Genomic DNA, 72,089 nt, shown 5'->3' on the forward strand with positions numbered 1-72,089 from the left:
AGCAGGCGTGGAGATCACTTCAGTCTGACGCAGATCACAGTGACTGAACAGGTGTGAACAGGTGTGTGTCTGTGACTGAGACTCAGCAGCAGGTTAGAACGAAGCAGAACAACATCAACACAGTGACACACACACACAGTCTGAGCTTCAGTCTGCATTTGAGTAACGAGCTGCTCATAGAAACGTGTTCCCAGCAGAGAGTCCCACTTTGCCTCTGTAGCAATTCATGCCACAGACCGCACTTATGTACTCGTCCCACTCTGCATTTTGATGTTTTTTTCTTTCTGAAACAAGTGGAGATCTTTATTTTATTCAAATACAGTTCTGCTCTAGTTAAACTACTGCCAACGTTCACATCTTGGACGGGAAGACGGATGGTTTGAAAGAGGAGTAAAAGAAGCATCTTTGTCCACTCTGAACAACCATCACTGAACATCACTAAGTTGCCCCTGCTTACAATGCTGAGCTCCCCTCCCAGGCGCCTCGACCACAGTCACACCTTTGTTCAGGTGACCTCAGTAGGATGGTGGTGCGGTGGTTAGCATAGTTACCTCACTGCTAGAAGGCCTGGGTTTGATTCCACCTCAGCCCGGGCCTCTCTGTGTGGAGTTTGCATGTTCTCCCACAGTCCAAAGACCTGCAGTTACTGGGGTTAGGTTAACTGGCCACTCTAAATTGCCTGTAGGTGTGAATGGTTGACTGACATTTGGATATCTACGGGTACAAATCCGATCTTTTTTTTAAAAACAATTGTTTTTAAAAAAGGTGCATTTTTACAGAAGTCAGCAGTCAAATAAAGATAAATTGCAAAGTTACTATATTATACTCATTTGCAAGAAATACATTGCACCGAAAACACAGTTAGGTTTGCCGATCCCGATTTTTTAAATTTAAACGTTATAACTTTTCACAGCGTTTAGCTGGTCAGCATGATCCACACATTCATCCTGAAACTGTAAAGCTTTAAATCGGAGGATCTAAAACAATCTTCAAAGTGCAACTTTATGTGAGATTTCAAAAGCTCTTTGGTTCTGAACACAAAGTGCAATTACAGCATAAAATACTGTTCATATTCAACAAATTCAAAAACTCAATTTGTAGGATGGACCCTTTTATACTTGAAGCTCAACACTGTAAAAACAATGTAGTAACCAAAGTAGTGCAAACATGGCTTCTCCTGCTGTCAGTGCGATCTGTTTCTATCACAACTCTGTGAGCTGTCCATACAAAACTTAACACTGATATAAAACCATTTCCAGTATTAAAAATAAACACACATTATGAACTAAAGTATTTGGATGTAGGTCTCCCAAATGATGAGACAGGGCAGTAGCTGCCCAACATTAAACAGTTTGTTCGCTTTAACATGTCAGCCTGCTTCTCCTTTCACCAGTAATGATGGAGGCTGTACTGAAGCGTCTCACTCTCATCACTTGCTGCAGAAATGTAGCTGCTGTAGAAACCAGAGTGGGTAATCCAGGTTGGCTGACTGTCCAGTATAGCAGTGGATTATCCGAGCGCTGAATAGTCGGCTCGTTGAGGTAGGTTTGCACTTCAGTGTGTACAGTTGTAGTGGCTAACTGAGGAATGGTGTTCTCCTTCAGGATTTCATCAAAAATGCTTTCAAGTCTGCTGGGTTCAGCAGAGTCCACCCACGGTGTCTTCTTTGCTGGTTCCAAGACTGCTGAACATGACGTTCCCTCTGCTGGCTCTGAGGGACCTGTTCTGGTTCTCCTCAGCACCTCCTCCATCTTCCTCACCTCTACCATCAGAGAAGCTTCAGCTTGTTTCGAGGTTTCTACACTTGAAGTATCTGAATTGATAAAACTATCCAAACTGTGATATTAAGTGATCAGTATCATCCTGTAGGATTACTAACCTGTGATCTAAACTAAAGTGTCCTCACATTTTCTCTCACACACACACACTTTGATCTGATAAAACAACATCAGTGAAGACTCGTGTATCTGTCTTCATATCTTGGATCCAGCAGTGCTGCAGCTGTGTATAGTGGCTCAGATCTGTAAACTGCCTCAAGAAGGGTGCTTCTCATCTTTATTCCTTCGTCGGCCTCGTTTTCTCCAGAGTGAACGTGCATGAGGATGCGGATTATCGGGATGACGTCAGATGCAGATGATTGTTACCTCCTCAAAGGGGGCGAGAGCTGCCATGACCTTTTCCAGTAAACCCCACTGCTGTGCACTGAGTGTGGCTGGCAGGTCATAATCTGCAGAATATGCACACAAGACTCGTTTCAGTTCAATAAGCATCTTGATCATATAATGTGTGCTATTCCATCTTGTTTGCACATCTTGTACCAGACGCCTGGGTGGCATATTCCTCTTCATGTGAACGACCTCCAAACGTGAATATGCCTGTGGTGAGTGCTTGAAGTGCCCCACTGTTTTTGTGCTGATTGCCACTGCATCACTCACACTACGTTGTGCTAGCAGTCCTTCATTCATCACAAGCCGCAAGGTGTGCGCGAAGCATCCCAAACTTGCAGGTCCGAGCTGGTCCATTGCCTTTGTTACACTGCTAGCACTGTCTCCTAAAATAATGGACTTTGTTCTTACATACATTCAACATTTCCTCCAAAGCTGTAGTGATGGACTCTCCCGAGTGTGAACCATGAAATTATTTATCCTGCAACACTGTTTTCTGTAAAATAAAACTCGAGTCTATCCACTGTGCTGTCAGACTTAGCAGTGACAGTAGACACTTTTTTTTTAAGAAAAAAGATTAAAATCAAAAACACACAAAAGCTTCAAGGGAGGATGGACACCCCCCCCCCCCCCCCCCCCCCCAAAAAAAGGAAGTGAATCAAAGAAACAAACAAAAACAAAACAAAGAAAACTAAAGCAAACAGAATCACCCAGACATATGACGACCACATCCTTGAGTGACTCAATCTCAGGAGACACCACCCCCCCAGTCCACCACCACAGCCACCACCACAGCCACCACCACAGCCCCCAGTAACTGAAATGAAATAAAAACAATCAGTGACCACAAACACTGCTCAGAAACAAGTAACCATGATGAGAAAATAAACAAAATACATAAACCAAAATAGGGGCCGTGACTGCCCAGAACACATTAATTAGACACTGAGCATGAACCCATATTAAACCAGCATCAGCAGAATGGCTGTGAGCTGCAGCACATGGAGCTGCTACACCTCCTGTCTGCCAGCGAACAACAACCAAGCAGCTGACACGTTACCCAGTCCATCCCAGTGTACATACACAGCATAATTTATATATATACATATATATATATATATATATATATATATATATATATATATATATATATATATATATATTATATATATATATATATATATATATATGTATATTTTTTATGTGTTTTCAGTTCTCCTTTGATTTTTTGGAGCAGTGCACAACAAGCCTCATTCACACACATTCATACAAACAGTTTTTTCTATTTAAGTGCTTTCTATCTATTCACACACATTCACAGTCCAATGACTGTATCAGAGAGCAACATGGCCTCACAATCTTACCCAAATATACCACAGCCACCCCCCCCCCCCCCCCCCCCCCCCCCCCCCCCAGCCTACATCATTGATTAAAAATAAAAAAGAACAAGAAAACTGACAGGATCTGTTATTTGTGCTGTCTGTTCAATGTTTCTGTATAAGACGTACCCCTGGCTCTGTTCTGTATTATCTTATCATCATTTATGGTAACCGCAAATAAGGAGAATTTAAAAAACAACCAGAAACCTGCTTGGTGCTGAGAAACGCTCCTTTTCAGAGTTTCCTGTCTTAGTTCAAGAAAGAGACTTCCTGTGGAATCGAAAGCAAAGTTTTTGTTTGCGTGTCAGCAGCTGCAGAGCAGCAGATCTTTGAGCGCTGTTAGTTCAGTGAGGCCCAGCTGTACGAGAGATGATGCTGATGATCCTGCTCCTCGTTCTTGGTAAGAAACACACTGATACTCTGCACACACACACACAGATGTCAGGATGTTAGCCCTGAATTAATAACAGAAACTGCAGTGACACGGTGAGTTTAAGTTGGAATGATCACAAAGTGATCACAGAGGCATTTGAAGACACGCTGAATTCCGGTCCGCGTGTGTGTGTTTTAAGTTACTTTTTTGACATTTTGGCTGCCCCTCCAATTAAGAGGCACTGCACGAAAAGAAGCATATTCGTCCCCGTATACTGACGCGGGCGCCGCTAGTAAACGGCAGCTTTCGTCAGCATACGGGGATGCGCATTTTCGTTCGCCTGAGACGGATATGGTCCTTTACGTACCACCAGAAGCAGCGGGGGGTAAAGGTACGGGGGCGGCCGGCAGGCGTTGACTACTTTACATATGAATAGCAGCGCTGCAAGCCGAAGCAGCGGTAACAGACCCACGTGGCTTCTCTGTCATTGGATGAAAAAAATGCCATCACAATTTAGCACTCACATGTGATTGGCTGTTAGATCTGTCCCTCATTGGTCTTTATAAAGACAGGCCTGGGTAAGCCCCTCCCTAATAAATAATAACCCAGTAATAAAAATTATTTTTAATTATTATTTCTGTGATATACCTTGTATGTTATGTTATATTCATGCCATTCTAATAACCTCAACTAAAAGGAATTCAATTAAGAGAAACAAATTGTGAGGCACAAGTTTGAATTTCTTTTTTCTTTTTTTATTTACAAAGCAATATGCACATACACACATCATATAATCCATATTATTTATTTATTTTTTTATATTATATATATATATATATATATAAATAAAAAGAAAAAAAGAAAACAAAAACATTAAGACATATAATGCTTTGCTACTTCTGGGCCATGTGGTGGTGGCTTTCTCTCAGAGCATGGTCCAGCATACAAACACTTATGGTGCATCGTTGTATTTAGGGTGAGCTTCTAGTCTGTCTTGCAGTTTGGCTCAGAGGTCACTGAGCTCCTGGCTGGGGATGTTGTCTGAATGTTCAATGCTAGCTTGAAGCCACTGCACAGAAGAGGATGATGGTGTGACAGACTTTTTGTTACAGTGAATTAGACTGAAAACTGAGTATGCTTTTCAATGAAAATAATGCTTGTGGTGTCACCAAAATCAAGTTATAGCCTTTGTTTATCTCCCTCAGTCCACTAAAGTTCAGGGTTCACAAAAAACTCCATGACAAAGGCTCACAGACAGAAGCTCACAGACAGAAGCTCACAGCCTTATTGGAAAAAGGGACAAAAGCTGAAAACGTCCAAAAGTATATTTCCAACTAGATAATACTAATTTATAAATTAGAATGACTTCTTCTGAGTTTAGTCTTGTTTGAATGTTTCGCTGTATAATTTATGTGTAGTCACACTGTAATGGAAAAGGCTTAAAAGATGATAATGTAAATTTGATTACATATATCTCAAAATAAAAATATGCTGCTTACAACTGTTGGGAGGGGTAGACCACTGGCGAGTACTGGTGACCACTGGTGAGTACTGGTGACCACTGGTGAGTACTGGTGAGTACTGGTGAGTTCTTGCTTTGCATTTGTATGACTCACAGAAACCTCCTTTACATATGAGAGCCTGTCCTAGACCTGAGGAGAGGGGGGAGCTGAGGGAGCACTGACACGGCAGTTTCCCTACAGTTTACTGTTCTGGCCAAAGCCTCCTGCTGAGAGCCCTAAAGCTCAAGGCTCGCAGCAATATTACATACAAGAAACTGTCGAAAACCCCACTTTTCATGCAGTGTAGGGTTAATCAGAATGTCAAAAAAGTAACTTAAAGGGCCAATTTGGATGTTATTTTTGACATCAATTCGCGGACCGGAAGTAGGGGGCGTGACCGGAAGCGGTCCGCGGGCTGGGAGTTTGACACCCCTGGAGTAGAGATTACTGGGTTTAGGAGGCACCCCTGAACACACCATGAATGCCCTCCTTGTATCTACTTATTGAAGCGTGCACAGCTGTGTGTACGTGCACGTCATTTCTCTCCGGAGTGCAGGTGGTGAGAATCAGGACGTCCTGAGCTCAGCTCTCTGATACAGTTACTCCACGTACTCGAGTACTGAGAGTATCAAACTCCCAGCATGCATCAGGGTGACAGAGATCAGAGCTTTTTAGTCACACAGAAACAGACTCTGATCCTCTTAGAGATTCAAAGAGCTTCTGAATAAAATGAGCAGATGTTCAAAGACTCCTCCCCCCTCCACCTTCCAGCTGTGGCCACGCCCCTTTATACCTACAGAGAAAAACACATCTGAGCATCCTCCATCACAGCTCCTCCTCAGCCTCTTCTCTCCTCTGTCCTCCTGATGCGTTTTAGGAGCGGAGACCTCCTTCAGCATGGGGTCTGACACTGCTTTCAGGTCACATGACAGAGGAGACGACACAGATCAGAGAAATGAGGCTGAAATCACAGCACTCACCTGTTTCATGATTCTCTCCTCAGTTTCCCAGCATGCCTCAGGAGTGGAGGTGGAGGTAAATGAGGGGGCGGAGTCTGTCCTGCTGCCCTGTCAGGTACCAGCTGATGTTTTCAGCAAATTCACAGCAGCAGTGTGGGACCGCAAGGAGCTCAAGATCCAAACAGTCCACGTGCGTCTGCAGAGCGGCGATGTTCCTGATCTCCAGAACGATCGTTACGCCAACCGAACATCAATGAGAGCCGACGCTCTGCAGACTGGAGACCTCAGCCTGACTCTGAGGAACCCTACAGGCTCTGACAGTGGAACCTACACCTGCACCACCCGCAGGTTTGGACGAGAGCTGAACCAGACTGAGGTACAACTGAAGGTCAAAGGTCAGTGCTCTGGATAGGGGTCAGAGTAGAGGTGAACTTTGATGTGAGTTCATACAAACATGTTGGATGATGTTCAGGCTCTTTGTGTTTGTGTTGTTACAGAAGATCCTTTTACTCTTCCAGTCTGGCAGATTTCCCTGGCTGCTCTGCTTCTCCTGGCTGCTGTCGTTGGTCTCTGTGTGTGTTTGGCACGTAAAAGGATGAAGATCATTAAACGTATGTGAGTGTGTGTCAGTGTGTTATGATGTGTGTGTGGTTTCTAAAGAGCTTCAGAAGCTGCTGAGAGCGACTCTCTGAGCTGATCTGAGCTCTGATGAAGCTCCTGTTTAGTTTATTATTATTGTCATGCACAGGTAACAACGGCACATCACTGTGAAATTCTTAGACCCATGTGCCACATCTATAATATTTCACATGTGCACACAAACACATGTTTGTGTAGCAGCTGCTGTTTCTGCAGCCACGGAGGAGCTGCAATTTACCTGCAAATACTTGCACGTATTAGAATAAGGGAGTAATAATTCAAGTTTTTATGGGAAAAAAATAATAATTATGCTGTAAGTAGATTTAAATTGTGTATTTTAGCAGAAAAACCATCAAATGTCTTCATCTTACACTGTAAATACACTCGGAGGCTGTATCATGTACTGGCTTATCTTTGCCTTTTTACATTTTTATTATTGATTATATTGGTCATTGATGTTTCCCAGTTCATCTGTCCTCTTATGTCGCATATAAAAATATAAAAATATGACACGGATGTTCTCCCTTTCCTCAAGAAAAATGAAACACAAGCAAACACAGCAGGGTGTAGGTGATGTGATCTTATAATGGAAATGATCACTGTTCAATCATCAACCAGCGACTGAACATGACTGTGAGACAGCTACCAAAACACAAAGTAACACTTTATGATAACTACACACTCTGATCCTTCAGTCAGATATTAGTTCATCTATAAAGCATCACTCCTCCTCAGTGTGTCATTTATAACTATGGATATACATGATTTATTCTTGATTAATACACTCATATCTATCATGTTTAATGACAGCACTGATAAACTTTATAAATGTTGAATTATTTCTAAATGCAGTGAAGCACAATGAAGCACAGAGCAGTTATTTAGCAGCTGTGTGAAACAGGCATGTTACTGCTTTAAACTCAATAAATATATAATATACAAAAGGAATTTCAAAACAAAACTCAGAATACTACTGTAAGGAAATAAAGGTTTTAATATATCTTTAAATCCTGAAGTGCGTAACAGCACATCATCGTACAGATGAGGGCAGAATTATTACCCCCGCTATGAAATTAAATGCTTTTTGTTAGCAGATCAAGGGACCAACATTTGTAAACATACTAGTTTTCTTTAGAAAGCACAAATTATTTCTGTTTGCACACAATAAAATAATTAAATCGGGGTGAGAGCTATTAGCACTGCTGTGCAATGATGAGCTCTAAAACCAAGCTACAGCTGAGGACCAGCTTCCAGCTTACATATAAAAACTGTACAAAGATTACAGCAAAGGTTAGAGCTTCACCTGAGAAAGCCAAAAACAATACAAATCAGTTTAGACTTGAGAAAAAGAATCATTGTCAAAAGAGTGAGAAGAATTATGAAGACAGTCAAAGAGAGCCACAGAACGAGCCTGGCAGAGGCCGGGACAGGAACAGATCAGAGACTGTTGAACAGCAGTGACAGATTGTAACCGACGGTGTAACCTGAAGGCCCCACTGTGGAAATGTACACACTGGGTCGATGCAGCCCACAGTGATTGTGATTATAGTGTAGATGTCACACAAAGAATCCTGCGCAGGGCTGCAGACACGGTGGACAGTAGTACTGAGTCCACTATCAGTCTACATCCTCGGCTAACAGGCTGAAGGTGGCGGATGGTCTTCCCAAACAGGACATGTTCCCAATACAGCTGAAAGCTTGCTGATATTTTTGAGTCCACATAGTTACAAAAATGTTGCCAAAATTCTTTAGAGTGCGGACACTTCCAGAACAAATGAGTGATAGACTCTGGGAAAAGGTCACAGAATGTACAGTTTACAATAATGTCAGAGTTGAATTTCTTTAGGTGCTCTCTACAGGGTAGATCCTGTGTAGGAGTTTAAAGGACACTTCTTTTACCTTGTTAGTGAGAAGAAAGTGATTTGGGAGCAGATTTCCAAGATATATTACCCTGAAAGCCATTCCACCTCCTTCTGAAACAGGGATCTAATTGCCCTGTTATTGTCATGAACAGGAGAATGTATGGGGGTAAGAGTCGGAGACTGGTGATAAGTTAGTCTTGTCCTTGTTTGAATAACATGCAAATCTTCGTTGAAATAGCACCAAAAACTTTTGCATATTCTCCGGAAGAGATGGGAATATTAAATTTAGAGAGAAATTCCTCATAACTTAGCAACGTGCCAACACTGTTGAACAGCTGATCTACCAGAATAATGCTGTGACTAAACCAGGTATCCAGGAATAAAGTGTTCTTCTTATATAAAATGTCCTTATTATTCCATATGAAATACCAGTGAGGAGAGAAGTCGTGCTTGTATATGAGTAACCATGATAAGAAGGTCTGACAGTGAAAATTAGAGTTTGTTTGGGAGTTTTTGTATATCAGAATTACAAACCAGAAAGAAATTGAAACCACCAAATTTAGAGAAAATATGGAAGGGTATGATGTTCCAAATAAAGGCTGGAGATTTAAAAATTGATGAATCCAGTTTATCTTAAAGGTGTTATTTAGAATAGAGAATGATAAGCAGTTAAGTCCTCCGTTTTCATATGAATTCATTAAAGTAACTGTTTTAATACGACCACGCAATGAAAGATCTCTTACTAACCACCCATTAAATCTTTTTCTAGCCTTTAGAAATAGAGGGTCAAAGTTTAGAGAGCTTCTTCTTTTCTGATCCTTTGTAATGGTTATGCCTAAATAGATGACCTCTTCTTTAACTGGTATGCCTTCAATTGAGGATTTGGAGCAGCCCTTAACAGCCATTATTTCACATTTTTTAAGGTTAAGATGAAGACCAGAGGCTTTAGAGAAAGTGCTAATTTCCTTGATGGCTAAGAGGATTTGGTTCTCGTCCTTTAAAAATAAGGTAGTATCATCTGCCAGTTGAGTTAATGTGACTGTCAGGTAAACAGGTTTTTTGTGAAGGAAGACACCTGAAACCCTTTAATTAAAAAAGTAAAACATTTATTGTATTAAAGGATCAGAAGAAGCACACATGCATGTGGGGACTCAGAAGAGACAGCCTGTGTGTGTGTGCTCTCTCTCTGAGCTCGTGTTCCTGTCTAACCAAAACATTTTTATACACGTTATCTAAGCATAAACAATCTCTGGGCGCGTTCTGGCTGGTTTTCCATGACTCAGATTCCTCTCAGTCATAGGCACATCTTCTTCCTGATGTTCTAATTTGATCAATACAGAGGAATCTTGTCCAGATTAATAACAGAACATGGTGACGTTGGTGATGTTCTAATTGTACGTTCTGTGTCCGGTCCTCGAGATAGATGCTCTGAAACAGAGAAGTTAGTAGTTTCTGATCTGTTGCCCTCTGTCTGTATTATTTAATCGTTTATTATTTGGTTGATCCACTGTTAATTATTTAATTTACTGAAGTTTACCTTTAAACATATGTCCTGTATTCATTGAGTAAAAAATAATCCCTAACGTGACCACTTTATCAGCAACAGAGAGCCCAGTTTTAATATAATCAGCCAGAAGCTGAGCTACTAAAAGGAACTCCTCAGCTCCTCAGCGGAGGTGGACGCACTTTTCTTCTCTCCCAGCCCTTCCTTTTTTATCCTGCTTTGCTGCTTTAGAGTCTCTCTTCACAAAGCTTCCGAACTAGAATTTATAATTATGGATCTGGTCAGCTGGTCTCTCAACGCCATTATTTTGATCAAATTTTCACCATGACGGGATTGAGGAAAAGAGAGCGCTATTCCCTCTTATCCAATTGACATTCCCGGCTGGCTACGTTATGAATTCCTGTGTGAGTGGAAGATGACATGTCTGGCTGAACTGTCAATGGAGGACATACACATTCAGCTTATTGACACTAGGATTTCTCCGAATTGGACCTGGAGACACCTGGCTTGTTGTTACAATTCAGGAAATCTGGGCAGCTGTTGGGCCTCGGTAAGGCTGCTTATGACGGGTTAAGCAGAAAGGTACAGACTCTTGGCAAACCCGCAGTACCTCCTCCATCACGTCCTCCTTCTCGTCCTCAGGGACTCCATGAAGTCTGAGGTCAGATTAGCAAGCATAGCAGTAGCATCATCGGGGTTTGAGTTGCCAGCTGTTTGGGAGCCATTTGGAAATGTTTCTTGGCATCAGGAGGCTTACTTGGTGTTACCAGGAGCGGCAGAAAATCCTCTTCATCGTCAGCCTCGGTTTGTAGGGCGCCAATAACTAAGCCGGTATAGTCGTGGTCCTTATCAGCAGTCACCGAAGTTTTATCCCACTTGCTGTGATCACTGGTTCTTTTTTGGGCTGATTTTGGCATCTTCCTGGGAGTAAGATAGTCTTACAAGATAAAGGAGTTCTTAACTATGCTCTTATGCAAGGCAGTGCAGAGGAAATTGCAAATTAGAGAACTGGTACTGAAAGCCTTATGCTGTCTTATGCTACCGCCATCTTGGATTTTATTTATTTATTTATTTTTTTCTCTTTTATGTGAACTATGATTTGGAACAGAACTTGGGCTGAGAGTGATGATGTTTCACAAGTTTGACCCATGAGGTCGATGCTTCTCGGTGCTTCATTTGCCCTGCTGCGCCATCAAGTGGACAGAAAATTTAAAACAGGCAGCGTGAGTGTAATCACACCAGGGCTTTGGTACATAAATCTTTGAACTGAATAAATGAATGAATGATGTTTGTGATGTCAATGCATAAATTATGAACTTATTAACATGGTGTCTGTCTTTATGATACAATGGTGGGGTCAAAAGGGAAAACAGAAACAAATTGTGATATGAATGTTATTATATTACATAACTGTGTCACTAGGGACATTTTATTTATTCATTTTTATTTAAAATAACAGCGTTTCCACAGCGCTGGGCTTCAGGCATTTTCTTTCTTTTTGTTAGATGATTTCATCTGCTTTAGAAAATAACTTTTCACATGGCACAGATGAAGCTGGGGTTCTGTGTGTGTCTGTGTGTGTGTGTCTGTGTGTGCCCTTCATATTCCTTTTTTTTTTTTTTTTTTGTCATGTCTGCCAGTTTTTGCAATCGGAATATGATCCGAATGCGCTGGTGTACCAAACATATTTGCTTTCCCAAGAATAGCTCTGTAAGTTTTACAATAGGCTACTCTTGTTAGTATGTATTTAGTTAGTTTGTATTTTAATTTAATTTTATTTATTTACACCAGGCTTGACAGGCAGAAAGGAAAGGGTAGGAAAAGGAGTGAGAAAGAGAAAAGAAAAAAAGAAAAGAGAAAAACAAACAAACAAACAAACAAACAAACAAAACAAAAACAAAACAAAGGTGAGAAAAGAATAATCAAAGAATGATATCCACACATATACATACACATATCTACACACAGACGCACGCACACACACACACACACACAATCCTGCTGTTGCTTGCAAATAATGTGTGTATGTGCCTCTGTCATGGAACGTACTCACCAATGGAGGCAAGAAACTGCAATCACGCCCCCCGTGATCCAGAGGCGAACGGGGAAGGACCCAGGGGACGCGGCCTATCCACAGCCCACTAGGACCTCAGAAGACGAGAGGCCACACATCCTGATGGCAAGTGCGCACACACCCCAGAGGAGGAAGGAGGGAGACCCCAGACGGACCCCCTCACGGCCAAACGGCAAGAGTCCAGAGAGGCAGAGGCAATGAGCAGCCAACCCCCGCCGCAGGCCGGCACCCCCCGCACGGGCCACGAATGCGGCCCCAAGGCCCCAGGTGCCCGAGAACTGGCCGACACCCAGCAGAGCCCCCCAACACCAAAGAGGCCCGAGCCACCCCCAGGCCACAACTGCCAAGGGAGCGGGTCAAGAGCCACGCCAAGACATCCGGCCATGAACCACCCTTTATATTTCAAATGGCATGCCAAACATACAAACTATTTCCTGAATCGGTCACATGGTACGGCTGGCTCTCGAGGCTTCAGCTGTCACTTCATACGTCATCAACGTTATTAGACCCCATTCCTACTAGACTGTTCAAGTAATTAATCAATCTTGAATATGACCAATCTTTCTTTATTGATTGGCTACATACTGCAAGCTTTTAGGGTTGTGGTAATTAAAAATTACTTAAAAAATGGTTAATTATGGAGTTCCACAGGGTTCTGTTGTCATGTACTGCTGTGGCAGGTAAGGAAGAGGACCCCAAGTGCAGGACTCAGGGGGCTGGAATAAACTTAAGCTTCAACTTTTATTGCTTGAAGAACACGTGTAACAGAGCTGGTCAGGTGCCAGCAGTGTCATAGCTCACAAAGCTTGACTTGACTAAACTGAACAACTTAGCTTGAAAATAAGCATGACTTGAGAATCCGCAGTAGGTGACAAAGATAACTGCAACAATGACCAGCAAGACAGACACAAGGAAGCACCAATAAGCAGGGGAAACTCAGGACTTAAATACACAAGAGGGCTGCTGAGGGAAGTGCACACAGCTGGGAACATGGGTGAACCAAATTACACTGACAAGACAAGGGGAAGCAAACTGAACACAACACACAGATACAAGAAAACTGTCAAAATAAAACAGAAAACAACTAGACGGCGACAGGAACGCAGACTAAGACTAAGACACAAGAACTTGACATGAGGACAGAGGGTAAGCGTAAAGTACAGGGACAAGACACAATAAAACAGGAACAATGGGAAGTAGTGAACGAGGCTAAACTCAAAACTAAAACTGAGAATCCAAATGATAAGAAGACTAATAAACATAATAAGAGAGATAAGGACACAAAACACTGGGCTAACAGCCCAGGATCATGACATCTGTGCTAGAACCAGTTTTATTTACACTACACATTATTCCTTTAGGCAGTATTATTAAAAAAGCATTAAATACATTTTCATTGCTATACTCCGCTTTATCTGTTCATGAAGCCAGATGACACACATCAATTAGTTAAACTGCAGGAATGCCTCAAAGACATAAATGTAAATGTTAGCTGCTCTCAATGAGGAATACACAACTTCACCGTCAGTCGACTGCTCTGTAACACACAGTTACAGTCAAAGCATTAGACTGTGTGTGTGTCTGTATGCAACAACACTGTTTTAGTCTTTGTGAGTTCAGTGATGTCTCTAGCTCCCCCTACAGGCTAGAAACATGGTGTCTAACCAGATACTTACTCTGGATGGCATTACTTTGGCCTCCAGTAACACTGTGAGAAATCTTGGAGTCATTTTTGACCAGGATATGTCCTTCAATGCACATATTAAACAAATATGTAGGACCGCTTTTTTGCATTTGCGCAATATTTCTAAAATTAGAAACATCCTTTCTCAGAGTGATGCTGAAAAGCTAATTCATGCATTTATTACTTCTAGGCTGGACTATTGTAATTCATTATTATCAGGCTGTCCTGAAAGCTCCCTGAAAAGCCTTCAGCTGATCCAAAATGCTGCAGCTAGAGTACTGACAGGGACTAGAAAGAGAGAGCAGATTTCTCCCATATTGGCTTCTCTTCATTGGCTCCCTGTTAAATCTAGAATAGAATTTAAAATCCTTCTCCTCACATACAAGGTCTTGAATAATCAAGCCCCATCTTATCTTAAAGACCTCATAGTACCATATCACCCCAACAGAGCACTTCACTCTCAGACTGCTGGCTCCCAGTCTGGATGGAGGAGACAGACACTCTCTCTATTTTTAAGATTAGGCTTAAAAGATTCAAGATTCAAAAAACTTTGTTGTCATTTTTCTCATGTAAACATGAGAGGAATGAAAATCAGATTCTGAGGCCCGTCCAGTTCAAGTTGAAGAAACTGTGTTCACTGTACATTTACAAATAAATAGAATAATTTAAGTAAATAGAATAAATAACCAGCTAAGAAAACATGGTAAGAAAGAAAGTGGTCTGGTGCCTGAGCAAAACTTTCCTTTATGATCAAGCTTATAGTTAGGACTGGATCAGGTGACCCTGAACCATCCCTTAGTTATGCTGCTATAGGCCTAGTCTGCTGGGGGGTTCACATAATGCACTAAAACAGGTCATCTAACAAAAAATATTTCTTTCCATTCACCTTATTTACTTTATTTATACAACACTCTGTATTTAATCATTAGTTATTATTATTCTCTCTCTCTCCCCCCTCAGCAGATGACTGCCCCTCCCTGAGCCTGGTTCTGCTGGAGGTTTCTTCCTGTTAAAGGGAGTTTTTACTTCCCACTGTCACCAAGTGCTGCTCATAGGGGGTCGTTTTGACTGTTGGGTTTTCTCTGTATTATTGTAGGGTCTTTACCCACAATACAAAGCGCCTTGAGGCGACTGTTTGCTGTGCTTTGGTGCTATATAAATAAAACTTAATTGAACTGAACTGAATGATGGGGAATCACACTCTGACATCTCTGCTCTTCATGCGTATGTTTCAGGTCTCCAGCCACAGATATTGGAGGTGATGCAGGGACAGAAATCTGTCCAGCTGCGATTTACAACCACAGCTAAGCTTCCTCAGGACGCCACAGTGAAGTGGAGACTCACTGAACACAAAGACATGATGGTCCATGTTTATGAGAGTGGAACCAATCAGCCAGACAAACAGGACAAGGTTTACAGAGGTCGCACAGAGATGGTTAAAGAGCCCCTGAGAACTGGAGACCTCAGTCTGACCCTGAAAGACCTCCACTTACAGACAGTGGAGTCTACACCTGCACCGTCTATGATGAGGATGGACTCATGTTGCTGAAGAAATCAGTTACACTCAGAGTCAGAGGTGAGTGTATCCAGCTGTTTGCAGCTGTGTGAGAATAAATGTGAGTCAGCAGAAAGCAAAGCAGCTGTTTGTGCAGCCTCACACATCAACACACAATCAGTTCAGCTCCAAGTCAGAGGAAACACTGAAACAGGAGTGAAGAGCTGCTGGTTCCACAGCAGAGGAGATGATGGAGGATCACACTCACTGACACCTGTCTGTCTGTTTGTCTGTCTGTTTGTCTGTCTGTCTACTATATGTTTTATTTGCAGATCCTGAGATGGAGGTGATGCGTGTGACACAGGAACGGGAGTCTGGTCTGCTGCCTTTCAACCCACTGTAGATCTTCCTCAGAAGTTCATGGTGGAGTGGAGACTCAAACAACTCAAATACATGATGGTCCATGTTCATGAGAGGGGAAAACATCAGCCAGACAAACAGGACAAGGATTACAGAGGTCGCACAGAAATGGATGAAGAGCCCCTGAGATCTAAAGACCTCAGTCTGAAACTGAAAGACCTCCAACTTACTGACAGTGGAGTCTACACCTGCACTGTCTATGATGAGGATGGAAGCATCAAGGAACAGAAATCAGTGACTCTAAGTGTCAGAGGTGAGTGTGAGAGGAGTTTGTCCTCAGTGTGAATCAGAGTGACATCAAAGAGCTGCTGATGAATCTGTGATAACCTGATATGACAAAAACAAACTCAAAGAAAGAAACATTTGAGAATCAAACTCTGCTCACGGTTCAATTTTCCATCCAATACAAACTGCTGGATCATGGCACACATGAACACACACATGAAGTGATGAGTGTGTAAATGTGTTTGTCACTGAGCTGCAGCTCCTCATTGCTGAAGCTCTTCATCATCTTCATCACTCTGACCTGCTGCTAGTAAGAAGCTGCTTCCATTCACTGACACTGATCACTGAGCTGATTGCACATGAAACCATTAAACACACACTGTCCACAACATCCTCTACACAAACATCACTGTGTGCAGGATTTCAGTCAGCTGTTTGCAGCTGTGTGAGAATAAATGTGAGTCAGCAGAAAGCAAAGCAGCTGTTTGTGCAGCCTCACACATCAACACACAATCAGTTCAGCTCCAAGTCAGAGGAAACACTGAAACAGGAGTGAAGAGCTGCTGGTTCCACAGCAGAGGAGATGATGGAGGATCACACTCACTGACACCTGTCTGTCTGTCTGTCTGTCTGTCTGTCTGTCTGTACTCCTCATGTACTTGTCTCAGGTCTCCAGCCAGAGATAATGAAGGTGACACAGGGGGAAAGGTTTGCTCTGCTGCCGATTAAAACCACACTTGAGCTTCCTGAGGACATCACAGTGGAGTGGAAACTCACTGAACCCAAAGACGTGATCATCCACGTGTATGAGAGAGGAACCAATCACACACACAAACAGGACCAGGATTATGAAGGTCGCACGGAGATGGATGAAGATCCATTGAGAACTGGATACTTCAGTCTGAAACTGAAAAAGCCTCGCCTCACTGACAGTGGAGTCTACACCTGCACCATATGCTACAATGGTGATTACATCCTGCTACAAAAATCAGTGATACTCCATGTTGAAGGTCAGCAAACAAATCACTATGTCAGCGTGAATGTTGAATAAACAGAGTAATCAAATGTTACGATAGTTCACAGTAACATAAAGATTTTAATCCACTAACAGCAGTTCCTCCATCTCTTGCTGCTTTAGTGGAGAAACTAAAAAAAAAAAAAAAATTCCCAGCTCGTCTTTCAGGTGGTCATTGTCCTTCAAGCTCCTACCTCCTGTGCAGTATCTTAGCTGTTCCCAGTTCTGTGCTCTTCTGGACAGAGGTTCTAGATGTTATTCCTGGAATCTGCTGGAGCCTCTCTCCTAGTTTGGGAGTCACTGCTCCAAGTGTTTCAATAACTGCTGGGACCACTGTTACCTTCACCTTCCACGTCCTTTCTAGCTCTTCTCTGAGCCCTTGGTACTCATTGAGCTTCTCGTGTTCTTTCTTCTTGATGTTGCTGTCACTTGGTATTGACCAGACCAGATTAACAAGGTCTGCGTCAGGTGTTGAGGAACCAGGGCATAGTGATGATAAGTTGGAGTATGAATGTGTGTGAATGGTGAATGGGGCATGTTGTATGAAGTAGAGTAGAAAACGACTACAGGTGCTGGTCATAAAATTAGAATATCATGAAAAAGTTGATTTATTTCAGTAATTCCATTCAAAAAGTGAAACTTGTATATTATATTCATTCATTACACACTGATATATTACAAATGTTTGTTTGTTTGTTTTAATTTTGATGATTGCAACTGACAACTAATGAAAACTCCAAATTCAGTATCTCAGAAAATTAGATTACTTCAGACCAATACAAAAAAAGGATTGGCCAATTGAAAAGTATGAACATGAAAAGTATGAGTATGTACTGCACTCAGTACTTAGTTTGGGCTCCTTTTGCCTGGATTACTGCAGCAATGCAGAGTGGCATGGAGTCGATCAGTCTGTGGCACTGCTCAGGTGTTATGAGAGCCCAGGTTGCTCTGATAGTGGCCTTCAGCTCTTCTGAATTGTTGGGTCTGGCGTATCACATCTTCCTCTTCACAATAGCCCATAGATTTTCTATGGGGTTAAGGTCAGGTGAGTTTGCTGGCCAATGAAGAACAGGGATACCATGGTCCTTAAAGCAGGTACTGGTAGCTTTGGCACTGTGTGCAGGTGCCAAGTCCTGTTGGAAAATGAAATCTGCATCTCCATAAAGTTGGTCAGCAGCAGGAAGCATTAAGTGCTCTAAAACTGAAACTTTACACTGGACCTCAGCCAGCGTGGATTCTGTGCCTCTCCTCTTCCTCCAGACTCTGGGACCTTGATTTCCAAAGGAAATGCAACATTGACTTTGATCAGAGAACATAACTTTGGAGCACTCAGCAGCAGTCCAGTCCTTTTTGTCTTTAGCCCAGACGAGACGCTTCTGACGCCGTCTCTGTTCAAGAGTGGCTCAACACGAGGACTGCGACAGCTGAAACCCATGTCTGCATACGTCTGTGTGTGGTGGTTCTTGAAGCACTGACTCCAGCTGCAGTCCACTCTTTGTGAATCTCCCCCACATTGTTCAATGGCTTTTGTTCCACAATCCTCTCCAGGGTGCAGTTATCCCTGTTGTTGGACACTTTTTTCTACCACATCTTTTCCTTCCCTTCGCCTCTCTATTAATGTGCTTGGACACAGAGCTCTGTGAACAGCCAGCCTCTTTAGCAATGACCTTTGTGTCTTGCCCTCCTTCTGCAAGATGTCAAAGGTCATCTTTTGGACAACTGTCAAGTCAGCAGTCTTCCCCATGATTGTGTAGCCTACAGAACTAGACTGAGAGACCATTTAAAGGCCTTTGCAGGTGTTTGGAGTTAATTAGCTGATTAGAGTGTGGCACCAGGTGTCTTCAATATTGAACCTTTTCACAATATTCTAATTTTCTGAGATACTGAATTTGGGGTTTTCATTAGTTGTCAGTTATAATCATCAAAATTAAAAGAAACAAACATTTGAAATATATCAGTCTGTGTATGAATGAATGAATAAATATAATATACAAGTTTCACTTTTTGAATGGAATTACTGAAATAAATCAACTTTTTCATGATATTCTAATTTTATGACCAGCACCTGTATATAAGAACAGAAAGCTGTCCATACCCGAGGCCTTTGAAACTGCCAAGCAAAGGATCACAGCCTTGGCTAATTGCTTGAAGTACACCAGAGAGTACACATACTAAAAAAACAACTTGATTTAAAGTCATCAAAAGCAATTTATAGCCCATCAAAACTGTTCGTATAAACAAAAGTAGTGTAAAAACATATAAAAATGGTATAGAAAAACATACAAAAATGAGTATAAAATGAGTATAAAACCATGAAAAAAAATCCCACATTAGATGCAGTACACATAGGTCCTGCAATGCCTAAAACTGTATAAGATCAAATGAAACCCTAAGAGGCTTCATCAGGAACTCAATGGGGATGTGGAGAACCTTCTGTGCATGGATGACATTAAGCTGTATGCCAGGAGTGAACAAATGGTAAATGTTCCACTAGAGTAGAAAAGCACTCATATAATGCTTTTCTACTCTAGTTGAGCACCCAAAGTGCTTTATACAATACATTTCCTTTTACCCATTGACACACATTTGTACAAGCACTATTTTTTTCTATATCAAAGCGCTATCTATCTAACACACATTCATACCCTGAAGGTTGCAGCAGAAAGCAACTTGGGGTTTGGTATCTTTCCCAAGGATACTTTTAGTGTGCAGACTGGAGCCAAGAATCGAACCACCAATCTTCCAATTAGGAGATGACCTGCTCTTCCTCCTTAGCCCTGGGTGGGTACCCAAGACATCGATTTACTGATCCACACCACTGGGACAGCAATAACACTGGAATGTCATTCGGACTGGAGAAGGGTAGTCAGATGATAACAAAAAGAGGAAAAGTAGTCAGAACTGAGGGAACTGCACTACCAGAAGGCAACATTGCAGACACTGAGGACAGCTACAAGTACCTTGGAATCCCACAGACAAATGGCAACCATGAAGAGGCCGCTAGGAAAGCTGCAACTGCCAAGTACCTGCAGAGGGTAAGACAAGTCCTGAGGAGTCAGCTGAATGGGAAGAACAATATCCGAGCAATCAACACCTACGCCCTGCCAGTTGTCAGATACCCTGCAGGGATAATAAGCTGGCCAAAGGAGGAGATAGAAGCCACTGATGTTAAGACAAGAAAGCTCCATACCATGCATGGAGGCTTTCACCCCAAATCCAGCACCCTGAGACTGTACGCTAAGTGAAAGGAAGGAGGCCGAGGACTAGGGAGTGTCAGAACCACTGTCCTAGATGAAACAACAAAGATCCATGAGTACATCAGGAAGATGGCCATAAATGATCATGAGCTTAGTGCCTCAGGAAGCAGAAATCAAAGAATGAAAAGGAACAAGAACAGGAACCATCATGGAAGGACAGGCCTCTGCACGGCATGTACCACCGGCAGATAGAAGAAGTGGCTGACATAGAGAAATCCTACCAATGGCTGAACAAAGCTGGACTGACAGACAGCACAGAGGCACTAATCATGGCAGCACAAGAGCAAGCGCTGAGTACAAGATCAATACAGGCTGGGGTGTACCACACCAGGCAATACCACAGGTGCAGGCTGTGCAGAGATGCCCCTGAGACAATACAGCACATAACAGCAGGGTGCAAGATGCTAGCAGGCAGGGCATACATGGAACACCATAACCAAGTGGCTGGCATCGTATACAGGAACATTTGTGCTGAGTATGACCTGGAAGTCCAGAGGTCAAAATGGAATACACCCCCAAGGGTGGTTGAGAACAACAGAGCTAAGATCCTGTGGGACTCCCATATACAGATGGACAAGCTAAGTTTGCAGATGACACAGTGGTGGCTGGTCTCATCAGCCACTGGGATCAGTCAGTGTACAGGTGGGAAGCAGAAGATCTGACATGCTGGTGCAAAGACAACACCCTCATTATCAATGTCAAGAAGACCAATGAGATGGTGGTGGATTTCTGTAGGACTGCTGCTGTGCCCCATCCATCAAGGGACAGTGATGGAAATGGTTCCTTTCATTAAATGCCTTGGTGTACCTCACCAGCACATTCACTGGTTGCACCACAGCTGTAAAGAAACCCCACCAATGCCTGTATTTCCTGAGGAATTTGAAGAGGGCAGACCTAAAGACACCTTCAGGTCCTTTTACAGCTGTGTGGTGGAAAGTGTCATGACTACCTGCCTCACTGTGTGGTACACTCAGTGCAGGGTGGCAGAGAAGGAGGTGCTAGAGAGAGTGGTTAATTCTGCACATAGAACCATTGGGTGCAGCTTGCCACTGATCAGAGACATCTACACCACCAGATGCAGGGAGAGAGCTACCTATATCTTCCGTGACCCCACCCATGCCATACACAGACTTTTTACTCCTCTCACATCTGGCAGGAGGCTGCACTGCTTCTGGGCAAAAACATCTGGACTGAAAAACAGATGCGTTCAGACTCCTGAACTGTTCCACCCCCATATACTGACTATTCAATTGAATTTAATTCAATTTTATTTATATAGTGCCAAATCACAACAAACAGTCGCCTCAAGGTGCTTTGTATTGTGGGTAAAGATCCTACAATAATACAGAGAAAACCCAACAGTCAAAACGACCCCCTATGAGCAGCACTTGGTGACAGTGGGAAGGAAAAACTCCCTTTAACAGGAAGAAACCTCCAGCAGAACCAGGCTCAGGGAGGGGCAGTCATCTGCTGAGAGGGGAGAGACAGAGATTAATAATAACTAATGATTAAATGCAGAGTGGGGTATAAACAGAGTAAAAAGAAGTTAATAAAAAGAAAAGTGCATCATGGGAACCCCCCAGCAGCCTAGGCCTATTGTAGCATAACTAAGGGAGGGTTCAGGGTCACCTGATCCAGCCCTGATCCAGATGGGGCCTGATTATTCAAGACCTTGTATGTGAGGAGAAGGATTTTCTGCTATTCTGTTATCACCACTGAACTTATTATTCTAATTCTATGTTTGACCTTCCACATACACTGAGACCTGAGAAACTATATTTCCTTCACATTATGTCTCATAGTTTGACAATAAAGCTGTGTCTGAGTCTGAAGAAGTAGAAACACGCAAAGCTCAATAAAAACCAAGGGCTGAGAGAAGAGCTAGAGAGGATGTGGAAGGTGAAGGTAACAGAGGTCCCTATGGTAACTGGAACACACACAATGTTTCATTGCAGTGAAATACACAAAAGATCCTGAGAATGTAGACATTCAAGGTGTAGGTGTTTAAGGATCTTGTTCCTGTGTTGGTTCTTTGCATGATGGAGGTTAAGCTGTGTGGATGCAGTGATGAGCTGTGCTCGCTGCTCATGGTGTTCAAGAGTGTTGCTGAGGCCCTGAAGCTCTGCAGCTGCTCCCTGTATGCTCTCATGTCTTTGAATCTTTGAACTTCAGATGATGGATTCACCATTTCTGACAGATGTTCTTCTTAAAATGTTGAACTGTTTGCCCACACAGTCTTTCACAGAGAGCTGAATCTCCACATCTTTGCTGCTGAGCCTCTCAGCCTCTCTGTCGGTCACAGCACTGAATGACCTCTTCAGCTGTCCCATGTTCCTTATAGATGTTTTTAAGAATGATGTGACTTTCACTTTCACTGATTAGATGTTCCAGTCCTGATTCTAATGTTTCCACTGTTCACAATAAACCACATCTGTGAGGAAAGACTTCCACAGTTACATGATCTTTTTGTCTAATGTAGAAATAAGTTTATGAGCACTGAGACTCACTTCTGTTTGTCATGTTCTAAAGCTCGCAGGTAGACAACGGCACCAAGCACAGAGGAAGTGAGGTGAGTCGGAGGCTTTACCTGCGTCTTTACCTCTTAGATCACTATGGTAACTGCTGCTGAATGTAGTGAGCAGCTCCCATGGATCCATGTGACTGTCTCTGTTTGTCTCTTCAGGAATGAGAACCACGAAGGTGCTCCTCTAACGTATATTTCATAATTCAAGCTTCATGGATCTGTTGGTCAAAGTAGAGGAGGAGGAGCTGACGATGAACAGGAGCCTCTGTCAGCTTGTTCTATTATATCCTGTATAAAGTGTTTGGTGTATTCAGCTTGTTGAAGCTCCTCAGTGAGGCTCTGCCATATTTACTCTGAACCCATGTCCTCACTGAGAAGCATGAAGATGCAGCTTTGCTTTGGCTTTCCTCTGCTCATGGCTAACAGCTAACTAACCTCAGCCAGATGTTCTCCAGCTGTTTTTCTCACATTAGAACCTCAGAACAATCAGAATATAGAGTGTGTTGCTCCTCACTGTCGCTGTGGTCTTTCCCGGTGTTCCTGATGGATCTCCATGGAGCATCTGGACTCTGTCACGTTAGTGTGGAGTCAGAGCTTCTGTGGATGAATGCTTCCATCAAACAGGAATATTCTGGAAGCTTCATGTGGGTCAAAGGTCAGAGCAGCAGGAAGATGAGAAGACTAAAGCTGCTGACTGTCAGGAACCATCAGAGCTTACAGCAAAGATGAGCTTCGCATTCATGAGCTGCTTTTTAATAAAGAGTTTGAATGAAAGTGGAGTCAGTTTGATTTCTGCACACAAACATCATTAATGAGCCTCGAGAAGCCTCAGAGCCTCCAATCAGAGCAGGAAGGAACCACCATTAACACTATTAAATTATAATTTAAAAAAATCTAATTTTGTCATTTGGTTTATTTTCATTAACTATAATAACCCTGCTCTGAACATCATTTCAGAATCTACAGATCCTGCCACCTTTGTTTTTTTCCTCCTAGTGAGCCAAATGCTCATCTTAGCCTGACATATGAGAACGTTAACCAGACAAACCTTTATACACTGCCTGACAGAGTACTTGGACCAAAATTCAAAAGAGTATCCCCTAAAAGAAATCCTAAACCAGCAACCTCTGATACAATAAAGAAAAAGGTTAGCCAGCCTGGGACAGTTAAGCCAAAGGTCCAGTGTTTCCTAAACCTGACAGAAAACACAGTGACTTCCTGCCCTTGGATCTATATCTGCCATGTCTGTTTGTAGCCCCTGTGCCATGTACCATTCTCCACTGGAGGTCAGCACTGTGCTTCTCTCTGGGAGGTTTGTACAAGGACCTCCAGCTGCCTCTAGGAGAACAACCTGCAGCAAAAAACACCAAAGCACCAAGTAATAAAGTTCTGTTGAGGACTCTCACACTCACAGCATACAAAGATTTCTTCGAGGCGTTAAGATGTTATCTCTGGTGTTCTAAAAGATAGACTGTCCTCCTTTTCTTCTTCTTCCTCTACTGCAGCATTGATGGACAATGGTGGAAAAGCAGTCCAAACCACTGGTCGAACCCACAGCTAGTGCTTGCTGAAAGAAACCAGGAAGGACATCCAACACTTCTTCCACCAGCTTTTGCAGGACACACAACGATCTGAAACCGGTTTCCTGCCTGACCATGGAAGTGGTCTCACAATCTGAACCCTGCCAGCATTGTCAGGCCAGCTGTTACTAGCGCTCTTTGTGTGCTAGCAGAACAAAGTAACTTTGACTGAATAAGCGGGTTGTAGAACAGGGGCTCTTCCCCACACTCACATGCAACATGGTGCTGTCTCTCTTAACACTTAAGACTTTGATGCCTTAAGAACAGACAAGTAGAGGGAGGAGGTCCCTGAAATATCCATGCCAGTCAGTTCGAAGGAAAACAGGTCAGTTTCATAGCCAAGATTCCTAACCATGCGTAGCAATACAGAGGCAGGATCAGACCACATCTGTGTGTGTTGCAACCAACACCCCCCCCCATAGGACAACTGTGGCTGGACACATGTACATCAAGACAATCAGGCACATTCTGCTGGGAATCATCACTGCCAAGAAAACCCCGAGGCATTTGATCCCTTCACTGCTCCACTGCAGCCCCGTAATGGCTGCTGTTTGCTTCTCCACTCTCCTAACCCTTGAGAATAACCCTTTACTCTTTGCCACTTAACTCTGGCAGAGGATGCATGCTCACAGAGTGATAGCTTTTCCTGTAATATTTGAGCATCACTGTGATCAGCAATAAATGCAGTTACATCATCAGCATTGGCAGACAAGCAAACTGAAATGAGCTCAGAGTAAAGTTAGAATCTGACTGTTTGTGTGACCCAAACTAAACTTTAAGAAATTTTTAGCAGTGTATACTTCAAACAGCTGCTCAGTCTATCAGGATATTGATTATTGATTTTCAGAGATGGCTGCACTCCTCTCCAGCTGAGCAGTCACTCAGTCCTCATGGTACCTGCTGAGAGTGCCCTGCTCCCGGCATGCTGTTTTCAAAGTCCCACTGAGCCGAGGCCATCAGTGGAAGATAAACACAGATCTGATCCTACAATGATTGCTTTCAATATTTTTGTGAGTCAAATCACTGCAACATCTGACCTGTGTGTCTGTGATACCACATGCTTTGTGTAAAACTTCTACAATACTTGGTGGCACATTACCTAAGCAGTTTCTGATGCCTGGTCCACAGCCGTGTGCTCTCAAGCAGCTCACCTTGTGAGCATTTGAATGAATGAACCCTTCCTGCAAAAATGTAGAAACTCAAGAGGTAACTGCCCCCTGGTGTTCAAATGCATAACAGTACCAACAGAAGCATAAAATGGATCTTAGAGTTTGTGCTTCAGTCATGCACTGACTGTTAGAAATAGAAATCTGTGCATAGTAGACTAAACTAATAAAGATCATGAATTAGACTAAAGGCAGCAGGGGCCCATCACACCTACCCATACAATCATAAAACAGTGACATGTTACATCCATCCATCCATCCATCCATCCATCCATCCATCCATCCATTTTCTTCTGCTTATCTGCTCTGGGGCCTCCTCCCAGTCAGATGCCTGAACCACCTCAACTGGCTTCTTTTGATGTGGAGGAGCAGCAGCTCTACTTTCAGCCCCTCCCAAATGCCCCTGGAGAGCATGAGCACCTACAGACCATTAATACAGTTAAAGCTGTATCTGAGTCTTTACTATGGGCCCAGAGACTGCTGCAATGCCTCCCAGAGGTTGGCAGGCTGTGATTGATGCTGTTGTGTCTGTTTTATGGACTGGAGCAAAGTACTGGGTCATAACAGGCCATCTGCAGGGCTTTCTGCTCTGCTGTCACTGCACTGAGCTGGTCCACATGTTCTTTGAACAGGAAGCTGCAGCAAGTGTACTTCCAGAAACCCATAATCAGTTTGTTGTTAGATTGTCTAATCATCTGATAATCCACAGCTTAATCCACCCTCATGTTCCAGTCTTCTCATCATCCTCAATCACTGTTTCCTGAAGCTGGGAGCTCTCAGTGTAAACAAAGGTGTTCTACATTTACCAGACTGACTGAAGGGAACTGCTGAATAAAGAACAATTTATCTGTGTGTGTGTGTGTGTGTGTGTGTGTGTGTGTGTGTGTGTGTGTGTGTTTTGATAAGATTTAATACAATCTAATCTTGAAACACTCCTTCATTTCACCTACTCTTTGCTGGTAGAAAGGGCTCCATGCAGAGTCACCTGCCCATACAAACAGCTGCGAGGAAGTTAAAATTGCTCATATCTGTACAAAAAGGTGAACTCAGTCAGTGATATTAATTTTTGAAGATGTCATTAAATGTTTTATTAAATGGTTCCAACTGTTCAATGCCTGCTGTAAATAATTTAAATTTATCCAACATGTAAACACATCTTTGCTAAATTCGGGAGTATTTTAGGATCACATGATTCAAACTGGTGTTTGAGTTATTATGTCCAAATTTCAAGTTATGTATCTCAAATTTTTGCATTAATAACTCAAAATTTCCACTTAGCGCTGCCAGTCAGGAAGCTCCGTGATCGGTACATCATTTCCTTGTTAACCGGAAGCAGGAAGCTGAAGGTATCAGCTGTCCAACAGATCATCATGAAAACATTGATTCCTTACCTTTTATGTCCTTTTATGATTTTTTGCTAGAAGACATTTTGACCGTTGATGGCTAAAAACATGCCGACAATTTGTTCATGTTGCTAGAAACTGCGAGCTCACTGATACTGTCGCTACCACATTTTAAGTACGCATGTGCTGGCGGCATCTGTTTCCAGGTAACAAGGAAATGACCTTTTTCTGGGAGCTTCCTGAGTGGCAAATTTTGAGTTATTAACATGAAAATTTGAGATATTTAACTTGAAATTTCAACTCAACTCAAAATTTTGGGTTACGGATGTCGATTTTATTTTTAGTGTTGGAAACAAGCTTCCATACAAGCATTCATTGGTTGGTCCTCTGTATTTTTCTTCACAGCGTACCAAATGTGTAACAGTGCCTAAAGCAGCTGGATGAACTCACCCTGCCCCTAACCACAAACAGGTGGTCAAACACCTGGTAGGCTGTAGCGTTGGTTAGATTGTGTGTCTTGTTTTTTGTCTTTTTGAACCATTTTGAACCTAACTGGCTACCTGCTAATCTGCTACCCCCACTGTGTCTTATTCTAATTCTCATGTAATACATGTTTACCTGTGTTATATAAGAATAATACAAGTCACAGGCACAGATGTTCAATTTTCTTCAAATAAAAAGTTTGAATTTGTTTCAGTAAATGTTTCATAATAAAAGCCTTGTAGAAAATGGGTTTGTTTACTGAAAAAAGTGAGCTTTTAATTTGAAAGAGATACAGGAAATGTGGAGTTTGTGTAAACAGTTTAATTCAGTGAGGTTAACTGGGGGAAGTTAAGACATGATCAGCTGTGCATAGAGTGCTCAGTCAGCTGATTCAGGTTAATGAAGGTGTCTCAGGTGCTGATGACTCAGAATTATAAACTTGTCAGCAGTTTATTTGATCTCAGTAATGATTTAAGTTTATTTTACTTCCATATCTTTCCAAAAGTTACCAAACTGTTCAGACTGAAAGATGACATCATGTTTCTGTTCCAATAACACTGACTAACAAATTTCCACTTTTGTCTCATCTTTGGGTTTAAACTGTTTTTTTTAGTTCTGCACATGTAAAAAAAAAACTAAAGAATATATATTATAACAGGGGCACAGAGGAAGGGGAGGAGCAGCAGCCTAAGCCTGATAACAGACAACATGAAGAAATATTTGTCTGTCTGTCTATTGTGATTTCTGCTGTGTCTGTGTGCTCGTGTTACCTGTAAAAGCTGCTACTGGAACGTTAATTCCCCTGATGGAATATTTCTAAAGGGATTAATAAAGTTTAATCTAATCTAATCTAACAGTGTTTTCAGTGTCATGCCATAACCTCCTGATATATTTTGGGATGTTAAACTCACAGCTGAACTCTGAACATCACACTGCTGGAAGAACATCTGATTCTGCATGAACAAATACTCTGAATCATTTTTTGAGCTATGATCTTGTACTTATGATCCTGTTTTTTTGGTCACTACCCAAAGCTCATGACCATAGGTGAGGGTAACCCTAACCCCAGCTTGCCGCATCTCACCGAGGGCAACTCCAGACTGGAACAGAGTCCAGCCCCTCTCCAGAAGACTGGTTCCAGAGCCCAGGCACCATAGGCTAATACCCGGCCACCAGATGCCATCCTTCGAGCTCCCTCCCCAGGGCAGGGTGGGGCTCCAGTAACCCATTCCCAAATAGGGTAAACACTTCCCTTGATATTTCTTCCATAGGGGTTGTTGGAATTGCTCTTGGTCTGGCATCTCACCCAGGACCAATTTGCCATGGGAGACCCTACCAGGGGGCAAAAGCTTGGACAGCATATCCACTGGGATCACTGGGACACACAAACCCCTCCATCCCATTAAGGTGGCATTTAGCCTAGCTCACAGTATAAAGCACCTTGAGGTGACTGTTGTAATTTGGTGCTATATAAATCAAATTGAATTGAAAGGAAATGTTGTGATTTCTCTATTGGTTAATGATGATGAGATACTGACATCAATGTAACTCCAAATGTAAGTGAGAAGACTGTAACGTATGTGCAATTAAGACATGTGACATGGTTCATCTACACATGAAAGGCACCTCAAACGCCTGACTGCATTTCTGTATCAACCTGGAACCCAAACTGGACCGGAGATCTCGACCTGTGACCGATACAGCTGCCCACTCCACACCCCGACTCTGAGTGAGATAAGTGGGAAATAAATGGATGAATTCAGAGACCCCAAACTTATTTTTGACAGTGGTGATGCTTTCATGAATAGATTCACAAAATAAAGGTAACATGAGGCATTAAAGCGACCCAGTCTGAGGTTTTAAATTGTGAGCTCCATAAATTATTCAGACCAAACTTGCCTTGTCCCTCATTAAAACCCCAGTTTGACAAAAATGAAAGAACCCACTGCTTAAGACAGCTGAGGTGGAAGTTGTGGGATTTTTTTTTTCTTGTCACATGGGAGACTTCCTGTTGGAATTGAAAGTAATCTTCACTGCATACTTTAAATTTAGAGAGATGTCTGAGTGTTTGTGAGCAGTGTCTTTGTTTGACCAGCTGCAGATTTAACAGGACTTTGTGCTTCTTTTACTTTTTTTACAGAAGGATGAAGATGTTCCTGCTGTTCCTGCTCCTCGTGAATGGTAATTAATGTATTTATTATACATTAATCTGCACTCACAACACAGTTTGACCACCATCACATGTTTACATGGTGATTATGAAATCCACTGATTTGAAATCCAGGAAAAGTCAGAATTAGAACTTTTTCCAAACTTAAAAATGTTTCATAAACATCACAAAAATCAGCCTCAGAGAAACCTCCATAAGACAGTTTGAATTTCCATTTTCCATCATTTCATTTTGGGGAGAATCATTGTCGTCTGTATGTCGTAACACTCGTGTGACTCACACTTTGAGGAAATGGAAATTCATGCAGTTACAGGAAAAGCAGTTTAATCATATGCAACTTTTTTTTGTACTAGTATGAGTTTTGGTTTGAGATAGACCAGGATGAAGGACTATTCTCTACTTTGCTTCTATATTTATTCTGTCTGTATATAGTCTTTTTATATATTTTACTTTATATTCTATTTATGTGTTGGTTCATATGCAAAGTTGCTTTTGGTCTTTATATGTGAAATAACAAGCGGTCTGGGCCTAAGAATTTCATTATATGCAGTGACCATTGTTACCTGGATAATCATCCATTCTGATCTGCTTACCCTGTTCAGGGTCACAGGAGCCTATCCCATTTATCATGGGGCAAGAGGCAGGGTACACCCTGTACAGGTCGCCAGCCTGTCGTAGGGCTAACACAGAGAGACAGACAACCATCCACACCTATGGGCAATTTAGAGTTTCCAATTAACCTAACCCCAGGAAGTGCATGTCTTTGTGCTGTGGAAGAAAACTGGAGTACCTGAAACCCACACAGACACAGGGAGAACATGCAACCTCCATAGAGAGAGGGAGGGAGGGAGGCCTGGGCCAAGGTGGAATCAAACCCAGACCTTCCAGATGTTATTCTAACTGTGTGGCAGCAGTGTTAGCCACCACACCACAGTGCTGCCCTCTGAAAGATCATGTTAGTCAAATGGCAACTGGACACTTAGTTTACAATCTGTTGCCAAGTGACTGATGATGACGTTGTTGGACGGTTGGTGAGGAGTTTTACACTTGGAGAAAATATGGGCGATCCATTTGAAAATTTCATAAAGTTAAACGTAACAGTGAAAATGAAGCCAGTCATGCACCACAACATTTTATTCAATGTTTTACACCTACTACATCACTGAAGTCAGTCGGTCTTGTAAAGTTTTTAGCAACCATGACTCAGTCCTGACTGTGGCAACCTTTAAAAGCCACACAGCAACTTACTCTATGAAATAAAATTGTTTCCAAACCCCCAAACTTAAAGCCTCTTAAATAAATAAAAATGAACCTCCCTATGAAAAGCTTTCTCTTAATCTAGAAAAATAAGTTCTACACCCAGCTCTTTAAATTTAATAATAAGACAATGATCTAGAGACAGAGAAGAGACCTGTTCCTGGTTAATGGAGTGTAAAATGAACATGCAGAGAAGTTAATCTGTGATGTGTGACCATGAGAGTAGATTCAGTGCAGTGTGAACACTACATTTCAGTACAGATCATCATGAAGTCATCAAGGAAGACTGTGCCACAGTAAAGTCTTCAGAGGGACAAGGAAATCTTTAAAGGCAGTACAAGACCAGGACGAGTTTTATTTTCCAACATTTACTGTAAAATAAAGGACCTACGGTTTATTGATGCTGGTTGATGAACACTGAATCATTTCACTCTCCAAACACCTAACACAGGCAGCATGGTGGCGTGGTGGTTCGCACTACTGCCTCCCAGATAGAATGGCATCTAGAAGGGCTGGGTTCAATTCCACTATGGCCTGGGTCTTTCTGTTTGGAGTTTGCATGTTCTCCCTGTGTGTGTGCTCTGGTGTCTTCCCAAAAACCTGCAGATTCAGGTGTTATGTTAATAGATGATTGTAAATTGTCCATAGGTTTCAATGGTTGTCTCTCTATGTGTGTTGGCCCTGTGGAGTTCAATTGAACTTTATTGAGTAGCATAAATCACAAAAAACAGTCACCTCTAGGTGCTTTATATTGTAGGTAAAGACCCTACAATAATACAGAGAAAACCCAACAGTCAAAACGACCCCCTATGAGCAGCACTTGGTGACAGTGGGAAGGAAAAACTCCCTTTAACAGGAAGAAACCTCCAGCAAAACCAGGCTCATGGAGGGGCAGTCATCTGCTGTGACTGGTTGTGGGTCTTTAAGACATGCTTCACTCAGTTTAAACTCCATCCATCCATCCATCCATTCTCTTCTGTTTATCCAGAGCCAGGTCGCGGGGGCAGGAGCCTAAGCAGAGAAGCCCAGGCTTCCCTCTCCCCAGCCACCTCCTCCAGCTCATCCGGAGGGACCCCAAGGCGTTCCCAGGCCAGCCGAGAGATATAATCTCCCCAGCGTGTCCTGGGTCTACCACGGGGCTTCCTCCCGGTGGGACATGCCTGGGACACCTCATCCAGGAGGCATCCTAATCAGATGCCTGAGCCACGTGAACTGGCTCTTTTCGATGTGGAGGAGCCAGCGGCTCTACCCAGAGCCCCTCCTGGATGTCTGCACCCCTCACCTTATCTCTAAAGCAGAGGCCAGCCACCCTTTGGAGGAAATTAATTTCTGCCGCTTGTATTCGCGATCTTATTCTTTCGATCACTACCCAAAGCTTGTGACCATAGGTGAGGGTAGGAACGAAGATCAGCCGGTAAATCGAGAGCTTTGCTTTTACACTCAGCTCCCTCTTCACCCCTGGTGCAGTGTCCGCATCACTGCAGAAGCAGCCCCGATCTGTTTGTCGATCTCCCGCTCCCTCCTCCCATCACTCGTGAACAAGACCCCGAATGATTGGAGAACATTTGGAGGCAAGTCCAGAAAAGTCACATGACGCTGTCTGCTTATTATTGGCTATGGAAAATCCATTTCATAACATGATTGGCCAAATGAGGTGTCAATCCAATTCTGAGGGTCTAGTCTGTCTTATAAAAGCATTGTGAGGGCAGACTGCAGCATTACTGTGATGCTATGAGGCTTCAAATTCGAAAAGCACTACAAACGGCTCTCGGGCCTCAGTGACCTCAACCCCAGTCATTGGCAATTCATCTCCCACGTCCCCAGACTCTGCTTCCACTACGGAAGGCGTGCCAGTGGGATTCAGGAGGTCTTCAAAGTATTCCTTCCACCGTCCGACTATAGCCTCAGTTGAAGTCAGCAGCACCCCACCTGCACTATAAACCGTGTGAGTGGAGCACTGCTTTCCCTTGCTGAGTCGCCTGACGGTTTGCCAGAATCGCTTTGATGCTGTCTGAGAGTCTTTTTCCATAGCCTCACCGAACTCCTCCCACACCTGAGTTTTTGCTTCGGCCACTGCCCGAGCTGCATTCCACTTGGCCAGCCGATACCTGTCAGCTGCCTTCAGAGTCCCACGGGCTAACCAAGCCCATTAAGACTCCTTCTTCAGCTCCCTTCACCTCCGGTGACCACCATCTGGTTCGAGGGTTACCACCACAAGAGGCACAACCACCTTGCAGCCACAGGTCTGAGCAGCAGCCTCAACAATGGAGGTGCAGAACACGGTCCTTTTGGACTCAATGTCCTCAGCCTCCCTTGGAATGCTGTCGAAGTCTTGCTGGAGGTGGGAGTTGAAGATCTCCCGGACTGGGGCTTCTGCCAGGCATTCCCAGCAAACCCTCACAATACCTTTAGGTCCGCCAGGTCTGTCCAGCATCTTCCCCCCCATCACCTGATCAAGCTCACCACCAGGTGGTGATCAGTTGACAGCTCAGCTCTTCTCTTCACCAAGTGTCCAGAACATATGGCTGCAGATCTGATGATGCTATTACATAATCGATCATTGACCTGTGACCTGGTGCCATGTGCATTTATGGACATCCTTCAGCCAAGAACAGTTTGTTCTGGGTATGTCTCTATCACTAACAGATTATTAATTACAGATGCCAGGACTCTGTCGGGTGGTGATGGTCAGCCTGACAGAGTCCAAACAAACAATAAAGAGAAACTCTGAGGTCATGTCAAGACTTTGTCTTGCACATTTCTTGTTTTGTATAATGATGTAACCAAGAATGATAAGCTGTGACTATATGAAACTGTAAGCTGAATTAGAATGTGCCAGCACTTCATGTCACACACATGGCATGCAGTCCTGGTCCAGATTAATCTGTAAACTGTTTGAAATGGCTTAATTAAATGTAATAATTGGACTCCTTATTGCGTTGTTTGGTGTCATTCCGGTTTCATAAACGAACACGCAGAAACCTAAAGGCTTAAGCAGCACACACTCATGTTATTTAAATTCCCTCATCAGAAACACTGAAGTCAAAGAAATATTTAGTCCTCCGTGAATCGCCATCTCATTGTGGTGGAGGGGTTTGTGTGTCCCAGTGATCCCAGGAGATATGTTGCCTGGGGGCTTGTCACCCTGGTAGGGTCTCCCATGGCAAACTGGTCTTGGGTGAGGGTCCAGACAAAGAGTGGTTCAGAAGACCCCTATTTCTGCAAAAACGAGGGAACAGTTTACCCTTCCCGGGACAGGATTACTGGGGCCCCACCCTGGAGCCAGGCCTGGGGAGGGAGCTCGAGGGAGAGCGTCTGATGGCCGGGCATTAGCCCCGTGGTGTTTGGGTGGGCACAGCCTGAAGAGGTTACATGGGCCCACCCTCCTTATGTACTTATGTATTTTAATCAGTTATGCTTTTTCCAGACAAATTTCTCAGTCAAGTAAATGTACGTAAGATACACATGTGGCATATACCATCATAATCCCTTCACTGATTAAATCTAGTTTGTATTTGAGTGACTGACTGTAAACCTGCTCTCTGCTCCCTGCAGATAAATGTGGACTCAAACCCACAGCATGCAGTTCATTTGTGTTTCTGTTTGTGTGTCCTCACAGTTTCCCAGCATGCCCTGGCTGTGCTGGTGGAGGTGAACGAGGGGGCGGTGTCTGTCCTGCTGCCCTGTCAGTACTCAGGTTTTATACCTGAGGACCCCACAGTGATGTGGACTCACAGTGATCTCAATCCCAAAACTGTCCATCTGCTCCGAGAAGGAGGAGATGATCTTAGAGGACAAAACCAGCGTTACAGCGGACGCACATCAGTGAGGTCTGATGCTCTGGACTCTGGAGACTTCAGCCTCACTCTGAGGAACCCACAGCTGACTGACAGCAGCAGCTACACCTGTTCCATCAGTGATGGAAGACAAGAACAGAGACTGAGAGACATCCAGCTGCAGGTCAAAGGTCAGCAACAAACCCCAACACCTGCTGTATTTACAGGTCAAAGTCAGTACTGTAGACAAAGGTCAGAGGTCAAACTGAAGGTAACATTTGCTGCAGAACTCAGCAGCAACATTTAGCACAGACTGAACCTCAGTGGAAAGAAGAAAGCAGCAGAAAATCAGATGTGACTGCTACAACTTGTGCAGTCTTTGCTCCATGTGGAGGATCAGAGTCCTGACATTTACAGACTGTATACAGAGTCAAACATGGAGCTCTGTGAGAAGAACTGCAGCTCAGAGACATCAGCAGCAGGAAGTGTTTGGATGTTCAGACTCGAGAAGCTGCTGTGAAGCTGATCTCTGTGAACAGAGACGCAGCTTTAACTTCTAGAAGCTGCAGCAGAGCTTCATCCAGGTGGTCCTGATGTGAAGGAGACTCTCAGGTTTGGTTGTGTCCATGTCAGGATTACTGTGGTGTGACATGTCATTTACATGATGTAAGGCTTGGATGCAGATGCTCAGCCATGGAAACCCATTGAAGCTCTCTATACACTGTTACTGAGCTAATCTGAAGGCCACATGAAGGTTGGAAGCCTGTAGTGACTGACTCTGCAGAAAGTTGGTCACCTGTACAGGTGGCATCCTACAGTATCACTGAACCAAACCGGCATTCATTGAGCTCCTGAGAGCGACCCATTCATTCACTGATGTTTGCTGAAGCAGTCTGCATGCTTCGGTGCTTGGCTTATACACCTGTAGCCATGGAAGTGACTGGAACACCTGAATTCATTGATTTGGATGGGTTAGTGAATATTTTTGGAAATATAGTGTATTTAAAGATGTTGGTTGACTCTTTATGTCGGCCAGATGTGACATGGTCAACTATCAAAATGGTTTTGTATGAGCGTGTCACAAACTGTGTCAGCAGAGATTTTAATGATCTGACTCCAAAAATATTCATTATGATCTCTTTGTAGTTTGTAACCATAGCAACAGTTCATTAGTTCCAGTTTAGTTCCCATCTGATTACTGGTTACAGGACAGGGTCAGAGGTCAGAGGTCAGGAGAGTAGATCCTCAGCTGGGCTCCAGTTACCTTCACTGTGACTGCTGCTGCTTCTACAGCTCATATTGTGGTTTATTGTCCTCTCAGACCAGCAGGTGGAGGTGAAGGTGGAGGAAGGCTCAGAGTCTGTCATCCTGCCCTGCAAAACAACACCTGACCTGCCCGAGGACACCAGGGTGGAGTGGACTCGCTCTGACCGAGGACTCATGGTGGTCCATGAGTATTCTAATGGAAGTGACCACCTTAACAAACAGGACGGTTTTTACAGAGAGCGAACGAAGATGAATGAAGACCTGCTGAGAACTGGAGACCTCAGTCTGACCCTGAAACAGCCCACACAGAGAGACACAGGAGGATACATCTGCACCATCTACAGGGACAAAGACATCCTGAGACACAAAGTAGTGCTGCAGGTCAAAGGTCAGATGTGGCTAAAGGACAGTGGTCAGTGCTGTAGATTTAGGTCAGAGTTCAAAGGTCATGTTGTTTCTTGTGCCCCTCCACAGAACCATTTCCATCCTGGGCCAAAGCTCTCCTGGTTCTCCTGGTTCTTCTTCTGGTTTCTGGAGGTCTTTTATTTTACTTTCGTCAGTACTTCATGTCAGGTGAGTCTCTCCTCCTACACTACCCATAATGCCGATGGTTAGCAGGTGTCCTCTGGGGTCTGTCTCTCACACAAACTTGTTCCAGAAGCTGAAAGAGTTCAGAGTTCAAACAGCTGATACAGAGAGCTGAAGAGAAACTTCCTCCTTCAGACTCAGTCACTGATCAGTGAAACAGCTCCACAACATGACTTTACTAAACAGTGTGTGTGCTTCACTGCGCTGATCTGACACACAGCTGTTCTTCTTCTGTGGTGGTAAACAGCAGGCTGCCATGGAAACATGTGCTGACAGGAAGTGTTGCAGCAGCTTCAGTAAATGTTCCTCCTTGAGTTGTGCTCAGTCATGTGGTGGAGAGTGCTGTGTCTTGGATGGTTGCATTCTTGGAGAAAAAAATCCTTGCTGACAAAGTCTTAATGCATATATACAAAGTTTATTGCAAAAACAGAGTGTCAAAAACAGGCGCTTTTTCCTTTTGCTGCCTGGGACAGGGTCTTGCCAATCACCCTAACTCCACTCAGCAAGGAGAGAACAAAGGTTATATAAAGTTGGTGAAACCCCCACATCCTAACTTTCCATACATGGCTATGAAAAAAACTTCAACCTACAACCTATAGCTGGACATATGGTCAGTTCCTTATATGGAAGCAAGAGAGCCTGCCAGGGGCCTTTCCTGCATTCCTTTTGAGCTGAGGCCAAACCTTTATGTTAAAGCTCAGGTTACTTCTTTTTGCCTGAAACCTTAAAGAAAAGACCATATATACATATATAGCATTTAACACAGCAGTATAGACACCACAAGAGCTTCAGATGTTCAGAGCAGACAAATGAGATCTTCATGGTTTCTATGCTGATGTGTGTGAGACGTGGCCGACTGTGGAGGCTCAGTGTGTGTGTTCTTCTGCTCTTCATCCAACATGTCTGCAGCTCTTTACAGGACGCTGTGACTAGTTACCAAAGAACGAGTCAGGAACACATCAGGAACAAACTGACACACAATCTGACTGAGACTAGGAGGAGGGGACAGGGAGGTCATGTGACCATCAGACCTACTGCTGATGATGTCATCATATTGCACTTTTTTGTCTTCTCAGTTTACAAGGTGGAGGTGGACTCATGGGTGGAGTCTGTCCAGCTGCCCTGCAAAACTGCAGTTTGGCAGCTCAAAGACGCTAAAGTGGAGTGGACGGACAGAAAGAACAGGAAGGTCCACGTGTATCAGAGCGGCTCTGACCAGCCTGGAGAACAGGACAAGGTTTACAGAGGCCGAACCAAGATGAAGAGAAGCCTGCTGAAAACTGGAGACCTCAGTCTGACCCTGAAATACCCCACAGATGAAGACAACTCCACCTGCACCTGCACAATCAGCAGGGCAGGAAACATCCTGAAGAAGAAACAAGTGTTGCTCACTCTCAAAGGTAACGTCTTTTAGTTTCTGAATATCGTTGTTTACCGTACAGGTGAAACACAGCCAGTTACAATATCAGTAAATACTGATCAGGACGGAATCATTAACTACCAAAAAAATGTATTAATTGTAAATAACTGTTACCCGGAGCAACAAATTTTTAAGACAGCTTTTAAAACCATCCTAGTTTTATTTTGGACAAAAAACAAAACCTACCTGTTGTGCTGTTCAACAAGTCTCCACACATCTCCTGAGCAATCCCAATGGATTCTTTTTTTGGTGACTTTCTCAAGCTCCTCCAGATTTGATAGTGTGATGTCCTTCTGGCTTGTACCTTGGTCTTCATCTCACACAACAGATTCTCAGTGGTGTTCAACCGAGCCCTTTGTGCAGGCTGGTCAATGACATTTACTTTCGTTGTCTCTAGGACATTATTCACCAGGAACAATGTATGTTTTGGGTCATTGTTGTGTTGGAAGACAAAGTAATGACCCAGTTTTGCTGCAGACTGCTTGAGCTTTTCTTTCAAAATCTTTACATATGTGTCCTTCATGATTTCTTCCACCTTAATGAGACTCCCAGCTCGAGATGCACTGAAGCATCCCTACAGGACAATACTCACACCACAGTGCGTCACTGTGGGGACACTCGCTTCTTTCTCCAAACAAAAGTTGTGCCTCTGTTGCCAAAGACCTCTAGTTTATGTTAGATGTTAGATTCAACTCATTGTCATTGTGCACCCAAGGCACACAATGACATGATCGTTCCAGATCACTCATCCAGAGTCTGCGGTCATGCAGCCAGAGACTGGTGCTACCATTAGGCAATGTGGTTTAAGTGTCTTATCTCACCTGTCCAAAGGACCCGCTTCCAGTTTCTTCAGGTTGTCCTTAACACACTTCAGTCTGGCTTGAAGGTGTCCCTTCTGCAGAACTTAAAAAGCAAACTAAAACAAAATAATTTAGTTTAGTTAATAATTTAATTTTTGTTTGGACCCTCTGCACACCAGATTCTTATTAGGCTACTGGAGATGTGTGTTTTCCACAGCCCATCACGAAGCAATAGAAAAAGGCAAATCCTTCTTTTTTTTTTTTTTTTTTTTTTTAATGAAAAATATATATTATTGGTGCCAAACACATGAAGCCTTCATGTTCCAGAGGGGTTCAGTTCAGGTGTTCGTTGGTTCAGTCAGTGTGGCAATAGTAGCAAAAATCAGGTCCAAATGAACAGAATCTCTCTGGATGAAGAGAAAATCCATCTCCAGTGTGATTTAGGACTAGTTTGTATAGAATCAATGAAATCCAACACGAGCACAGACAGTAAGAACATGAGTGAGCAGACATTTTGGAACTGCTGATCCACACAGGGCTGGATGGAAGGAGTGGGGAGTCCATGATGGCACAAAGTCTCTGATCTACACTTTTCCTGAGCCTCTCCTCCTGCCGCCTCTTTGGATCTTACACTCTCCGTGTCATCGCCACATCATTACGTCTTTTTTTTTTTTTTTAAACCTTTATTTTACCAGATAAAAATGTTTGAGAACTAGTTCTCATTTACAAACATGACATGATCTTTCTCCTCCTCTTCTTCATCAGCCTCCTCTACCACTGCTCTCTCTTCCCTCCTCTCCATCTCATCCTCTTCCTCCTCACTTGGGTGGGCACAGACCCTCTAGCACAGTATGGAAAGCCTGCTGTCACAAACCTTTTAGAAAAGACAGTGATTGTAGATTGGACTGTGAGATCAGTTCAGTGGTGAAATCCAGCTTGTTTCAGCTGAAACAGCTGGCAAAGATTAAAAACGTCGGTGCCTTCATTGCAAATTTTTACATGTTGGTGTTTCTTATCTTCACATTGTGCATAATGCTGTTAACTGGAAAACGAAAGAGAGAACATATTATTCCTGTTTTATCCGCACTGCATTAGATGCCCGTCCATTTTTGAGTTCATTTTAAAATGATTTTATTTGTTTTTAGGTCCTCAAATGGCTGTTACCCTACCTACCTCTCTCAGCTGCTGCACTTCTAATTACTCAGACCAGTCAGAATCAAGATCCACCCACAAATTTTTACGGCCTTCCCCAGAGTATGTATTTGTTACCAGTGTAAAAACAGCCCTGAAACATGTCCTGCAGAATGGTTCCTCTTGTGAGAACACACATGAAAGAGTTCCTGGTTGTTCCTGATGTATTCAAAGCCTGTTAGGCAAGCAGCATCGGTGGCTCCAACAGGAACTGATCCCAGATTGAGCTGTGATGAAGTGAGTGTGACAGAAACACTCAGACTGTGTTTCTCTGCTTCATCAAGTCCAACCTGCTCCTCACAGACTGAATACAGTCCTGTCCCACTAACAGCAGCTCCAACAGTCTGTTCACTGCTTTCTTCCTGTCAGTCTTCATCTTTCTGCTGCGTCTCCTCTTCACATTGACCACTTTCTATCTAACAGTGAGCTCCCAGTGAAGCAGCAACATTCAGCCTGTTAGAGGCAACACAATTGTCTCCATCCAAGCTCATGTTGTGTTTGTTGTCCTCTCAGTCCCTCAGGTGGAGGTGGATTCAGGGGTGGAGTCTGTCCAGCTGCCCTGCAAAACCACCATTTACCTGCCTGAAGATGCTAAAGTGGAGTGGATGGACAATTACAGCTACAACACAAAGGTCCATCTGTATCAGAACGGCTCTCATCAGCCGGAAGAACAGCACAGGGTTTACAGAGACAGAACGAAGATCAATGAAGACCTGCTGAAAACTGGAGACCTCAGTCTGACCCTGAAATACCCCACAGATGATGACACAAAAACCTACATCTGCAGCGTCTACAGCAGGGAGGGAAACATCCTGATGAGGAAACAATTCGAGCTGAAAGTCAGAGGTATGTTCAATTCTGTTTTATTTATATAGCACCAAATCACAACAAGTAAAATGACCCCCTATGAGCAGCATTTGGCAACAGTGGGAAGGAAAAACTCCCTTTAAACAGGAAGAAACCTTCAGCAGAACCAGGCTCAGGGAGGGGCAGTCATCTGCTGAGAGGGGTTGGGCTGAGCGGAGAGAAAAGACATGCTGTCAGAGAGCCAGAGATGAATAACAATTAATGATTAAATTAGTCTCCACAGGTGACCCTGTAGGTTCTCTTTTAAAGTAAAGCTTAATCTTAAAAATAGAAAAAAAAAAAAAAAAAAACAGAGAGGGTGTCTGTCTCCTGAATCCAAGCTGGAAGCTGGTTCCACAGAAGAGGGGCCTGAAAGCTGAAGGCTCTGCCTCCCATTCTACTCTTAAGTATCCGAGGAACCACAAGTAAGCCAGCAGTCTGAGAGCGAAGTGCTCTGTTGGGGTGATATAATACTATGAGGTCTTTGAGATAAGATGGGGCCTGATTATTCAAGACCTTGTATGTGAGGAGAAGGATTTTAAATTCTATTCTAGATTTAACAGGGAGCCAATGAAGAGAAGCCAATATGGGAGAAATCTGCTCTCTCTTTCTAGTCCCTGTCAGTACTTGCCAGGCTGAGCACAATAACTTCAGTTTTATCTGAATTTAGAAGCAGGAAATTAGAGGTCATCCAGGGCTTTATCCATCCATCCATTCTCTTCCGCTTATCCGGGGTCGGGTCGCGGGGGCAGGAGCCTAAGCAGAGAAGCCCAGGCTTCCCTCTCCCCAGCCACCTCCTCCAGTTCATCCGGAGGGACCCTAAGGCGTTCCCAGGCCAACCGAGAGATATAATCTCCCCAGCATGTCCTGGGTCTACCACGGGGCCTCCTCCCATGGTAGACCCAGTTTTTAACATATTGCTACAGTTTAACTAATTGATGTGCATCATCTGGCTTCATTGATAGATAAGGCTGAGTATCATCTGCATAACAATGAAGCAAAGGGAAGCATGTATAATGTAAATAGAATTGGTCCTAGCATAGAACCCTGTGGAACACCATAATTAACCTTAGTGTGTGAAGAAGACTCCCCATTTACATGAACAAATTGGAGTCTATTAGATAAATATGATTCAAACCACTGCAGTGCAGTACCTTTAATACCTATAGTATGCTCTAATCTCTGTAATAAAATGTTATGGTCAACAGTATCAAAGTTGCACTGAGGTCCAACAGGACAAGTACAGAGATGAGTCCACTGTCAGAGACCAAGAGAACAGCCCCTGATGTCATGTGATCATCAGCACGGTGATCAACTTTATTGATCCAACAGAGCAGATGGGACAAAATGTAGAGATGAGCAGAGGGGATCCAGGTGATGTAGTGATGTTGATGCAGAAACAATGAGACTTGCTCCTCCACACTGATGTGATGAAGGTTTCTGTGGCTTCATGTTGAACATCTCTTTGAAATGTTGTTTGGAACTAAAATTCATTGACAAAAGAAGTTATTCTGGATGGAAAAAAAATATCCCGGCAGAAGACATGTTTGAACTCTTGTATTCAATGCTCGATTTTAGACCAAAAAGAAAAGCAGCAGCAGCTCCACACTGACAGGAGACGTTACTGTGAAGCAGAACCTCAGAGCTCCATCAGACTCTGATCACCTCCAACAGCTTCAAAAGCTGCTTTGACTTCTTACATCTCTGTCCTCTGTGACCTTCTGCTCTCATCTGCTTCTGTCCTCCAGCTTCCTCTACAACTCTGAAAACCTGCTGCTGTCTGTACAGCTCATGTTGTGTTTTTGTCCTCTCAGTCTGTCAGGTGGAGGTGGAGGAGGGGGCGGAGTCTGTCCAGCTGCCCTTCAAAACCACAGAAAACCTGCCTGAAGATGTTAAAGTGGTGTGGAGATACAGTGATGATAGCAAGGTCCACGTGTATCAGAACGGCTCTGATCAGCCTGAAAAACAGAACCAGGTTTACAGAGACCGAACAAAAATGAATGAAGACCTGCTGAAAACTGGAGACCTCAGTCTGACCCTGGATCAGCCCACAGAGAGAGACAGTGGAGAATACAGATGTGCAGTCTATGGGAAGATCATCAGATTTAAGAGAGTGGTGCTCAAAGTCAAAGGTGTGTGTGTGTGTGTGTGTGTGTGTGTGTGTGTGTGTGTGTGTGTGAGTGCGTGCACGCGCGCGCACGTGTGTGTGCGTGTGTCTCTGACTGTCTTGTGTCTCCTCTGCAGGTCCAGAATCAAACAGGGAACATCAGGAGCAGAAGCAGCTCCATTGATCAGACTCCTCCGATGGCTGATCAATCAGTTTGATCTCTTTGTTCAAGAAACGTCCAGTTCAGCTGCTTTTTTTGTTTCAAGCTCAAGAGACTGATCTGTTTGTTCTTGGGGGTGTTGATTCATTTAAACTAACATATTCATCCTGCTGTAACCAGGTTTCTGTAAGGCAGAATAAATCAATATGTTGATCAATTATTAAATCATTTATTAACAAGGGCTTGGAAGAGAGAGACCTAATTTTTAATAATCCACATTTAATTGTTTTATTTTTTGGTGCAGTTGATGAAGCTGTATTATTTATTGTTTTTGAATTTTTATGCTTAAATAGCTTTTTGCTGATTTTAGCTTTGTTTCCTGGTGGTCTGGGAGCAGCACCGACTCTATGGGGATGGGGTTTTGGGGGAATGGCAGGAGGAGAGAAGCTGCAGAGAGGCGTGTAAGACTGCAGCTCTGCTTCCTGGTCTCAACCCTGGGTAGTCAAGTTTTAGGAGGGTTAATAAATTTGGCCAGATTTCTAGAAGTGAGAGCTGCTCCAATGTTGGGTCTTAGTTTTTATTTTTTACCCTAGAAACAAAAAAGATAATGCATAAGGGTAAAATTGCAAGAAGTAAATGAATTAACTGATTAAATAGTAGTAGAGGCTAATGGTTAAATAATCAAATAGATTAGCTCATCAAACTCTGACTCAGTAACTCTGCCTAAACCTAACCAGGTGTTTTTTTTAAAATCTTTATTGAACACAAATATATAAGGCAAACAGGTTTTGCATTAAAGAACAGCACATCAAAAACAATAATAATACATAATGTCTAAAGAGTCAATTGTGAGATAATGACAAAATAAGTTTAAGCAAGCAGACGTACATATCTGAAGGAAAGGGAATACAATAATACAAAATCCTGTTTCAGTCACAGGTATCGGGAAAATATGTTTTGTCATTAGAAAGAAACATGTTGCTCTTTTTATTATTAATCGATTTGCAAACTTTTGTTTGTGAATGAAAAATTTTGCATATATGACAATAAAATTAAGCATATGTACAAAATTACATTCTTTTCAGAGTTACTGTAGTAATAGCTAATATCCTCGAGTCTAAGTGTGCACAGAACCTTATTCGTATGGAAAACGTGAGATTCAAGGTCACACAAAATTATTAGGAAATGTCACAGCTAAAAATAAATGTGGCGTTTCTGAGTACATTTTACACAAAGTACAGGAGTCATTTACATCAGTAAATTTAGCAATAATACACTTCACATGATATATTTTATGTAATATTTTAAAGTGTACTTCTTTGGCTTTGTTGGAAATACAGTATTTATAAGGTAAGAGCCAGGCCCTCCTCCAGTTTATGTTCTCAATTTAAGCTCTCCATTCAAACTTACCCCTGAGTACGACACTGTTGTCTCTATGAAAGAACAGCGTATGCGTTTATTGTTACATAGTAGTAGTAATACATACTAGTGCCAGTAATATTAAAAAGACCGAGGATGCGATTAATGTCGCTTTCAAACCAATTAAGGAAGAATTTTGATTTCTAATCAAAATATTGCAGTTATTCCAGAGGAGAGCCTTGTGAGGTGAAACATTGTGGACAGAAGCCAGTTTCCAGGCTAGTAGGGCTTGCTGCTGAAATCTGGATAATTTAATGGGTAATTAATTAGGTACAAAAAATTACGACAGGCCTCTTAATTTACTAAAGATATAAAAATACAAACATTAACAAAAGTAGCCTATAGAAAACTTATAGTGCTCTTCTTGTAAAAGCAGATACGTTTGGTACAACAGTGCATTCAGGTCATCATCATCATCCAGACATGACAGGCTTGAAAAAAAAAGATATAATTTGGGATAAAAAACCAGATTGAAATTTTTTTTAACCAGTTAACCTTAAAGGTGTTGACAGTGTCAAAATAATCTAAGACTTCCAGACCTGCTTCTGCTTTACTGTTTGAAAGTTCACGTTTCAAACAGTTCTGTGATTTTATTTTTCCAAATGAAGTTTAAAAAAATATTGTTGACTTCTGTAGCTGTTTTGGATAAATTTAGTTTTAAATCTGAAGCTTTTGAAAATCGGTTACTGGGATAGTAGACTTAGGTAACTGATGTTTATCTTTAAAAAAAAAAAGTTGTGTCATCAGCAAGTTGGGAACATTTTAATTCTCTACCTTCAATTTTTTTTTCATGAACTATATGAATTGACAATAATTCAATGACTAAGATAAATAAAAAGGGGGACATAGGGCAGCCTTGATGAACATCTCTGTTAATTTGGAATCTTTTAGATGTGTTCATATTGATTATCACAGAACTGTTAATATCTCTATAAAACATATTGACAATATTAACAAATATTTGACCAAAACTGAAGTCTTTAAGGAAATGTAAAAGAAATTTATGCTCAGTTGTGTCAAAGGCTTTATAAAAGTCTAGAAACAAGATAAGTTCATCGGACTTTATCTCACTAACACAATCAATTTAATCCAAAATTAATCTAATGTGATTGCTAATATGACACTTTTTCATAAAGCCTGTTTGGGTTTCAGCAATTATAGTATCTAGGACTGTCTTTAGTCTGTTAGCCTACGTTAAAGCCAGAATCTTATAATCAATTGTAAAGAGAGTTATCAGGCACCAATTCTCAATTACTAACCCTTATCGGGTTTGGGGATAAGAGAAATGATACCCTGCTCTACAGACAAGCCGTCAGTACCTGGTGATTTTTCTTTCTTCACTGAAAACAAAGCCTCTTGAATTTGTATAATTAGGTAAACCTAACCAGGTACTCAGAAGGCATGCTCAGTGGTGACATCTGCAGTGATGTCATAGTCTTCACCCAATCCCTGACCTCCTCCACCTTGCTGGGTCATCTCCGTGAAGATGGCTGATCTGATTGGGGTCTTCCTGCTCCAGCAGATGGACAGCAGCAGACCAGTAGAGATGCAGTACGGACAGAAGACCACCAGATGGCAGAAGAGTCTGAGTACAGACACATGGGGAGGAGGAGGAGGAGGAAGAGCACCTGCAGGAGGAGCAAACACAGAGGAGGAGGAGTCAGGAGGAGAACTCTGTGTTCCTGATCTCTTTCAGTGTGTTCTGCAGCTGTTCTGACTGGATGCAGCTGAACATCCTGGTGTTTCTGACATACTGTGTTGGACAGAATGAAGATTTCTCTGACTGAGTCAGTACTATGGTGGCATGACGGATGAACCCGCAGCACTGACCTTTGACCTTCAGCAGGATATCTTTGCGGCTCATATCCTGTCCGTGGCTGTGGACGGTGCAGGTGTAGGTTCCACTGTCAGAGCCTGTAGGGTTCCTCAGAGTGAGGCTGAGGTCTCCAGTCTGCAGAGCGTCAGCTCTCATTGATGTTCGGTTGGTGTAACGCTGGCTTTGGTTTCTAAGATCATCGCCGCTCTGCAGACGCACGTGGACTGTTGAGGGCTTCGAGTCACTGTGGTCCCACACCACTGCTGAATCAGAGAACACTGGAACCTGACAGAGCAGCAGGACAGACTCCTCCCCTTCATACACCTCCACCACTGAGGCATGCTGGGAAACTGAGGGGAGAAACCAGCTCATCAATGAAGAAACTTTATGATACTATAATATGAATTAATGAGAACTGTGTCAGTAATCGTGAACCAGTGGTGGAGTGGTGGGTCAAGACAGGTGGGGGCACGAATGACCTGAGAGAAAAGTCACGTGGAATAAATGTTCAGATCAATTATCACGGTGAAACAAGGAAATTAGCACGTTAGCAGGTAGGTTAGCTTAGCAACTTGGGAAATTCTCCACCATCACCATCTTTTGTAACTCTGCTTCTTCAGACCTCGCTTCACTATCATCAAGAGGACCCCCAGGATGGTATGATGGAAAAAGTTTGAGATCCACTGAGCTAGAAGAACAGGTGCTCAGAGACTGCAGGAACTGCTGGAGGAAGAACCTCATTGTTAGTTCTGTGTCCACACTGCAGGAAATGGAGACCATCACAGTTTCTATTCTTCAGACAAAGAGGAACATGAGTGATGCACGAGTGACTTCCAAGTGTCCTTCATTAGATCATGAGACCATCTCAGAGCTAAATACACTTCAATGTTCACACTGAAGTTCAAAGTTCAGAGTTCGCAGCTGTCACATTACCAACAGAAGCACCGAGCTGCAAAATATATTAACTCATGATGTACCAGATGAATGATATTCCTCCAGCATTGCTCTCTGGTTGTAGTTGTGATTATCTGCTATATTTCTTATCTCAGATCTCTAATCTGATTATATCTCTGATTGGCGTAGGCAGCACTCAGTTGGTCATTTTGTGTTGAGAGAAAAAAACCATGAAATGCTTCTTTAATATGAGCACCAGTGAGAGCCTGAGGCGTAACAGAGACGTGTTAGTGTTAGTAACCTTCATCATGACCCCTGTGATCTCTGACTGGGGCTCTTTGTGGGCGGAGCAGTGGCTTTCCGCCCTCATTGGTAAGTGCATTTCATGACACAGACCCTAACGCAATCACAGCATAACGAAATTGTTGTTCTTATTCAGCCATGCTTCGTTTTGTTGTGCCTTTTCCACATAGTTATTTTTCCAGGTATTGTTTGTTTTGTTTTTTGGTATGTTGTCTTTTTTCTTTTCTTTTGTAGTTGCAGCATTTGAATTGCTTTGGTTAGTTTGGTTGTGCTCTGTCCTCTTTTTCTGTCTTCCCCCCTTTCTTTCTCTCTTTCTCTCTGTCAACCCTGTCAACATGCATATGTACACAAATAAATAAATAAAATAAAAACACAAACATTAACAAGAAAAGCCAATAAAGACTCTAGAGAGCTCATCTTGGAAGAACAAATGTGTTTGGCACATCAGTGCATTCAGATCATGATTCTGCTTAGAAACCAGACATGACAGGCTTTAAAAAGAAAAGGTCTAATCAGCAGCATTTGATCCGGTTCTGTTAAACGTCCTGAATTACAGACTCAGCATTTCCTGAATCTGTCGTTTCAAACACAGCAGTTTCCTCAGTTCATCAACATCACACTGAAGTGATGTAGAGAAAAACTGAAGGAGCTGAAACAAGATTGGAGAGCAATGAAGAGCCAACAGGAAGTGATGTGAATAACCAGCCAGTGACCGGCTGCTTTACTTCACTCATTAAACTTAAACTACAAGCCGCACATGTCCAGTCCTTTATATTCACAGGTAAGTTAGAGTCACCAGTTAACCACACATGAAGGTTTTTGGGCTGAGGGTGGGAGCAGGAGAAACTGGAGAGAACCCACACAGACAAGGAGAACATGAAAACACACAAAGAACCAGCCGGGGATCAAACCAGGAAACAGGTGTCACGTGATTTTCCACCTTCCATCAACTCACCTGTCAGAACAGACAGCAGCAGCACACACACACCTGCAACATTAGGACAGAGGTCACTGAAGGTCAGAGGTCACTCTCAATGATCCCTCCCACCCAGCACATCACCTGTTTGCACATCCAGGCTAAGAAACAGTTTCTAAGCTTGAGCCATTAGAGCACTACATGACCTACTACTGTTGCTAATATCCAACACATATCTATACCTATATCATACACATATATTCATACTTGTATTCCTTCAGAAGTGTATTTGTTTGCTGTGATATTTATTGTTAACTGTGTAAATGGAATTTAAACAGCTGTTATACAAAATGATTTATTCTTATTATTTCATTATTATTCTGATTTATTTTCTATATACTTTTATGTTCATATTTGCTGCACAACAAGAGAAGCATCTGTAATTTCATTATATGTCACATATAAAGCTATTGCATTCTATTCTATTGTATTCTATTCTAAGGTCAGAGGTCATCATGAGGCCACACAGGTGTAGAAACATCAGCTCACCTGCAGCAGTCAGCAGAAACAGGCCTGAAACTGAAGAACAAACTGATCAGCGGTCAAATGGTCACATGACCAAAGAGAAACATTCAGACTGCATTGATTGGTTCCTGTTCAATCAGATCAATCAAATATGGAGGAATGAGAGATTTCAGAGAAAGTGATCAGGCAGATGTGAAGTAAAATGAAGGAGACTCACAGCAGAGGCAGATGTTCCACTTCACTCTCAAATGCTTCACTGCAGGTTCCTCAGAGCCGTCACCACCAAACCCCACAGAATCTGCCCTCTGACCTCCTGCATTTCAGGAACCAACATCATTAAAGGGGGCTCTCCAAAAAGATTAATACTAACTGTCAGAATGCTTAGTTTAAGACCCAGACAGAGTTTTAATTATTTTGAAATTCTGATAAATTCTGTTATAGGTCTTTATTGCAGGTTTGGGGTAGGGGTGTGTGGTTTTTAGGTCAAGAACACACAATACCACAGGGATTGAACTTTACACTCCCGTGCCCCATATGCTGTTAGTGAGGACCATCACTTTTCCTGCCAGTCCAGTAGGTGGTGCATTACTACACAATAAAAAGTCATAACACAGAAAAAAATATATCTGGGCTTTTCTAACAGCTGCCCCCAAATGTGCAAAGTACATCTGAATCATAGAAAGGCATCTCAGGGTCGTGTGGCTGCTGTTGGCTTACGATCTCCTGCCCCGTCAGGAAAAGCAGGGAGAATAACCATCATGGCTACTGGCTAGGTGTAAATCTTGTCTTTGATTTGCACTTCAGGTGATCGGATGTGGCCATCTCCACTCTAGTGCACTTTGATTACTCAACCATTTTGCCAAAGTACTCTTGGGAGCTGTAGATCCATCAGCATAACTATAGCACCTTCCACAAGGTCACTCTGATTGACTTGCCATTTCTGTCTGACTGGTAGACTAGGTACTCTCGGATGAACCTCATCTAGAAACGGTCCACTAACACTTGTGACGCCAACACCGTTCACTAAGTAGTTCAGTCTCTGGATAGACAACCAGTGGCAGTGATCCATCTGGCTTCCCCATCAGCAAGTGACTGGGGGTCACAGGATCAAGGTCAGCAACACTGGAAGACACATAGGCCAGTGGCTTGGAATTGAGGATGCCTTCCACCTCAATAAGAAAGGTCCTAAGAACTTCTTCAGTCACCGGCTGGTCCCCCACTTTTGCATAGAGGGCTGTCTTTCCCGTACATCACCAAAAAGAGAAGCACCAGGTGGACTGAATAGAAGAATAGAATAGAATTGAACTTTATTGTCATTATGCATACAAAATTAAGCTCCCAAGGATGCTCCATCCATTAGTCAAACCTCAGATTCCAGAGGAGCAATGCAGTTTTCGTCCTGGTCGTGGAACGCTGGACCAGCTCTTTATCTTCTTTTTTAGTGTGCATGGGAGTTAGCGCAGTGATGCGGACGCTGCACCAGTTTCTTTTGGTAAAGAGGGAGCTGAGCATCTACAGAATCAATGTTGTGCCTAGCAAGAAGCATCCATTCTTAGGAAAACACAGGACTGAACATTTTCCATTGGATTACAGGTAAGATGCACCCAAAAACACTACCTGGCTAGTAGCTGTTGCCACTAGAACTTTGAACATTACAGAAAAGATCATTCTTTGGGGAAAACAGAGCTCTATTTAGTTTTGGTTCTTATGTATTTTATTTCACAAGCACTGTACATTTTTTTATGTTGTTGAATGGAGAAGTAATAAATAACAGCTGGTTCAAGTTGTGGTTACTAAGAAAGTTCAATTACTCCTAGTTTCGACCTAGTAGATGTATGGAGAAAATAATTGTTGGGTTCCTCAGTGACCTCAGTCTGGAATTAAACATGCATTAAACATGTTGGTAGGATGATTGTTAACCTTAATTCTAATACTACTGTTTGAAAGACTTTTGAGAGGTGGGGGTGAACCATAACCTCATGTCCTGTGGCGTAACACTGGAAGTGACCAGAAGTAACAAAAGACATCTGTCTGCTTGGTGTGTCAAACTTAGAAAACACACAAAGTAAGAGTATAAAAAGTATTTCCTGTCACCTCACCATCAGCACAGATACATACATATATGGTATAATGATCACAGCATGCTGTGACCACAGGATGCAACATCTACACATCATCTGTCTGCCTTCTTTTGACAGAGAGCGCAGAAAGTTTCCACCTCACATTATAAACTAATTTAAGAAATGTAAATGTTTAAATTTAAACCTCACAGGTTTGTTTAAACTTCACTGAGATAAAAAAGCCTTCATGTGAAATAGAATCTAAAACCAAGAGTGAACAGAAGACTGGAACTCAGAATAAATTAAGCAGTTCACATTTAAAATGCACTGTAAAACACATAGACTAAACTAGCTAGTTAGTAAAATCTGAAATATTAAGAAGCAGTTGCTCTCAGCCTGCATTTCAGTTCAGCAGCCAAACTACAGAGTTCTTCCCTTGGCTGTGTCATTTCCTCCTGTCTTACACCGCTGTCACTCTGCCAGGAACCAAATGCACCAATGTGAAATGGCACAAAGGAAACAGCTGTTTCTTTTTACTGATTCAGCATCTGAAGCTGCTGAAACTGCTTCCAAGAGCCTTTCAGAGGAGGCTTTAGAAATGTGATCCTGCATGTGACACTGTTTGATTCTTGTATGCTTTATATGTTTGCACAAGTGAGCACACAATCCACACTGAACTGTTGAGTCTCACAGACTTCATACCTTTTAGTTTCCTGTAGAAGAGCAGAACTCCAACCAGAACCAGAAGAACCACAGAAACCAGACCTGCTACAACTGGAATGATGGAGGAGGAGAAAAGAGGAGGAGGGAGGGCTGTGGGAGAGGAGGGAGGAGCAGAGATACCAGGAGAGGTGCAGGCTGTGGTGCTCTGTACATGAGGAGGAAGAGCTGTAGGAGAGATGATGAAGATGGTTCAGTCAGTTTATTATCAGGTCAGCAGATTAGGGCTGGTCTTTAAACAGGAAGTGATGTCAGTGTGCTGACCTCTGACCCTCAGAAAGCTCTGAGGAGATGATCCCAATGTATCAGTGGAACATGAGTAGAGACCTTCATCAGACTTCTGGATGCTAGTGATGGTGTGCTCTGATTTACGTCCAGATGCAACACGTCTTTCATTAAAAAAGAAATAAGCTGCAACTGTATCACCATTCTTTTGTCTGCAATGCAGGGTGATGTCACTTCCTGTCCTCACAGGAAGTGCAGGGATCTCTAGGATCGGAGAGTCATCTGACCAACAAAGACACAAACAGAGTGATTCAGAGACAGCGTTCCACCAGAGAGACAGCTGCAAACATCTGTCTGTACCTGAAACACTGATGGAGACTTTATCGCTCTGCTGTCCAGAAGAGTTTATGCAGGAGTAACTCCCACCAGAGTGTACAAAGAGATCCAGAATGCAGGAGGAACCATCAATCCTCCCAAAGCTTGCAGCTTCTCCACAGACCTCAGTGAGTCCTCCTCTGGTCCTCTTCACTGTCCATCCATCAACTGTCTGTCCATCATCAACACAACTTAGAGACACTGGAGAAGATCCTCTGAAGAACTGCTGAAGGTTTGGACTAACAGACAGAGAGACTGGAGGACAGACAGACAGAGTAAATGTGTTTGTGTTCTTGTTGGAGTCTCTCTGATTGTTTTCACTTCCATCAACTCACCTGCAGAAACAGTCAGTGCAGACAGCAGCAGCACACACACACCTGCAACAGGAGGGCAGAGGTCACTAAATTAGGTCAGATGTTATTAGAGGTCAAGTCAAACTGTGGGGGAATTATTGTAATTATTGTGAATACAGCTTTTTGGGGGGATAGAACAGTTCATCTACTAATCAGAAGGTTGGTAGTTTGATCCCTGACTACTCCAGTGGCTACTGCTCCTGATGCATTCATGGGAGTGTGAATGTGTGTGAATGTTAGACAAAGTGCTTAGGCATGGAAAATAGTGTGATTGGGTGAATGAGGCTTGCAGTATAGTGTGCTTTGAGTGCTGCAATTCCATATTCCCCAACTGGATGCCAATTAGTTGCTAGCATTTACTAGGTAAAATTGGTTGCAAAGTGGTATACAATACTGGAATCACTAACAACCAAATTAATTGCAGGAAGGTCCTCAGGTGTGTGTTAACACAAAGTCAGTTCTGAAAAGAACATTGTAGCACAGCTTAGGTTTGCAATGCTGTGCCTAAACCAACCACTAGTGATGGGCAAAGTGAGGTTTTTTTGAAACACTGAATCATTCAAAGCAATTGTGCCAGAACTGTGCCTAAGATTCAGAATAATCTGAGGCACATCTTTATAGTGACACCTAGTGGATACTTTAGAGCTTTTCACATCTTGATAATGACATTTTTTAAAACAATGAAACACACAAACCCTGCACAATTGTAAGCGAGGCTACTTATTACACCAAACTATCAATAAATATGATCCGCATATGTTTTTGGAAAAATGTCCATCCAACAAAGCAAGAAAATGGATGGATCTAAACCAACAGGCTTGTGCAATCTGCATACTGCCACACGCTCTACAAAGAATGTTTGTAATGCCACTTATACAAAGTACTGATGTTATTGTAAGAAAGACTCCTGCACCACTAAGGCAAGAAGGCAGCAGAAAGTCGGAGTGAAGAAACTGAAACAATTGTTTCTGAGGAGGAAGCCAGAAAAAACGTGGACCTTTCCAAAGGTTTTTCCACTGGAGTGTTTTGGGCTGAAATAATGGAGGTTCTGAAAATCACTGAGACATTGGTAGTAAGAGTAATATTATCAGTAATACAATTACTAATGGTTTAAAGTGTTTAATATTTTCTAAGTCAGGCCTTCATGATTTGTTCAAACGGTCCGAGTACAAACAAATTCAGGTTCAAAAATATTTACAAGTCACTGATTTCAGTTTGATTTATACAGAAATTTGTCCTCATGTACTGTTTTTGAATGGGGGTTCTAAGAATTACCATGGTTCCCAGTTCGTGTGGTGCAGACAGAAAAAAGAAAAAAATGAACTATGAAAAAGTTCCTGTGGTGTTAAAGCACACAGAGAACATGTTATTCAAGCTCACATTGTCACATTAGCTTTCACTGACATTACATTCACTGACTGAGTAGCTTTGAATGGGGACCTGCTGTATTTGGATCCTGCAGCTTGTGTAAATGAAGAAGGTGAGTCAGATTTAGTTCATAAAGCTGACACATCCCAATCATTACCATGTTTTAATCAACAAACACTCACACTGACTCAAATCTACACTTTGTTTTATTACAAGTTCAGTATCTTTGTGGCTAGGAGCAGACACTTTCTGTGATCGCTGCTGATTTACTGACTCTTACCCAAGGAGTAGCAGTAACTGGTCTGAGTGTTGGACTATCTCACAGTTACAGGTCAGAGATAACCTGTGAGGACTATAATCAGCAGCTGAGGCTCAAACTGTGTTTTAGCTCAGTGTTTGTGCTGCTGTGAGTCACTCTCTGCTGGAAATGTGTGTTTTCCTCTATAAAGGTGTGTTAGAGCTGGAATGAATGGATTAATGAGAGTAGGAAGACGAAGATTGACTCACCAAGGAGCAGAGAAACAGATGCAGCCTTCATGTTGTCTGGATGACGTCTAAATGAAGTCTGACCAACAGAGCGATGGCTTCAGCTACAGCATCTTCACTTCCCTGTTCACACTCAGCGTCACTGGCTGTGCCCTGCATAAACCTGCTGCTATTATAATGGTATGTTTGCCTTAATGGAGTTCAGTGTGGTTTATAATTTCTGTGAGACGATGAGACCGCAGCAGGTTGATTTAGAAACAGTGGGTGCAGTTTCTGCTCTTGAGTTGTTCTGGTGTGATGTACGTAGAAATATTAGACAGGACTGCAAAGGTTTGTTTCTCTATTCCGTTTGCCTTTATTGTTTATTCCTGCTGTGTCTCAGTGTGTCAGGGTAACACTCTCCATATCAACTCTAGAGATGTTCTAGTTTTCAAGTATAGTTGCTATTGCTAGTTTTGATTTTTATGTTTTCATCTTTTACTCCTTCATCCATTTCAAAATCCAAGAAACTCAGAACAAAGACCATTTAGAGATTTATTCTTTGCATGGGAGCCCTTATATCTCAGTGAGGCATGATGCAAAATGCTTGCTACGTCAGAGTCGTTTTGATGTCTTTTATATATGCAACTAAAAAAAACATGATAAGAAAAAGGTGCCTCTGCAGTTCTCACCGCCCTGGGGGTGCCTCCCTAAATTCACTTCCCAGCATTGAAAACAATAGTAGAGATTGTAAGTATATTCTTTTACTGTCACAGACTAAATGGCTGTATAGACAGGTGTGGGAATGATAACAATAATGCCAAAATATTGTTTTCCTTTCATCAAGGTCAGCACACAATACAGTGTGTCAGGTTGTTTCAGGTAAACAACCTGATGCAACACATGACTAAGAGTTTAAAACAGAAGTTAAGCATAATAAAGCATTACAACAACTACTTTAACCTCAACTGGTTGCACATAAATGTGTCTGAGAAAAGACATCAAAATAGAGGATACCATTGAGCAAGCACTTGGTGACAGAGGTAAGGAAAAACTCCAGGAAGCCAATGAAAAGAAGCTAATTTGGGAGAAATATGCTCTCTCTTTCTAATCCCTCACCTCTCAGATGTCAATCTTGGAATCTGCTGGAGCCATTCTCCTAGTTGCGTGTGTGTGTGTGTGTGTGTGTGTGTGTGTGTGTGTGTGTGTGTGGGGGGGGGGGGGGCTTCTGATTACCTCTGGGAAAACTGTTACCGTCACTTTCCACATCCTTTGTAACTTTTCTGAGCTCTTGGTATTTTTAGCACTTCTTGTGTTCTTTCTTCTTGATGTTGCCATCACTTGGTATTGCAGTGTCTAACACTACAGCTTTCTTCCTCTGTTTGTCCACCACTATGATGCCCGGTTGGTTAGCCAACTCAAGCCTTTCTGTCAGTATTTGGAAGTCCCACAGGATCTTCGTTCGGTCATTCTCAACCACCTGTGAGGATGTATTACATTTTGACCTTGGAACTTACAGGTCATACTTGGCAAAGATGTATGCAAAGATTTCCTGTATACTCTGCCAGCCACTTGGTTATGGTGTTCCATGTATGCCCTGCCCGCCTGCATCTTCCACCCTGCTGTTATGTCAGCCTCTATCAGTTTTCCATGATTAGTGCCTCTGTGCTGTCTGGTAGTCCAGCTTTGTCCAGCCATTGGTAGGATTTTTCCATATCAGCCACGTCTTCCATCTGCCGGTGATACATGTTGTGCAAAGGCCTGTTCTTCCAGGATGGTTCCTATTATTTCTCCTTTTCTTTCTTGGGTTCCTGCTGCCTGAGGTACTCACTAAACACATGATCCTTTGTGGTCATCTTCCTGATGTATTGATGGATCTTTTTTGTTTTGTCTGGGATAGTGGGTCTCTCTAGTCCTTGGCCTCCGTCCTTCCACTTACCATACAGTCTTAGGGTGCTGGATTTGGGGTAAAACTTTCCATGCATGTAAAGGAGCTTTCTTGTCTTGATATCAGAGGGGTTATCGTTCTTCCTTTTGTGAGGTTATTATCCCAGCCGGGTATCTAATAACTGGCTAGGTGTTGATTGCCCAGATCTTGTTATTCCCATTCAGCTGACTCTTCAGGGTTTGTCTTGGAAGTTGCAGCTTTTCCTTGCAACCTCTTTATGGTGCGTATTTGTGGGATTCCCAGGCACATGCAGCAGTCTTCACTATCTGCAGTGTTACCTTTTAGTAATGCAATACTGTCAGTTCTGACTACCTTCCCTCTCTTTTTTATTATCTTCTACCATCTTTGTTACTTCTCCAGTCCACATGTCATTCCAGTGTCATTGTTGGAGATCCAAGTGGTGTAAATCAGTGTATCAGTATCTTGTTCACTCCTGGCATACAGTATGATGTCATCCATGTAGAAGAGCTGGCTGACGGTTTTCTATTTTGTCGTTGGTATCCATAGCCAATCTTGTTGATGATTCAGGCATATGCAGAACAGCAGTGAGGATAGTGCATCTCCTTGCTAAATCCCACACTTGATGGTGACTTGTGCAATTGGCTTCTAGTTGGCCTCTAATGTTTTTCTCCACATAACCATTGAGTTCTCGATGAAGCCTTTTAGTGTTCTATGTTTTGCTCTTCTGGGATCTTTTCCAACTCCTTCCTGGGCCTCGCTCATGTATTGAGCCAAGTGCCTGCTCATCTTTGCTGCTATGATGCCTGACAGGAGTTTCCATGTTATACTGTGGCAGGTTACTGGCTGGTAGTTGGATGGGACCAGTCCCTTCTGAGGGTCCTTGGAGATCAGGACCGTCCAGCCTTCAGTCAGCCGTTTTGTGCTTTTGTGCCTTTTATCCTCTAGCAAGTGGTTCCTTTGTGCTGCCAGGCACTCACAGAGTACAGTTAGCATCAATTAGCCAGTAGGTGTGAATCATATCAGAGCCTGGTGCTGTCAAGCTCTTCATGTGTGAGACTTTTTTTTGGATGTCTGCCACTTACTGGATCTTGTTAGGTAGGATGTGCCCGGGTGGCATCCTAGTCAGATGCCCAAATCACCTCAGCTTGTCAGGTTGGATGGTGAACGTTGGTGGACAGCCATTTTCAGGTCTCTCCAGAGATGCTCAGTTGGGTTTAGGTCAGGTCTCTGGCTGGGCCAGCCAAGAATGGTCACAGAGTTGTTCTGAAGCCACTCCTTTGTTATTTTAGTCATGTGCTTAGGGTCATTGTCTTGTTGGAAAGTGAACCTTCGGCCCAGTCTGAGGTCCTGAGCACTCTGGAAGAGGTGTTCTTCCAGGATATCTCTGTACTTGGCCGCATTCATCTGTCCTTCAATTGCAACCAGTCGTCCTGTCCCTGCAGCTTAAAAACACCCCCATAGCATGATGCTGCCACCACCATGTTTCACTGTCGGAATTGTATTGGGCAGGTGATGAGCAGTGCCTGGTTTTCTCCACACATACCGCTTAGAATTAATGCCAAAAGTTCAATCTTGGTCTCATTAGACCAGAGAATCTTATTTATCATAGTCTGGGAGTCCTTCATGTGTTCTTTCATATGTCTGCACTGAGGAGAGGCTTCCATCAGGCCACTCTGCCATAAAAATTGCAAATTTATTATGGCTGCAATGAAACAAAGAGTAAAAAATTACAGGGGTCTGAGTACTTTCCATACCCACTGTATGTCTTCTTATATATGTGTTCTGCTGCCACAAGCAATTATGGACATCCTTATGTTCCAACATGGTGTTCATTATGGACACTCTCAATTCAGTGTTTTTTAGCACCAAATCACAACAGTTGTGTCAAGGTGCTTTATATTGTATTTGTATCCTATCTTTTTCTGATGTAATTTTAAAATGACTCCCATCATAAATCCATATTGGTTCTAATTTGTGGCTCTAATTAATTTCGTCCACAGTGGTGCCACATTCGACTTCATTTTCTGTTTACATGCGACATCAGGAAGTCACAAAGGCACTGAGAAAACGAGACATAAAATAGAGACTGGAGCTTTTACAGCATTGAATTGAACTTGGTTGTCATGCTCTTCGCTATCCAAGATGAAGGAACTTAAAAGAATAGAATAATCCAGTCCAGCATTGCCCACACATACACAGTCATAAGCATATGTATCTCTTATTATGCATTGAATATCCTCTCTCTTCTTATTATTTTCCTCTGACTATGACCTGGGAGATTAACATCTTACAAGATAATTTGACTTTTTCTAGCAATCACTTGTCTCTTTTTTTAATAAATCAATTTAATCAACATTGGCACATTGAAGGGCAGGTGGCTTTATTTCTATTTAAATTGTGATTTATTTCTTTTTAAATTAAGAAGTGGGCTTGGTTTTATTCATTTGAATGTACACAGTCAAGTCTCAAAAATGGATATGTTTCCATCTAGGGAAACTCCACAAATGCTGATTAGCAAAAATGTGGTTAAATAAATCTATCCTGAACAAAGAGAAGCCAGTAAGGGCAGAGGTGTTACTATTTATATAAAAACCAGATTTCAATAAAAAACACATCTCTCTAAATCACTGTCAAAACCGTGTTCTCCCTGTGTCTGCGTGAGTACTCCCACAGTTCCCCCCACAGTCCAAAGGCATGCTGTTCCTGGGGTTGGGTTAAGTGGTGATTCTAAACTGCCCAAATGTGTGAGTAAAAATCCTGATAAAGCAACACTGATTGATCTCATACTGACAATGCTGAACCTAAGGCTTCACTATTTGCAAATGACATTAGCGATCACTGTGTAATTGCCACTGTCAGAAACACCAAGACTCCTAAACTTAAGGTCCGCCACCCATATCCAGCCTGCGATATAATTATACTCGGCCTGCGAGATAATTTAATATGGCTATGATCAATGGCCCACCGATAAATAGCGCTCCCACCACTTATGCTACAAATCCCGCTATGCACTGCAACAACTGCAACACATGGGAGGCAGAGGACCTGTTCTCTCCCACTGGAGGTAAACTGAGTGCCTCTTTTCCCTGCCTGCATTGTGCAGGGAAAAGGGTAGATAGGTGGGATGGATGCGGGAGAAGACGCAGAGGGAGACCTGTACAGGTGAGCTGTGTAGCAAAGTCCTGAAGACAGAACGCGTCGGAAGCACCGAAACACAGACAGTGAACTTCATGAGAGGCTTAAATGAAAGGTTTACATCACTGACAGTTTCAGAGGCAATAGCTTCTGAATTTGGTGCCGTGACTTAACACAGGTGCGATGCGGTACCTGAGGCGATCTGTCAGTTCATGGAATGAAATGGAATAAGAGAGAAACTAAATAGCTTGTTGTTTCTTATTTCTGGATATTTTTCTGATATCACATCACAAGTTTTCATCAGCTTGAAATATTCTCATTGTTCCTGATGTTATTTTTGAAGAAAAATTTTTACTTATGTATCATTTCTATTTTATTTTATGTGTTGAGGAAAAAATGGCTGTTTCTGGCCATTCAAATTCATATTGCTTATTTAAAAAAAAAAAATCAATTTTAAACAAATCTTGTTTGACCTGCAATTTCAATTTTGTCCCATTTTGTGATTGAGTACCCACACTGTAAAAACAAGTCTGTAAAAATACAGGACAAAGCACTGTATAAATATGATGGAATTTTTTTGTATTAGCTATTTACAAGAGTTTTTTCCATATTTCGTGATAAATACAATGCATTGTGGGAGCAAGAACCCCAAAAGGAGGGAAAAGTTAGTCGGAAAGCAGCCATTACACTATAGGCTTCTTTTGGATTTCAGAATCAGAATCTTGAGAAACCACCTTCACGTTTCCTTGTTAATATTAAAACTTATTTTTTGTATATTAAAATAATGTGCCTAAAAAAACCAAAAAAAAAACTTAATATCATTTTAATTAGAAAGAACTGTGTAATTGTGATTTACTTTGAATTTGACTGAAGCTTTACATTTTAGTGAATGTTAAAATTATTTGTGGCCATGATACCACCAATTTGTGGCAGCTAGCTAATGAGCTAAAGTCAGTGATAATGGAAAACTGAATGTTTCTACTAAGGTACAGACAGGAAGAAATAATTGGGGACTCTAATATAAGTTTTATAATAAAATTTGTGTTTTACAGTTACCTTTATTTTAGACCTTAAGGGGTTGCAGGCAGAGTTACGCTAACCTCAAACTTTCCTAATTGATGCTAACATGTTAATGTTGGTCTCTGTTAGCTAAAGTAAAGACTGCTAGTTAGTTCAACATATTGTTGAAAATGTGCATGTGTTACATGTTCTATATGTCCCTAATTGGTATCATTGCCTAGTTCTCGAGGCATTTAGAAAAAAAGGCACCCTGGAGAGGAAATAAAGAAAGTGCCAGTTGAGAGTAAGCTCTGGCCTCGTTCCTGTCTAACTTGTACAAAATATAAGTACATTAAAGTTAGCAGACCAGCATAAACCAGTTTGCTGGTAAGTTCATTGAAATGTCAGTTTAATTATTTTTTACTCAGCACATTATTACACACACACACACACACACACACACACACACACACACACACACACACACACACACACACACACACACACACACACGCACACACAAGTGTGTTTTGCTATCTTTGTGGGGAATTTCCATTGACTTCCATTCATTTCTACAGCCTAAACCTTACCTTTACCCTTTTCCTAACCCTAACCATCACATACCTAACCCTAACCCTAACCTAAACTCAATTCATACCTTAGCCCTAACTCTGACCCCTGACCCAAAAACAGGGTTTCTCCTTGTGGGGACTGGAACCTTGTCCCCACAAGGGGAAACCCTGTTTTTGGGTTTTTGGGTTTCCCCTTGTGGGGACTGGAACCTTGTCCCCACAAGGGGAAACCCTGTTTTTGGGTCAGGGGTCAGAGCAATTGGTCCCCACAACGTAGTATATGTCAGGAAAATTGTCCCCACAAGGTATTATAAACATACGCACACACACACACACACACACACACACACACACACACACACACACACACACACACACACACACACACACACACACACACACACATATATATATATTTATTTTATTCATGTATTGAATATTCAGTCATACTATCTTGAGACAATACATTACATAGATGATGCTGTCATATTTTCATATAGATTTTGAGTTCAGGAAAATAAAGGAATTTTTAACATTAAATGCACCAGTTATAATCTCTTCAATCTCATTGTACATCATGTATAATGACAATAAAGGTATCTATACTATTCTATTCTATAAATTGTTTCAGTGTTGTTGTTTACTAAGTAGAGATTTTAACAAAAATAATTTTTTTAACAAATGCTGCAAAGGTTATAATTGTCTAAATGTCTATTAAAGCACATTTTCAAAAAGTAAAATTAATAAGTTAACTTGAAAGTAACTGCCTCTTAATGGCAATATAAACAGGACTTTAGTGTTAACTGAAATGCCCATAAATAGCACAGAGAATATACTGTAAATCTACAGAATTTTCCATTTTACCATTTATGGAAAAGTTCATTAAATTTCCATAGAAAAACAGAAAATGTCCTGGCAAAAAATTAGCAGGACATTTTCCTGTTTTTTTTATGGAATTCTTTTTCTTACATTGCCCCATTTCTAAACCAACCTGCTGGGAAGTGAAGATGCTGTGGCTAAAGCCATCGCTCTGTAGGTCAGACTTCATTTAGTCGTCATCCAGACAACATGAAAGCTGCATCTGTTTCTCTGCTCCTTGGTGAGTCAATCCTCGTCTTCCTACTCTCATTAATCCATTCATTCCTGCTGCTGTGAGTCAGTCACAGCAGCACAAAGACTGAACTAAAACACAGTTAGAGCCTCGCCTGCTGATTATAGTCCCCACAGTTTACCTCTGACCTGTAACTGTGAGATAGTCCAACACTCAGACCAGTTACTGCTACTCCTTGGGTAAGAGTCAGTAAATCAGCAGCGATCACAGAAAGTGTCTGCTCCTAGCCACAAAGATACTAAACTTGTAATAAAACAAAGTGTAGATTTGAGTCAGTGTGAGTGTTTGTTGATTAAAACATGGTAATGATTGGGATGTGTCAGCTTTATGAACTAAATCTGACTCACCTTCTTCATTTACACAAGCTGCATGATCCAAATACAGCAGGTCCCCATTCAAAGCTACTCAGTCAGTGAATGTAATGCCAGTGAAAGCTAACGTGATAATGTGACCGAGCTGGAGGTCTTATTGTGTGTTTGTGTGTATTTTAAGAAGAAGAACAAGGACACAACCTGAATCACATGTTCTCTGTGTGACACCACAGTAACTGTTTTAATAGTTCCTGTAATCATTTGTGGTGGCACTGCCTTTTTCTGTCTGCACTACAGGAAATGAGAACCATCGCAATTTTTAGAACCCAGTTGTACGGTCTTCTTTAGATTCTAATGCTGATTATATATTTCTTACCATAAAAGATACACTGACTTTCACACTGTGGGTGGTGCAGATGTACAATGATTTGTTGAATACATGACAGAAATTAGCTAGATTTATAAAGTAATGTACAGTCCTGCAGTCCTGTAAAATCCCATGATTCAGTAGCTTGTAGATCCACATTTAGCAGGAACAAGTTCCATTGATGCAAGGTACCCAAATCCTCATCCCTCCATCACTGTGCTGACAGCTTGTCTGAGGTGTTTGTGCTGATATGCTGAGCTTAGTGTTGTATTATGGCCAAGCATCTCCATTTTGGTCTTCTCTGTCCAAAGGACATTGGGCCTCATTCAGAAACACTGTGTGAGGACAAATCTGGATAAATCATGCATATGAATGTTTCAAACTGAAATCAGTGATTTGTCAATATTTTTGAACCTGAATTTTTTTGTACTCAGACCGTTTGAACAAATCACGAAGGCCTGACTTAGAAAATTTAAACATTTATTTAAACTGTTAATATGTAATTGTATTACAGCTAATACTACTTTTACTACCAATGTCTCACTGATATTGAGAACCTCCATTATTTCAACTCAAAACAGTGAAATGGATAAAACTCTCCAAAGGTCCGCCTTTTCTGGCTTCCTCAACAGACACTATTGTTTCAGTTTCTACAGTATGACTTTCTGATGCTTTCTTGCCTTAGTGGTGCAGGAGCCTCTCTTACAGTTTCATCACTATTTTGTGTAAATTTCAGTAAACACATTTCCCTGTATAGAAAAATGGGGCATGGCAGTATGTATATTGCACAAGCCTGTTGGTTTAGATTGATTTTAAATTACTAACATATGCAAAATGGTAAGAAAAACAGGTGCAAGTTAAATGAATCAGCTGGTAATTGTGTGCACACACTTGTTTTTGTTTATGCTGCTTAAACAGTGTGAGAACATTTCTATGCAAATATTAGTGAATGAAGTTGAATGAATCATGTGGTTGGTTCAGATGCAGCACTGCAACTCTAAGAGGCATCAACCTTTCCCACATACCTTATTTGGCAGCACAATTAGAAAAACATTGAACATGAACTTTAACCTCTAACATGAGTCTATAAAGCCTGAGGTGGAGCTCTTGGGTTGTTGAGGTGGAGTTTTTGGAGCATTTTGTCTGACCTTGGAGTGATTTTGGTCGGATGTGCACTCCTGGGAAGATTGTGGCTTTGTGATCACACATACCTGAAAACCTTGCGATTGATTTGGTTGGTAGCAGATACAAACAACCTCCCAACTTCTAAGTTTGTGTTCCAGTGTTGTATACCATGCTGCAATCAATGTTATCTAGTAACTGCTAGCAACTAGTTGGCAACCAGTTGGAGAATACACATTTTCGTAGCTTGTGGTTGCTCATCAATCGCAGTACTCAAAGCACTCTTTACTGCAAGCCTCATTCACCCAGTCACACTTTTTTCCATGCCTAAGTATTTTGTGTAACATTCACACACATTCACACTCTCATGAACGCATCAGGAGCAACTCTGGGTTCAGTATCTTGCCCAAATATACTTTGGAATACAAACAGGAGCAGCCAAGGATCAAACTACCAACCTTCTTCTGGCAGTCTAGTCATTGCTTGATGGGCCTGTCACTGGTAGGTCACTCAGGTCTCTGTCTGCAGCAGGTAAGAGTGCTCACGGATTTGATCAACGTCCTTGGTCTACGTTGGAGCACTTAGAACAATAAGTGTGGTGTAGAATAGCAGAGTAGCTTCTCCAGCTGGCTCATCTGGAGCAACAAAAACACACACTGCTTCCAGCTGATTGGAGCTGCTGCTGTACTGTCTTTGTCACTGTTTTCTCTGGCTTTCGCTGCTGTGTCTTGTCTTCACCGTGGTCTGGTTCTGTCCTCTTCTTCTTCTCTTCCCGTCTCTGCATCTTTCTCTGTCTCTGTGTTTCTCTCTTCTTCTCTCTCAGTCTTAACTGTGTTACTGTCTGTGTTTTGGTCTTTGTCTGTGTAACCAAGATGTCTAATAAACAGCCTGCACTGGAACACACACACACACACACACACACACACACACACACACACACACACACACACACACACACACACACACACACACACACACACACACACACACACACACAGGGACAGAGAAAGGTGCAGAAACAGGAAAAAGAAAGGCAAACAAAAGTAAGTGTGATACAAAGAGTGGGCCAACATTTATATCTTAAAGATGGTATCTGCCCACTTGCCTTTGACCCCTCCTAATTTACATAAAGTCTCAACCCATGAAACTTGTATCCCACGTGGGCTAAAGAAACAAACGTCACCAGGGTAGCTCAGTGGTTTACAGCAGCTCAGGCAGGTGTCGTAATGAAGGATCTTCTATTAAAACCTCTGCTTAGCTATGTTACACAAACACAGGCGGGTCTGCAGAGCTCCATTGTTGGAGCGTACGTGTCAGAAGACTTCCTAACATACAGCATGAGGTTACAAAGGTCACATGAAGCAGAGATTTTCTTGCCTCCCACCAAGGCCACAAAAACATGTGAGCATCAGATATAACAGGCCTTACCTTCACCTCAGTAACATTAAAGCCTACAGTGTTCACTAATTCAGTGTGTGTGACTAATATACTTTAAAACATGATATGAAAAAAACTGACAGTAGATATCAGTATAAAGATGATAAAAAAATCCCCAACAGTGTTCAGGACCTCTCCGTCTTCCCTTCTGTGAAAAGTCTTCTGACCACCACAGCCTGCACCTCTCCTGGTATCTCTGCTCCTCCCTCCTCTCCCACAGCCCTCTCTCCTCCTCTTTTCTCCTCCTCCATCATTCCAGTTGTAGCAGGTCTGGTTTCTGTGGTTCTTCTGGTTCTGGTTGGAGTTCTGATCTTCTACAGGAAACTAAAAGGTATGAAGTCTGTCAGACTCAACAGTTCAGTGTGGATTGTGTGCTCACTCGTACAAACATATAAAGCATACAAGAATCAAACAGTGTCACATGCAGGATCACATTTCTAAAGCCTCCTCTGAAAGGCTCTTGGAAGCAGTTTCAGCAGTGGAGGACAAACAGCTTCAGCAGCTTCAGATGCTGAATCATAAAGCTTCAGATTTTATGGCACTGCATGAAAAGTGGGTTTTTCGACAGTTTCTTGCATGTAATATTGCTGCGCGCCTTGAGCTTTAGGGCTCTCAGCAGGAGGTTTTGGCCAGAACAGTAAACTGTAGGGAAACTGCCGTGGACTCTCTGTGTCAGTGCTCCCTCAGCTCCCCCCTCTCCTCAGGTCTAGGACAGAATTTCATATGTAAAGGAGGTTTCTGTGAGTCATACAAATGCAAAGCAAGTACTCACCAGTGGTCTACCCCTCCCAGCAGTTGTAACCAACATATTTTTATTTTGAGATATATGTAATCAAATTTACATTATCATCTTTTAAGCCTTTTTCCATTTCAATGTGACTACACATAAATTATACAGCGAAACATTCAAACAAGACTAAACTCAGAAGAAATCATTCTAATTTATAAATTAGTATTATCTAGTTGGAAATATACTTTTGGACGTTTTCAGCTTTTGTCCCTTTTTCCAATAAGGCTGTGAGCTTCTGTCTGTGAGCTTCTGTCTGTGAGCTTCTGTCTGTGAGCTTCTGTCTGTGAGCCTTTGTCATGGAGTTTTTTGTGAACCTTGAACTTTAGTGGACTGAGGGAGATAAACAAAGGCTATAACTTGATGTTGGTGACACCACAAGCATTATTTTCATTGAAAAGCAAACTCAGTTTTCAGTCTAATTCACTGTAACAAGAAGTCTGTCACACCATCATCCTCTCCTGTGCAGTGGCTTCTAGCTAGCATTGAACATTCAGACAACATCCCATGAACGCTGCTATAAACGTTCAGTGAATGTTCACATGCATTAATGACATTAAAGACTACCAAGGCAGATGTAGTAAGAAAACATATAAACATATAAAACATATAAACTGTTATTTTGCTATACATGGATGTACATAAGAGATATCAGCAAAACCTTCATGAGAAAAATGTAAATATTTTAATGCAACAGGTTTTGGAATAAGACTTTTACAATAAAACAATTGACAGAAAATCTTTAATATTTGAAAACTATGCCAAATAAAAAGCTGAAGTCATTTACAAAGTTTGATATTTTAAAGATTTAAATGAAGACTCCCCTCATTTCTAGGGGGCACTGCCCCACACTAAATCTAGATCTCAAACACTGTGCAGAGTGACAGTACAACAGTCACCTTCTCAGTTGTCCTGCTTAAACAGACAGTGGATGTGTGTCTTCCAGCTCACAGGGGGTCGTTTTGACTGTTGGGTTTTCTCTGTATTATTGTAGGGTCTTTACCCACAATATAAACCTTAATGCTTATGGAATCACGCTACTGCTGATTTCCTGTAAGTAAGTAAAGTTTATTTATATAGCGCTTTACAAGAACAAAGTTCACAAAGTTCTTTATAATATAGAAAAAATGTAAGATTTACAATGGTATAAATACAGTGGTATGCAAAAGTTTCTTCAGATCAGCAGTTTCAGTTATATCATATAGCAGATGAACACAGCGATATTTGAGAAGTGAAATGAAATTTTTAGGATTTACTGAAAGTGTGCAATAATTATTTAAACAAAATTAGGCAGGTGCATAAGTTTGGGCACCCTTGTCATTTTATTGATTTGAATACCTTTAGCACTAATTACTGGAACACAAAATTTGTTTTGTAAGCTCAGTGACCCTTTACACACACACACACGTATGTGTGTATATATATATATCTATATATATATAGATATATATATATATATGTTGTTAGCCCTCTTGGCCTGGGCGGCCTCCTGACCTGCTCTGTCTGGGCCATTCCTCGCCCGGACGGCTACCTGGCCTATATTTTTGAACTGTTGCCCAGCTGTGTGCTGCCACTTTGTTTTGTTTTGGCCATTATTTGGACTTCTGTGCCCCTTGCGGTTTTGTTTGCTTGTTTGTTTTTTTGCTTGGTTTCTTGTGTTTCCCTCCCAGCTGTTTCCCCTTTGCCCATTACCAGCTGTGTAGATCTCAGACTGTTGTTTCTAAATGAAGCCAAGACAAAGTGGCAGGTATAAAATGATTCATTTATTCTGTTCCATCAAAATACAACAATTCATTTTAAGCTGTGACTGATTTTGATTGACAGACAATCTTAAAAGAATAAAACATGAAAATCAGCAGCATGCTGATGATGACGAGCTTCAAATACATCAAGAAAGGCGGTAATGCTGCAGCTAACACTGATCCTTCAGTATTTCACTGATGAACAAAGATACAAACTACATACAATGACTGTGGTATCAACACTGTTGGAGATCAAAGCATTTATTGATTAGTAATCATTCAAAAATCAGAGCTGTGTCTCTCTGTATTCACACATTCCAGCTGCCAGTTCAGGAACTATCAGGAACTTTCTGAAGTCTGCATGAACCACGTGAAGGTCCTGCTCATCAAACTCTTACTCAGTAACTCTGCCTAAACCTAACCAGGTACTCAGAAGGCATGCTCAGTGGTGACATCTGCAGTGATGTCATCATACTTGTCACCCAATCCCTGACCTCCTCCACCTTGCTGGGTCGTGTCCATGGAGATGGCTGATCTGTTTGGTGTCTTCCTGCTGCAGCAGATGGACAGCAGCAGACCAGTAGAAATGCAGTATGGAAAAAAGACCACCAGATGGCAGAAGAGCCTGAGCACAGGAGGAGGAAGAGCACCTGCAGGAGGAGCAAACACAGAGGAGGAGGAGTCAGGAGGAGAACTCTGTGTTCCTGATCTCTTTCAGTGTGTTCTGCAGCTGTTCTGACTGGATGCAGCTGAACATCCTGGTGTTTCTGACATACTGTGTTGGACAGAATGAAGATTTCTCTGACTGAGTCAGTACTATGGTGGCATGAGGGATGAACCCGCAGCACTGACCTTTGACCTTCAGCAGGATATCTTTGCGGCTCATATCCTGTCCGTGGCTGTGGACGGTGCAGGTGTAGGTTCCACTGTCAGAGCCTGTAGGGTTCCTCAGAGTGAGGCTGAGGTCTCCAGTCTGCAGAGCGTCAGCTCTCATTGATGTTCGGTTGGTGTAACGCTGGCTTTGGTTTCTAAGATCATCGCCGCTCTGCAGACGCACGTGGACTGTTGAGGGCTTCGAGTCACTGTGGTCCCACACCACTGCTGAATCAGAGAACACTGGAACCTGACAGAGCAGCAGGACAGACTCCTCCCCTTCATACACCTCCACCACTGAGGCATGCTGGGAAACTGAGGGGAGAAACCAGTTATCTCATTTTTCTCCTGGATGGTGTGTAAACAGATGCTCTACACCCCCCCCCCCCCCCCCCCCCCCCCCCCGCTGTCCTGTCTTTCTGACCTGTGTGAACTGATATCCCCCCACAAGCTGCTGATGAACATTTCACATCTCATCAGAACTATTAGCTGAGGGGGAGTTTGAGCCAGCCATACAGTAGCCCTACCTGCCTCCACTGGCTTCCTTCCACCCCTGTCCCTCCCCACCCTAGTGCTCCCATGCTATATGCTATATGTGCTTACTATGCAGAGGTTTTTCAATCTCAAACTGTGCCCCCATTATGGAGCAGAATATGAGATGATTTTTTTCCTCAGCTATCCTGTTGTTTTTGCTTTGGTTTCCCTCCTTTGTAATGGCAGCACCTCTCAGTGATAGCAGCAAGGCCACAGACACCTATCTCCCCATGTTTGTCTGGTTGTTTGTCTTTTCTTGGATGGATGTTCTGTTAACTATAATTTCCCCATTAGGGGATCAATAAATGAGAAGCAATAAGCAATAGTGAAGAAATGGAAGTCCACAGGCACAGTTTTACTTACAACTGTGCCTGTGGACTTCCATTTCTTCACTATTGTGACAGGCCAAGAAAAACCTCAGATAGGCAGAGGCGAAGGATGGTGAGAACAGTCATAGTCAACCCACAGAGCAGCTCCAAAGACCTACAACATCATCCTGCTGCAGATGGTGCCACTGTGCATCGTTCAACTATTCAGCGCACTTTGCACAACGAGAGGCTGTATGGGAGAGTAATGCAGAAGAAGACTTTTCTGCATACACACCACAAACAGAGTCGCTAAAGCACATTTGGACAAACCAGCTTCTTTTTGGAATAAGGTGCTGTGGACTGATAAAACTAAAACTTAGATAGCTGCACATAACAAGGGGCGGTATGCAACCCTGACTGAACTAGAGATGATTTGTAAAGAAGAATGATCCAAAATACCTTCAACCAGAATCCAGACTCTCATTGGAAGCTATAGGAAGCATTTAAAGGCTGTTATTTCTGCAAAAGGAGGATCTGCTAAATATTGATGTCATTTTTCTGTTGGGGTGCACAAACTTATGGAGGTTTGATGGAGCACATTAATTTTGTGTAACTCTTTGCAGAAGTGACGTGGCAACAGACTGACAGGTGACTCCATCCATCCATCCATTCGCTTCCGCTTATCCTGTTCAGGGTCGCGGGGGGGCTGGAGCCTATCCCAGCTGTCATAGGGCGAGAGGCAGGGTACACCCTGAACAGGTCGCCAGCCTGTCACAGGGCCAACACAGAAAGACGAACAACCTTTCACACTCACATTCACACCTATGGTCAATTTAGAGTAGCCAATTAACCTAACCCCAGTAAATGCATGTCTTTGGAATGTGGGAGGAAACCGGAGTACCCGGAGGAAACTCACGCAAGCACGGGGAGAACATGCAAACTCCACACAGAGAGAGGGAGAGGCCCGGGCCAAGGTGGAATCGAACCCAGGCCTTCCAGATGGTATTCTAACTGTGAGGCAGCAGTGCTAACCACTGCACCACCGTGCTGCCCCTGACAGGTGACTCAATTAATAGAATACATTTTTGGCGCTTTAACTTTGTTGAAGTTGGCAAGTGTGAGTTTTTGTGCGTACAGGGTTTATTCTGACTGGATGCAGCTGAACATCCTGGTGTTTCTGACATACTGTGTTGGACATAATGAAGATTTCTCTGACTTAGTACTATGGTGGCATGAGGGATGAACCCGCAGCACTGACCTTTGACCTTCAGCAGGATATCTTTGCGGCTCATATCCTGTCCATGGCTGCGGACGGTGCAGGTGTAGGTTCCACTGTCAGAGCCTGTAGGGTTCCTCAGAGTGAGGCTGAGGTCTCCAGTCTGCAGAGCGTCAGCTCTCATTGATGTTCGGTTGGTGTAACGCTGGCTTTGGTTTCTAAGATCATCGCCGCTCTGCAGACGCACGTGGACTGTTGAGGGCTTCGAGTCACTGTGGTCCCACACCACTGCTGAATCAGAGAACACTGGAACCTGACAGAGCAGCAGGACAGACTCCTCCCCTTCATACACCTCCACCACTGAGGCATGCTGGGAAACTGAGGGGAGAAACCAGCTCATCAGTGAAGTAACTTTATGATACAATAATATGAATTAATGAGAACTGTGTCTGTAATCATAAATGGAAAAGCTTCAGTAAAGAACTACAAATGTTCAACTAGAACAGTGTTTTTCAAACTGTGGGGCACACCCCACTGGTGGGATGTGTGGTCATGACAGGTTGGGCATGAATGACCTGAGAGAAAAGTCACATGGAAAAAATGTTGAACATCAGATTAATTCTCTCGGCGGAAATTAGCACATGTTAGCAGGTATGTTAGCTTAGTTAAACAAGGGAAATTCTCCACATCACCGTCTTTTGTGACTTCTTCTGACCTGACTTTCCTATTATCAATGGGGAGTATATACCGTATTTTCCAGACTTTAAGTTGCACTTTTTTTCATAGTTTGGCCGGGGGTGCGACCTATACTCCGGAGTGACTTAAATGTGAAATTATTAACACATTAACCAAAATACTCCAGCCACTTGACATCTCTGTGAACCAGAGCTTTAAGGCAGTCTTAAAGCTCTGGTGCCCCTGTGGGTGCAGTGGATGATGAATGGAGAGCACAGCTTCACGGCAACCGGGAGAATAGGCCACCCAACTTTCCTGGAAA

At 42.5% G+C, this 72,089-nt stretch overlaps 2 protein-coding genes and 1 long non-coding RNA gene across 3 annotated transcripts; 2 read left to right on the top strand and 1 right to left on the bottom strand.

The window, feature by feature from the left end:
• Positions 1 to 17,189: 17,189 nt before the first annotated feature.
• On the top strand, positions 17,190 to 23,713 carry LOC115775684 (uncharacterized). Its single transcript, XR_004019372.1, has 3 exons — positions 17,190 to 17,291; positions 23,083 to 23,122; positions 23,237 to 23,713. It is a non-coding gene; the product is annotated as an uncharacterized LOC115775684 (long non-coding RNA).
• Positions 23,714 to 29,756: 6,043 nt separating this feature from the next.
• Positions 29,757 to 43,254, top strand: LOC115775650 (butyrophilin-like protein 1). The gene is made up of 8 exons (XM_030723122.1): positions 29,757 to 29,830; positions 34,696 to 35,043; positions 36,174 to 36,506; positions 36,593 to 36,691; positions 37,783 to 38,106; positions 40,631 to 40,654; positions 40,706 to 40,963; positions 43,208 to 43,254. Exons 1-8 carry the CDS (start codon positions 29,794 to 29,796, stop codon positions 43,252 to 43,254), a joined length of 1,470 nt encoding a protein of 489 aa, XP_030578982.1. The 5' UTR covers positions 29,757 to 29,793.
• A 2,787-nt stretch (positions 43,255 to 46,041) lies between these two features.
• Positions 46,042 to 54,742, bottom strand: LOC115775651 (uncharacterized). The gene is made up of 7 exons (XM_030723123.1): positions 54,712 to 54,742; positions 52,819 to 52,860; positions 52,469 to 52,738; positions 52,148 to 52,390; positions 51,866 to 52,051; positions 46,323 to 46,815; positions 46,042 to 46,234 (listed from the first exon to the last, which is right to left on the bottom strand). The coding sequence occupies exons 1-7, from the start codon at positions 54,740 to 54,742 to the stop codon at positions 46,042 to 46,044; spliced, it is 1,458 nt and encodes a 485-aa protein (XP_030578983.1).
• Positions 54,743 to 72,089: the final 17,347 nt, after the last annotated feature.

Source organism: Archocentrus centrarchus, unplaced genomic scaffold (genome assembly GCF_007364275.1).
Source record: "Archocentrus centrarchus isolate MPI-CPG fArcCen1 unplaced genomic scaffold, fArcCen1 scaffold_24_ctg1, whole genome shotgun sequence".
Lineage (NCBI taxonomy): Eukaryota > Metazoa > Chordata > Actinopteri > Cichliformes > Cichlidae > Archocentrus > Archocentrus centrarchus.

Excerpts from the sequence above, each read along its gene's own strand:
- LOC115775650 (XM_030723122.1), top strand. The coding sequence starts at position 29,794 with ATGAAGATGTTCCTGCTGTTCCTGCTCCTCGTGAATG. Across the intron at positions 29,831-34,695 it reads GTTCCTGCTCCTCGTGAATG|TTTCCCAGCATGCCCTGGCT; the intron begins GTAATTAATGTA and ends GTGTCCTCACAG. Across the intron at positions 35,044-36,173 it reads CATCCAGCTGCAGGTCAAAG|ACCAGCAGGTGGAGGTGAAG; the intron begins GTCAGCAACAAA and ends TTGTCCTCTCAG.
- LOC115775651 (XM_030723123.1), bottom strand. The coding sequence starts at position 54,742 with ATGAAGGCTGCATCTGTTTCTCTGCTCCTTG. Across the intron at positions 52,391-52,468 it reads AGTCTCCATCAGTGTTTCAG|ATGACTCTCCGATCCTAGAG; the intron begins GTACAGACAGAT and ends TTTGTTGGTCAG. Across the intron at positions 52,052-52,147 it reads GAGCTTTCTGAGGGTCAGAG|CTCTTCCTCCTCATGTACAG; the intron begins GTCAGCACACTG and ends TCTCTCCTACAG.